The 71,262-nt window shown below is 48.9% G+C and overlaps 3 protein-coding genes and 1 pseudogene across 3 annotated transcripts; 2 read left to right on the top strand and 2 right to left on the bottom strand.

Moving 5' to 3' along the window:
• Positions 1-53,421: 53,421 nt before the first annotated feature.
• Positions 53,422-55,211, bottom strand: LOC125522912 (GDSL esterase/lipase At1g28600). The gene is made up of 4 exons (XM_048687956.2): positions 54,883-55,211; positions 54,530-54,742; positions 54,273-54,421; positions 53,422-54,188 (listed from the first exon to the last, which is right to left on the bottom strand). The coding sequence occupies exons 1-4, from the start codon at positions 55,118-55,120 to the stop codon at positions 53,676-53,678; spliced, it is 1,113 nt and encodes a 370-aa protein (XP_048543913.1). The 5' UTR covers positions 55,121-55,211; the 3' UTR covers positions 53,422-53,675.
• A 2,088-nt stretch (positions 55,212-57,299) lies between these two features.
• On the top strand, positions 57,300-59,797 carry LOC125522162 (14 kDa zinc-binding protein). Its single transcript, XM_048687240.2, has 6 exons — positions 57,300-57,456; positions 57,549-57,608; positions 58,838-58,924; positions 59,011-59,158; positions 59,355-59,472; positions 59,580-59,797. Exons 1-6 carry the CDS (start codon positions 57,401-57,403, stop codon positions 59,645-59,647), a joined length of 537 nt encoding a protein of 178 aa, XP_048543197.1. The 5' UTR covers positions 57,300-57,400; the 3' UTR covers positions 59,648-59,797.
• A 153-nt stretch (positions 59,798-59,950) lies between these two features.
• Positions 59,951-62,035, top strand: LOC125522161 (BTB/POZ and MATH domain-containing protein 2-like; annotated as a pseudogene).
• Positions 62,036-64,924: 2,889 nt separating this feature from the next.
• Positions 64,925-66,489, bottom strand: LOC125522416 (peroxidase 2). The gene is made up of 2 exons (XM_048687480.2): positions 66,057-66,489; positions 64,925-65,894 (listed from the first exon to the last, which is right to left on the bottom strand). The coding sequence occupies exons 1-2, from the start codon at positions 66,408-66,410 to the stop codon at positions 65,154-65,156; spliced, it is 1,095 nt and encodes a 364-aa protein (XP_048543437.1). The 5' UTR covers positions 66,411-66,489; the 3' UTR covers positions 64,925-65,153.
• Between the last annotated feature and the right edge of the window lie 4,773 nt (positions 66,490-71,262).

Here is a 71,262-nt window from a genome sequence, read left to right as displayed (position 1 = left end):
TCGCCAATCTTATGCTTCTACGACTATCACTACCGTTTAGTAATAAAGTAAAGCACTACATCGCGATTGCATTGCATACAATAAAGCGACAACCATATGGCTCCTGCCAGTTGCTGATAACTCGGTTACAAAACATGATCATCTCATACAATAAAATTTAGCGTCATGTCTTGGCCATATCACATCACAACATGCCCTGCAAAAACAAGTTAGACGTCCTCTACTTTGTTGTTGCAAGTTTTATGTGGCTGCTACGGGCTTAAGCAAGAACCAATCTCACCTACGCATCAAAACCACAACGATAGTTTGTCAAATAGACTCCGTTTTAACCTTCGCAAGGACCGGGCGTAGCCACACTCGGTTCAACTAAAGTTGGAGAGATAGTCGCCCGCAAGCCACCTATGTGCAAAGCACGTCGGGGGAACCGGTCTCACGTAAGCGTACGCGTAATGTTGGTCCGGGTCGTCTCGTCCAACAATACCGCCGAACCAAAGTATGACATGCTGGTAGGCAGTATGACTTATATCGCCCACAACTCACTTGTGTTCTACTCGTGCAAATAACATCAAACCATAAAACCTGGCTCGGGCGCCACTGTTGGGGAACGCAGTAATTTCAAAAAAATTCCTACGCACACGCAAGATCATGGTGATGCATAGCAACGAGAGGGGAGAGTGTTGTCTACGTACCCACGCAGACCGACTGCGGAAGCGTTGACGCAACGTAGAGGAAGTAGTCATACGTCTTCCCGATCCGACCGATCCAAGCACCGTTACTCCGGTACCTCCGAGTTCTTAGCACACGTACAGCTCGATGACGATCCCCGGGCTCCGATCTAGCAAAGCGTCAGGGAGGAGTTCCGTCAGCACGACGGCGTGGTGACGATCTTGATGTTCTACCGTCGCAGGGCTTCGCCTAAGCACTGCTACAATATAATCGAGGTGGAATATGGTGGCAGGGGGCACCGCACACGGCTAAGGAACGATCTCAATGATCAACTTGTGTGTCTAGAGGTGCCCCCTGCCTCCGTATATAAAGGAGCCAAGGGGGAGGGGGCCGCCGGCCAGGAGGAGGGCGCAGGAGGAGTCCTACTCCTACCGGGAGTAGGACCCCCCCCAATCCTAGTTGGACTAGGATTCCCCGAGGGGGAAAGAGAGAGAGAGGGGGGCCGGCCACCTCTCCTAGTCCTAATAGGACTAGGGGAGGGGGGAGGCGCACAGCCACCTTGGGCTGCCCCTTTCTCCTTTCCACTAAAGCCCATTAAGGCCCATATGGCTCCTGGGGGGTTCCGGTAACCTCCCGGTACTCCGGTAAAATCCCGATTTCACCCGGAACACTTCCGATGTCCAAATATAGGCTTCCAATATATCAATCTTTATGTCTCGACCATTTCGAGACTCCTCGTCATGTCCGTGATCACATCCGGGACTCCGAACTAACTTCGGTACATCAAAATGCATAAACTCATAATAACTGTCATCGTAACGTTAAGCGTGCGGACCCTACGGTTCGAGAATAATGTAGACATGACTGAGACACATCTCTGGTCAATAACCAATAGCGGGACCTGGATGCCCATATTGGCTCCTACATATTCAACGAAGATCTTTATCGGTCAGACCGCATAACAACATACGTTGTTCCCTTTGTCATCGGTATGTTACTTGCCCGAGATTCGATCGTCGGTATCCAATACCTAGTTCAATCTCGTTACCGGCAAGTCTCTTTACCCATTCTGTAATACATCATCTCGCAACTAACTCATTGGTTGCAATGCTTGCAAGGCTTATGTGATGTGCATTACCGAGAGGGCCCAGAGATACCTCTCCGACAATCGGAGTGACAAATCCTAATCTCGAAATACGCCAACCCAACATGTACCTTTGGAGACACCTGTAATGCTCCTTTATAATCACCCAGTTACGTTGTGACGTTTGGTAGCATCCAAAGTGTTCCTCCGGCAAACGGGAGTTGCATAATCTCATAGTCATAGGAACATGTATAAGTCATGAAGAAAGCAATAGCAACATACTAAACGATCGGGTGCTAAGCTAATGGAATGGGTCATGTCAATCAGATCATTCAACTAATGATGTGATCTCGTTAATCAAATAACAACACCTTGTTCATGGTTAGGAAACATAACCATCTTTGATTAACGAGCTAGTCAAGTAGAGGCATACTAGTGACACTAAGTTTTTCTATGTATTCACACATGTATTATGTTTCCGGTTAATACAATTCTAGCATGAATAATTAACATTTATCATGATATAAGGAAATAAATAATAACTTTATTATTACCTCTAGGGCATATTTCCTTCACTTCGTGGTGCCGGAGCCGTCCGCCGCCTTGTTTTTCTTCGCGGATGTTTTGCCCTTCTTCGTCCGCGCCGCATTGGGGACCTTCTTCGACGGTGCGGCGGCGGCACGGGACGGCGCCGGCACAACGCCACCTGGCGCCGTGGTCATCCGCGGCGGCAAGAAGAGGCTGCGCGCGAGGCCGATGCTCGGCGGAGCTCTGGCGGTGGCGACGCCAGCGCTTCCCGTGCTAGGGTTTCCGGCTGCGGCGGCGGCGGCGGGGGGGAGGTCGCGGCTGTACAGCGAGGTGAGCGGGGCGCCGGTGTGCGCGTCCATGGGTGGGTGGCAGGGCGCCGGCGCCGGCGCGCGTGGGGCGTAGGACGAGGAGAGGAGAGAGTGCGGCGCGAGCGCTCGAGTGTGCCGCGCGCTGTAGCTGGCGCCCGAAATACGCCGCGCGGGTAAGTGTTTTCAACCGCGCGCCCAACCCGTTATAGCGCGCGCGCCTTTTTTGCGCGCCCGCTGGAGCGACCCGCCGCATTGCGCGTGCGCTAAAACGGCCTAATTTACGGTGCGGCGCTAGTTTAGCGCGGCTGTTGGAGATGCTCTAAAGGCCCGCTACAGCCGCGTGAGGATTTGGCCATCCGTCCTGCAGGTCTTCGCTTGCTGCCGGATTCCGCCCGCCAGCCATCGGATCCCTGACTCCCTGTGCGCTCCCCCGCGCCGCCCAACTCGTCGCACTCCAGGACCCGTTGCGCCTGGCCGCCGTGCTGACCTACCGTTGCTGACTCCGGCGCCGGCGGCTGACTGCTTGATCTCCTCGGCGTGTGGCTGTCCCTTGCCGGATCCCGCCGCCCAGTCTCCGGCTGGACCTGCTACCCCCTGCCGGACCGAGCCGCCCTGCCTCTCCATCTGATCCCCGAATCTCTTCCGCTCGCCAAGTGCATGGACTGCATTGGTCTCGGGTGACCAATCTGCGTGCGTACCTCCACGCCCGTGACTGAGATCGATTAGCTTGATTTGGGCTGCTGGTGGGCCGCCGTGAGGCTGTGATTGGCCTATCCTGTTCGGCTTACTTCTTTCGGTTGTCGACTGAGAGTTGTGCTGCTTGTCCCAAAAAAAGAAGAGAAAAAAATGCTCTCGTGTGGACTGGTCTTTTGCCCTCGCTATTTGGTGATTTTCGACAGTGTTCCCTATATTGACCCCGTCTCGCACATACATCGTCGATCGGTACTTGGTGCTCGTCCATCTATGACGTTGTCACCTATGGCGTCTTCTGCTGGTTGTGTTGGTCGCTCTTCATCGACTTCTATTGCGGCTTCCGCGTGCGGCGGTGACCGCTCTACATCGACTCGTCTCGCGGCTTCCGCCCCGGCGGTGACCGCTCTTCGTCGACTCGTCTCGCGGCTTCCGCTCGCGGCAGTGACCGCTCTTCGTTGACTCGTCTCGCGGCTTCCGCGTGTGGCGGTGACTGCTCTTCATCGACTCCTATCGCGGTTTTCGCATGCGGCGGTGACCGCTCTACGTCGACTCGTCTCGCGGCTTCGGCGCACAGCGGTGACCGCTCTACATCGACTCCTATCGCGGCTTCCGCGCGCGGCGGTGATTGCTCTACGTCGACTCTCGCCGCTTCCGCGCACGACGGTGATCGCTCTATGTCGGCTCCCCAGTGGCTTCCACATACAGCTCTACCTCGACCACTTCCGCCATGTCCCTGTCTCCTCGTGAGATTGCGCAGTTGCAGTCTCTGCTTGCTACTTGGGATTCTTCACCGACAAGTTCTGCAGGTTCTGTGACTGACTCTTCTGGCACCGAGAAACCACCTTCTACTCATTCAGGTACATCCCCATGGATTCTTGATACTGGAGCATCTTTTCATATGACCTATGATTCTTCCACTTTGACCTCTGTTCGACCTGTTGAGTATCCTGTTCGTGTTCTTATGGCTGATGGCACTCCCCTCCCTGTAGCTAGTCGAGGCATTCTTAGCACTTCTTCATTTCATGTTTCCTCTGTCGCTCATGTTCCTCGACTTACCATGCAGCTCATATCTGGTGGTCAGATTGTTGACTCTAATTGTAGGGTCATCCTCGACTTTGATTCGTGTTCTGTCCAGGATCGTCACACGGGCGCTCTACTTGGTGCTGGCCGTCAACGCTCTGATGGTCTCTGGGAGCTTGACTGGCTACGTCTTCCTTCCGCTGCCCCCGCTGCCAGTCTCGTAGCCCCAGTTGCTGCATCTACCAGCTCTTTTCAGAAGTGGCATCATCATCTTGGCCATTTATGTGGTTCTCGCCTCTCGTCTTTGGTTCATCGCGGTGTTCTGGGGTCTGTCTCCGGTAACGCTTCGTTGGATTGTCTGGGTTGTAGGCTAGGTAAGCAAATTCAGCTACCCTATCCTCACAGTGAGTCGGTGTCGGAGCGCCCTTTTGACCTCGTTCACTCTGATGTTTGGGGTCCGGCTCCCTTTGCTTCAAAAGGGGGTCACTGCTACTATATTATCTTTATAGATGATTTTTCGCGGTACACTTGGATCTATTTCATGTCTTCTCGTAGTGAGGTCTTATCTATATACAAAAAATTTGCTGCCATGGTTCAAACCCAGTTTTCCACCCCTATTCGTGTTCTTCGCGCAGATTCAGCTGGTGAGTATATCTCCCATGCGCTGCGAGGATTCCTTGCTGAGCAAGGTACTCTTCCTCAGTTCTCTTGCCCTGGTGCTCATGCTCAGAATGGTGTGGCTGAGCGCAAGCATCGTCACCTTCTTGAGATAGCGCGTGCGATGATGATCGCCGCCTCTCTTCCGCCTCACTTCTGGGCTGAGGCTGTTACCACTTCCACGTATCTTATTAACATTCAGCCATCTGCTGCTCTACAGGGTGGCATTCCTCTCGAGTGTCTTCCTGGTCTCTCTCCTAATTATTCGGCGCTTCGCTTGTTTGGTTGTGTTTGCTATGTTTTACTTGCCCCTCGTGAACGCGCCAAACTGACCGCTCAGTCCGTTGAGTGTGTATTTCTCGGATACAGTGATGAGCATAAGGGCTATCGGTGTTGGGATCCCATCGGTCGTCGGATGCGTATTTCTCGAGATGTGACCTTTGATGAGTATCGTCCCTTCTACCCGCGTCCATCCTCCCCGACCTTTTCCACAGAGGATATCTCTTTTCTTACGTTTCCGGATACACCTCCCTCTGTGCCCAGTATTCCTACTCCTCGTCCCGTGGTTCCAGATTCGACACCGTCCTCTCCTACGATTTCTTCTCCTCCCTCGTCACATGACTCTTCACCTTCATCATCGATACCTTCACCTTCTCCACCTTCATCACCGATACCTTCCCCTTGTCCACCTTCAACGATACATTCCTCGTCTCCGTCTTCAGTGATTCCACCTCTTCCCTCCTTTCCTTTTCATTATACTCGACGTCCACGTATTGTGGATGAGTCTACTGATGTGCCCTCTACTTCCGGTGTGTCGTCTTCCTCCTCTCAGCCGACTTATGGTCTTCGTTCTCGTCCTTGTCCGCCCCCTGACCGATATTCTCCTTCTCGCTATGGTCTTTCGACTGTTCTTGAGCCGACTTCTTATCGGGATGCTATTATGCATCCTGAATGGCAGTTTGCGATGGCAGAGGAGATTGCTGCTCTTGAGCGCACCGGCACGTGGGATCTGGTTTCTCTTCCTCCTGGTGTTCGTCCCATCACTTGTAAGTGGGTCTATAAGATAAAGACCCGCTCTGATGGTTCTCTTGAGCGTTATAAAGCTCGCCTTGTGGCTCGTGGCTTTCAGCAAGGGCATGGTCGCGATTATGATGAGACTTTTGCTCCCGTGGCCCATATGACCACTGTCCGTACACTTCTTGCTGTGGCCTCTGTTCGCCATTGGTCTGTGTCTCAGCTTGATGTGAAGAATGCCTTTCTAAATGGTGAGTTGCGTGAGGAGGTTTATATGCAGCCGCCACCTGGGTATTCTGTTCCTGATGGCATGGTTTGTCGTCTTCGCCGCTCTCTTTATGGCCTTAAGCAAGCCCCCCGTGCTTGGTTTGAGCGCTTCGCCTCTGTGGTGACTGCCGCTGGTTTTTTGCCCAGTGCTCATGATCCAGCATTGTTTGTCCACCTTTCTGCTCGTGGTAGGACTCTTCTTCTTCTATATGTTGATGACATGATCATCACTGGCGACGATTCTGAGTACATTGCCTTTGTCAAGGCCCGCCTCGGTGAGCAGTTCCTTATGTCTGATCTTGGTCCTCTTCGTTACTTTCTTGGGATTGAGGTTTCATCCACCTCTGATGGCTTTTATATTTCCCAAGAAAAGTATATCCAAGATCTTCTTACTCGTGCGGCTCTTAGTGATGAGCGCACTGTTGAGACTCCTATGGAGCTCAATCTTCACCTTCGTGCTTCTGATGGGGAGCCCTTGTCCAATCCGACGCGTTATCGTCATCTTGTTGGGAGTCTTGTCTATCTTGCTGTCACACGTCCGGATATCTCGTATCCTATCCATATTCTGAGTTAGTTTGTTTCTGCTCCCACTTCAGTTCACTATAGTCACCTTCTTCGTGTTCTACGCTATCTTCGTGGCACGATCTCTCGTCGTCTCTTTTCCCCCCGTTCCAGCTCGTTACAGCTCCGGGCCTATTCGGATGCTACGTGGGCTAGTGATCCTTCGGACCATTGTTCACTTTCTGCTTACTGTGTTTTTCTTGGTGGTTCTCTTATTGCCTAGAAGACGAAGAAACAAACTGCAGTTGCGAGCTATGGCTCTTCTGACGACAGACGTGACTTGGTTACGATGGTTACTGGAGGATTTTGGTGTTTCTATTACTACACCTACCACTCTCTTGTCAGACAGTACAGGTGCTATCAGTATTGCGCGGGCCCTGGTAAAGCATGATCTTACCAAGCATATCGGTGTTGATGCCTTTTATGTGCGCGCTGCTGTGTAGGATCATGTTATTGGTCTTCAGCATGTGCCTTCCGAGTTACAGCTAGCAGACTTCTTCACGAAGGCCCAGACTAGAGCACAGCATGGATTTCACCTCTCCAAACTCAGTGTTGTAGATCAACCATGAGTTTGAGGGGGGTGTTAGAGTTATATTGATGTTGGCCTTTGGCCTTTTGTATTCTAGCCCCTTGGCATTCTCTTGTACATGTATATATGATGCCTTTGGCCTCCTAGTAATATAAAGTTGCATATTTCCCTAACATCCTTGTCCTTACTCGCCCACGTCGCCATCTCCCGAGTCCTCTTCTCCGACGTCGGCGTCGGCCTCTTCCGTATCACCACGAACTGGGCACCCTTCCTCCTCGTAGAGGCCGTTTGTCTCATCGCCATCATCCTGCAGTCGCTCGGCGCCGCCGCCTTCCGCGTCTTCTCCGTCGCCCTGCGATACGGCGTCATCGACGATCGCCACGCCCGCTCAATCGCGCGCGACCTCCGCGACGTCCCTGGGTTCCTCGCCAGGTACTACGTGTCCGTCTTCCGAGGTGACTCCCGCAGCACCGCGCGCCTCATCCGAACCGCGCCAAAGGTCGCTTGGCGCCTCATGGCCATCACTCTATTAGCTTCGACACCTTCGTCCTCCTCCTCGGCTATACCGCCCTCTTCGACGCTGTCGGTGTCTGTCGGTGTCAAAACCGGCGGATCTCGGGTAGGGGGTCCCGAACTGTGCGTCTAGGCCGGATGGTAACAGGAGGCAAGGGACACGAAGTTTTACCCAGGTTCGGGCCCTCTTGATGGAGGTAAAACCCTACGTCCTGCTTGATTAAAATTGAAGATATGGGTGTTACAAGAGTAGATCTACCACGAGATCAGAGAGACTAAACCCTAGAAGCTAGCCTATGGTATGATTGTATGTTGTGATTGTTGTCCTACAGACTAAAACTGTTTGGTTTATATAGACACCGGAGAGGGTTAGGGTTACACAAGGTCGGTTACAAAGGAGGAGATATCCATATACGTATTGCCTAGCTTGCCTTCCACGCCAAGTAGAATCCCATCCGGACACAAGACGAAGTCTTCAATCTTGTATCTTCATAGTCTAATAGTCCGGCCAATGGAGATAGTCCGGCTGTCCGGAGACCCCCTAATCCAGGACTCCCACAGTAGCCCCCGAACCAGGCTTCAATGACGACGAGTCCGGCGCGCAGTATTATCTTCGGCATTGCAAGGCGGGTTCCCCTTGAAATTCTGTGTACCTGTCGAAATAATGTCCGGTTCCTTGTGATGGTTTGTACTTCTCGGCCTCTACACCCAATAATGGCCAATTTCCACGTGTCGAGCGAATGTGAAGAGCCAGGGTGTTTTCACATTTACCCCCTAGTTATGTAAATGAGCCTCCTATTTAAAAAGATGAGGATTCAGATCCAAATCACATCATCCTCCCTTGCCGAGTCTTCCAGAGCGTACCCGACAGAGATCCATTCCACCATGGCCGGTCAACGCAGCTCCTCCTCTCGCACCCCTAGTTCCAAGCCTGGAGATTGGGAGAGATGTTCCATCCCGCACAGCAAATTGGTGATGCTTCAATCCAAGGGATTTCTCCCCCCGGCGTACCTGGCCCCGGTTCGAGCCGGTCCTGCCACTTATAATGGCGGAGAGCAAGCGAAGAGCCGTCCCAATCCCTCCAAGGGAGAGCGGGTATGCCTTGTCCCTTATCTGGTAAGAGGGCTCGGATTCCCAATCCATCCGTTTCTTCGAGGGCTTCTGGAGTTCTATGGCCTCCAGCTGCACAACCTTACGCCTGCCTCCCTGTTGCATATCGCGGGATTCGTAGCCCTTTGCGAGTTATTTTTGGGCTGCAAGGCTCATTTTGCTCTATGGAAGAAGTTGTTCTGCCTTGTGCCCCATTCTAAGATGGGATCAATATATCAAGTGGGCGGAGCCGAAGGGTGGCGTATCGCTGGGACCGGATACCTATCCGGGACCCCGAAGAAGATGTCCGAAGACTGGCCTTCAGAATGGTTTTATATAGAAGATGTCCCCCTTCCAGATCCTATTCGGATCGGCCTTCCTGAGTTTGACAACGCCCCTTTGAAGAAGCGCCAGAGCTGGCGTCCACGGAGCCCCCTGGAGGAAGACGACTGGGACATTCTTTATCTGATGAGCCGGATAAGCTCTTTAGCTCGATCCGGATTGACCATGATCGAGGTCATGGCTATATGCATTATGCGGGGAGTGCAGCCGCTCCAGTATAGGGGCCACCCTATGTGGGACTTCAACGGGGAGGATGACGCCACCCGCCACGGCCACAAAGGGCCGGGATCGGCTGCTGATCTAATAAAGATCTTGTCCACTTTGTACAAGGGAGAAGAGGAGGAATTCCTCCGTGTCAACCCGCAGGGCAGATTCTCCATGTACAACCCTCCGAGCTGGGTAAGCGGAGATTTTTTCTCGCCCATCCGTTTCGTATTCCCGTAGTTTAAGTATTCATTCTAGCGATTTCATCGCAGGAGCTGCGCTAGGCAGTAAAGGAGATAAACAACCCTCCTCCACAGCCCGAGGACCCTGGACGGTCCCTTGACCCGGCCTCCCAGGAGGATCCGGACATATCCATGGAGCCGATCGACGGGGTATTTTACCAAGAGAGTAATGACAATACCTTGGTGGCCATTACGGTCGATCACCCTGGGCTAGTTCCAGCCTCACAGGTGACTGAGACCGAAGTCCCAACACTTAAAAAGGGATCCGTCCTTGTGCTCTTTTTTTATTACCGTATAACAGCCGTGTTCTGCAGGGGAGGTCCGCGGGGCAAAAGGCTGAGCCTGTGGCAACTAGCCAACAAAGGGCCGATAGGCCAGGCAGGCTGAAAAGATCCGCAGTCCGGATTGAGGCACCGGCACAGCGGTATAGCGCGCCGTCTTTATTGAAGGACGTTATTTACAAAGGCATATTAACGCCCATGCCTTCTTTTCAGGAGAGAGCGCTTGCCGGACTATACCCGGAGAGGCTACCAACCGCACCTCCACAAGCCAGGCTCCAAGGCCGGACTCGGGGGTGGGAATGAGTACAAGGCGTGCACCGGGCGCTCCTCCGACAGAGGATACGGATAGACTGTCCGCCACCCATTCCGAGGAGGAAAGTGCCATGAACCATAGGCGTCGCCGGACTATTCTTCGTGATGCTTGTTTCTCCCAAGAGGCTTTTGATGCCTTCAACTCGGGAGATGCGCACCTCCGTGCCGCTCAAAATGGTCTAGCCAGAGCCACGGAGTAGTATGTAAAAGACATACGGGTGAGAAAATTTGATGATTATATATATCAGTAGCCCCTGAGACTTGAAACAGTTAGGATAACTGATTTAAGGATCATTTGTTATGTAGGTTCTTACAGAAAAGAATACTCAACTGTCCCAGGAGCTGGAAGAGTGCAAAGCCCAACTTCAGGCCGCACTGTCCATCGCAAGGGAGCCCAAAGAGACCCCCGCTGGTAACATATCCGTCAAATGATAAGTATCATATTAGAGTGCGGCTTTATTTGCAAATCTGACGATAAAATTGCAGATGACGCTGGAGTGAATCCGGATAAGCAGCAGCTCTGTGACGCCCGGATAATTAGGCTACAGTAAACCTCTGCTAGTGTTGCCACGTCACCACGATTACTGTTGATAATCTCGCGATGATTCAAAACTCGTTCAAATTCAAATTTTAAATAAAGTCAAACTAGAAAAGTTTTCAAGTCAAAACTAAAATGTTCGGGTTGTGACAAATAAATCGTAAGTAATTATGGTGGAGAAACCAAACTTTGATAAAATGTTTAAAGGCTCTATAACAATTTAAAACAATAGTGAAAATGATTAAACAAATGCCTATTGAATTTATAAAATGCTAAAACTATTTTATTATGGGTTAAGAATTAATCTCATAGAAGTTTGTTGATAAATACAAATTTAGGCACTAGTGGTAAATTTTATAAAACTAAAAATAAAAGAAACTACAAATAAAAGGAGAAAACAAAATATAAAAACAGAAAACAAAACTAACAAAGAACAAAAAAAATTAGAAGAACCCCCCCCCCCCACTGGGCCAGACGGCCCAGCCGGCCAGGCCACCCACCAGCCCAACTGGGCAAAGGCCCAACTGGCCGGCCCACCCCACTCCCTTAACCCCCTCACGCCGGAACCCTAACCCATCCCGTCGCCCCACTTCCCCCCCCACTCCCCACGTCTCCCTCTCGTTCCCCCCCCTCTCTCGTGGATCTGGATCGGGGGCAACCAACGCCCCGATCCCGTCGCCCCACTTCCCCCCCCCCACTCCCCACGTCTCCCTCTCGTTCCCCCCCTCTCTCGTGGATCTGGATCGGGGGCAACCGACGCCCCGATCCCGTCGCCCCCGACCCCGGCACGCCCGAACCCGCCGCCTCGTCCCTGCGCCTCGTCTACGCCGTCGTCTCGCCTCCTCACGTCCTCCTCGTCCCGAGCTGAGGCCGCCATTCCGGCGCCGCGCCCTCGACCCCGTCGCCCCGCTGCACTCGTCGCCGGCGACCCGAACGCCGCCCCCTTCCTCGTCCTCCTCCTCGAGCTCGAGACCGCTGCCCCGTTCCCTACACCTTCCGTGAGCACCCCCCCCTCTCTCCCCGTCCCCGTTGCCCGTTCCGGCCACTGCGCCGCCAAGCCCCGCCCCTGTGCGCTGCCGGCGTCGACTGCGCACGCAAGGCCGCACCCGCCTGCTCGACCCGCTCCTCACGCCCGGCCGTGCCCTATGCATGTGCACACTCGCCGCTGCCCCGTGCTGAAGCTCCGCGTGCGCCGTGCTCGCCCACCGGTCGCCCGCGCCGTCCGCGGCTTGCGCGTGTCCGCCCCCTTGCTCGCGATGCTCCCCTCGCCCCGATCGCTGTTGCGTCCGCCGCTGCTCGCCGTCCCGCCATTTGCCCGCGCCGCGCCTTCGTTCCCTGCCCCGGCGCCACCCCGACGTGGCCTCGCCGCTGCCGCTGTCGTCCCAGGCGGCCTGGCTTGCCGTGCCCGTGGCCGGCGCCCCCTGCCCATCTGGGCATTTGCCAATCGGGCTGGGTGCCTGCGCCCGTAACCCGCGCGCCCGAATCGCTGTGGCCCTTTGGGCCACCGACATGTCGGGCCCGGCCCCAGAACGTTAAAAAAAGGAGAGAGCAAAAAAAAGGAATTAAAAAAATTAATTAATAATTAATTAATTAATTAATTAATTAGTGGATTAATTAACTTAATTAATCTTGTTTAGTTAACCTAATTAAGTATTGTGAGTTAATTAAACTGTGATTAGATTAGTTAGATCCTAATTAGAGTAAACAGTGTATGACATGCGGGACCCACACGTCAGATTGACCCAGTCAACACCCTGTTGACTGCTGACGTCATGCTGACGTCATGATGACATCAGCAGACACTATTCTGGATAATGTTGATTAAATTAATTAAATAAATCCTAAAATTGATTTAAATCTTTTAAAATTAATATAAAATAAACCGTAGCTCGGATCGGAAAACTTTGTACATGAAAGTTGCTCAGAACGGCGAGACGATTCCGGATACGCAACCCGTTCGTCCGCCACACCTCCCTAACCTATCGAACTCACAACTTTCCCCCTCTTTTTCATCTGTCCGAAAACGCGAAACACCGGGGATACTTTCCCGGATGTTTCCCCCCTTCACCAGTATCACCTCATACCGCGATAGGGCACCCCTAGCACCGATACTTGTCATGTCATACATCGCTATGCATCTGTTTGCTTAAATATTTATTGTTTCTTCCCCCTCTTCTCTCGCTAGACACCGAGACCGACGCCGCTGCTACCCAGTACGACTACGGTGTTGACGACCCCTCTCTCTTGCCAGAGCAACCAGGCAAGCCCCCCCTTTGATCACCAGATATCGCCTACTCTTCTCTATACTACTTGCATTAGAGTAGTGTAGCATGTTACTGTTTCCCGTTAATCCTATCCTGATGCATAGCCTGTCCTTGCTACTACTGTTGTTACCTTTACCTGCAATCCTAATGCTTAGTATAGGATGCTAGTTTATCATCAGTGGCCCTACATCCTTGTCCGTCTGCCATGCTATACTATCGGGCCGTGATCACTTGGGAGGTGATCACGGGTATATACTATTTACTTTGTACATGATACATGTGGTGATTAAAGACGGGTCGGCTCGTAGGAGCACCCGCGAGTGGAGTTTTGAGGCGGAGCGGCAGGGCAGGTTTCGACCACCTAGGAGAGAGGTGGGCCTGGCCCTGGTTGGCGTTCGCGGATACTTAACACGCTTAACGAGATCTGGGTATTTGATCTAAGTCTGGCCATTTGGTCTATACGCACTAACCATCTACGCGGGAGTAGTTATGGGTATCTCGGCGTCGTGGTATCAGCCGAAGCCTTCTTGACGTCAGCGACGGAGCGGCGCGCGCTGGATTGGACTGGAACGCCACTAGGCTAGGTCTGCTTCCGGCCGCCCACGCAACGTGCAGGTGTGCTAAGGGCGATGGGCCCAGACCCCTGTGCGCTTAGGTTTAGACCGGCGTGCTGACCTCTCTGTTGTGCCTAGGTGGGGCTGCGACGTGTTGATCTTCCGAGGCCGGGCATGACCCAGGAAAGTGTGTCCGGCCAAATGGGATCGAGCGTGTTGGGGTATGTGGTGCACCCCTGCAGGGAAGTTAATCTATTTGAATAGCCGTGATCTTCGGTAACAGGACGATTTGGAGTTGTACCTTGACCTTATGACAACTAGAACCGGATGCTTAATAAAACACACCCTTCCAAGTGCCAGATACAACCGGTGATCGCTCTCTCACAGGGCGACGAGGGGAGGATCATCGGTTAGGGTTATGCTATGCGATGCTACTTGGAGGTCTTCGGTCTGCTCTCTTCTACATGCTGCAAGACGGAGGCTGCCAGAAGCGTAGTCTTCGAAAGGACTAGCTATCCCCCTCTTATTCCGGCTTTCTGCAGTCCAGTCCACATATAATAGCCTTATTCCAGTTGATACCAATGCATACGCATGTAGTGTAGCTCCCTGCTTGCGAGTACTTTGGATGAGTACTCACGGTTGCTTCCTCCCTCTTTTCCCCCTATCCCTTCTACCTGGTTGTCGCAACCAGATGCTGGAGTCCAGGAGCCAGACGCCACCGTCGACGATGACTCCTACTACACCGGAGGTGCCTACTACTACGTGATGCCCGCTGACGACGACCAGGAGTAGTTAGGAGGATCCCAGGCAGGAGGTCTGCGCCTCTTTCGATCTGTATCCCAGTTTGTGCTAGCCTTCTTAAGGCAAACTTGTTTAACTTATGTCTGTACTCAGATATTGTTGCTTCCGCTGACTCGTCTATGATCGAGCTCTTGTATTCGAGCCCTCGAGGCCCCTGGCTTGTAATATGATGCTTGTATGACTTATTTTTATTTGTAGAGTTGTGTTGTGATATCTTCCCGTGAGTCCCTGATCTTGATCGTACACGTTTGCGTGTATGATTAGTGTACGGTCAAATCGGGGGCGTCACAAGTTGGTATCAGAGCCGACTGCCTGTAGGAACCCCCCTTCCACACTCCTTGGCCGAAGTCGAGTCTAGACATTGCAAAAACTTTTACTAACTTGGCTGTGTGCCTTACGGGCCCACGTCGCCATCTGGGTGGTATTAGGATCTTTTATTCCTCGTCTATACTCTGGAACTCTGATCTCTCTTCTATTCGGGTTAAATGAATTTTGCTAAATCTAACATTAGGATCTCGTTATCACTTTCACCCGGAGAGCCCCTTATTACTGATGATCGTCTGCTGCACGGGAAGACCCTGAAGATACTCTCCGCTGTTAACCCGAGAACTTGTGTTCGTCGCGTTTGCAATTCCCCTTCCACCGTCAACCCTTATGGGTAACTACTTACAATTGGTATTCTTACATTCATCCCCAGTTTATTACAAGATACCCCAAAATACTTGTCGTTGTTTCGATAATCCTTTGAGCTTACTGCCTTGCTGTTCTTTGTCACCTGAATACCCCTACGGATAATTCTCGCACTTATCGAGTATCCGCTCATCCCCCAGTTGTTCATGTGTTTCACAATGGTCATCGAAATACTATTCGATCCTCCAAAAATCCTTAGTAGCTTATTGCTCTACAATACTTGTCTGCTTGCATGATGGATGCTTTCCATATGTCTGGCAATATTCGTGAGTATCCTTAGGCACCATCATTTTGATCACTTTGATTCAACATGAGTGCGAATGCATGCAATCATCAGTTGATCCTTTTAATTATCTTTCCGGCTCAGACGTCATTTTAAACATGAGCTGGTTCTTAACCAATCAGATTGCCATCGATTGTACCCCTAAGTCTATTCAACTTGTCCGTCCTTGATCAGAGCGTTTGCTCCTGATCCCTTGATTTGAAAATCATAATTCCTTTGTTATCTAAACATCGAATTATTCTCTTAAGAACTTTGAAAAAAGAGTTCGGCGAGGAAGCTGGCTGACAGAGTTATGTCTGTAGTTATGCTAACAGGATGTCCTGCTGAGGAGATGCCTAGTTCAACGGGTGATCTTCTTCCCGAGCTCGCGCAGTTGCACGAACGAGTTCGACAGGTGATGCAAGGCATTGCCCAGGCCTTGTGGCCGTCCGTCTCCATGCCCGAAGGCCTTGGAGAGCTGGCAGAAAAGCTGAAGGGAGCGCGGCGGCGTTTCCGATTATGGAAGATATCGGCCTGCCGCCAGGGCGCCCGGGAGGCTTGGGCAATGGTGAAGACACGGTACACGAAGGCTGACCCGAACCACATGGCCGAAGTCGGACCTGTGGGGCCTGACGGCAAGGAGATCCCTGTGAATTTAGTGTACGACCAAGTAGAATTGGCCGCAAAGTATTCCCAACAGGACTGTAGACTAGACATCCTATTGGAGGGCATTGAAGAGGAATTCAACCAGTCAAATTGACTATGTAATTGTAAAGTGACATATATGATGTCTTCTAGCTGGATTGTAGATCGTTTGTCATTGCGGACCTTTTCGCTTCAACCTTGGGACCCGACAGTCCGGAGTGTATCCGAATACCCTCTCGGTTATATAAGAACCAGGGCATGCGTGGAGACCAGGCATAGGGGCCATTAGTGCTTTATCAGACAAGTGCCCAACTAGTTATGTTATATTACATGGGTAGTAAGAAACATCTTCCAGAGAGAATAGTTCCGTTAAGGGTTACTTTCCCTGGGTAGGCATGCCCTAAAGTGCATGTCCGGACTGCGACAAGAAGCGCAGCAAAAACGTCTGGGGGCAGATATGGTTAATAAATAAAAGTCATATTTTGTTCACCGACCGAATATTCTCTTAAGAACGCTAGCTTTCGGCTTCACCCAGTCTGAGGTACACGTCCGGCTGACCCGGCGGTAACAATCGGAGAGGTGCTCCCCTTATGCCCTAGCCGATTTAACGGGAATGTAGGGCATAAATACAAGAGCCAGGCAACCTAGCTTGGCCAAAATTTAAGTCATATCGATGTATAATGGTGAGAAAAGGTACATGTGGAAGTAGAACACATGTGTTGGGCGTGATGCCCAGGTAAATAATTTAAGCTTCTGTGAAAGAAGCCCCCAGGTGTAGATAGTGCGGCTAGCACCTCTGTAATGTGAGGCACAAGGTGACCCTTGAAGGCCTAGAGGAATGAAATAAAGAAAGGGAAACAAGACAGACGACGCATATGCAGAAAATGGACAAAGGGAGGGGACTAACATAAAGTCCGGTGCTAGGCGTAGAACCTTCGGAGCCTGGCTACGTTCCATGGGTTCGGCTCGAGTCGACTAGTCGATGCATCCAGCAGACGGTACGCTCCGCCGATCAGAACTTGGTCGATGATGAAGGGACCTTCCCATTTGGGCTCTAGCTTGTTCTTTTTCTTATCCCGCAGCCGGAGAACTAGTTCGCCAACGTTATAAGTTTTGGCTCATACTTCTCTGCTTTGGTATCTGCGAGCCTGTTGCTGGTAAAATGTGCAACGGGCTTTGGCTACGTCACGCTCTTCCTCCAAGGTGTCCAGACTGTCCTGCTGATCGAGCTCGGCCTCTCTTTCTTCGTACATGCGCACTCGAGGTGAGTCATGAATTATGTCACAGGGCAGGACTGCCTCTGCGCCGTACACCATAAAAAAATGGTGTGTATCCGGTACTACGATTCGGCATGGTCCGCAGCCCCCAGAGTACGGAGTCGAGCTCCTCTACCCAGTGCGTGTCAGACTCTGTTAAGGAGCGCACTAGTCTGGGTTTAATGCCGCTCATTATAAGACCATTTGCTCGTTCGACTTGACCGTTGGTTTGTGGGTGGTAGACTGAAGCATAATCGAGCTTGATGCCCATTTTGCTGCACCAGAGTTTTACCTCGTCGGCCGTGAAGTTCGTGCCGTTATCAGTGATGCTGCTGTGGGGGACGCCGTAGCGATGTACAACCCCGGATATGAAATCTATCACCGATCCGGATTCGGCTGTTTTAACCGGTTTGGCCTCTATCCATTTGGTGAATTTATCCACCATGACCAATAAGTATTTTTCTTGTGGGTTCCACCTTTAAGGGGTCCAACCATGTCAAGCCCCCAGACTGCAAAGGGCCATGTAATGGGGATTTTTCGGAGGGCGGTGGGTGGCATATGGCTTTGATTTGCAAAGAGCTGGCAACCGGCGCAACGCTGGACTAAGTCCTGTGCGTCTGCCCGGGCCATTGACCAATAGAATCCTGTATGGAAGGCCTTACTCACAAGAGCCCGGGCTGCGGCGTGATGACCGCCGAGTCCGGCATGAATTTCTGCCAAAAGGTTCCGTCCTTCCTCTTCAGAGATGCACCATTGAAGGACTCCGGTAGCGCTTTTTTTGTACAATTCTCCCTCGTGGACACTGTAGGCCTTTGATCGCCGCACTATGCACCGTGCCTCATTTTGGTCCTCCGGGAGTTCCTGTCTAGTTAAGTAGGCCAGGAATGGTTCTGTCCACGGGGCAATAATGGCCATTATTTCATGGGCTGATTGTGTTATTTCGGTGGCGGAGCCTCCGATTGTGTCAGGGAGTTCGGTATCGGGTATTTTGTCCGGGTCCGGACAGTTGTTACCGGTGTCCCCTTCCCATGCTATGGATGGCTTGAAAATCCTTTCCAGAAAATTTTTGGGAGGGACCGCGTCGCGTTTGGCGCCAATGCGGGCGAGGATATCCGCCGCCTGATTGTTTTCCCGAGCCACATGGTGAAATTCGAGCCCTTCGAACCGAGCTGACATTTTTAGGACGGCATTGCGATAAGCGGCCATTTTTGGATCCTTGGCATCAAAGTCTCCATATATTTGGGATATCGCGAGGTTTGAATCCCCGCGCACCTCTAGGCATTGAATGCCCATGGATACTGCCATCTGGAGACCATGGAGGAGGGCCTCATATTCAGCTGCGTTGTTGGAGTCTGTATACATTATCTGCAGTACGTATTGAATGGTGTCTCCTGTTGGGGACGTCAAAACAACGCCAGCCCCCAGACCAGCCAACATTTTGGAGCCGTCGAAGTGCATGATCCAGTTTGAATATGTGCCGTACTCTTTAGGGAGTTCGGCTTCCGTCCATTCAGCGACGAAGTCAGCCAAAACTTGCGATTTAATAGCTCGCCGTGGTTTGTAAGTTATGTCGAACGGGAGGAGCTGAATGGCCCATTTGGCAATCCGGCCCGTGGCGTCGCGGTTGTTTATAATATCATTAAGTGGCATTTCCGAGGCTACTGTAATCGAACACTCTTGAAAGTAGTGTCGCAGCTTCCGGGATGCCATGAATACCGCATAGGCTATCTTTTGATAATGTGGGTACCGTGACTTGCATGGAGTGAGGACAGTGGATACATAATATACCGGCTTTTGAAGCAGGAATTTATGTCCGTCGCTTCTCGTTCGACGACGAGCACTGCGCTTACAACCTGATGAGTTGCCGCAATGTATAACCTGATGAGTTACAATCTTCACCTCCGGACCATTCCGGGACTCCTCGTGACGTCCGGGATCTCATCCGGGACTCCGAACAACCACATACAATTTCCCATAACAACTCTAGCATCACTGAACCTTAAGTGTGTAGAACCTATGGGTTCGGGAACCATGCAGACATGACCGAGACGTTCTCCGGCCAATAACCAACAGCGGGATCTGGATACCCATATTGGCTCCCACATGCTCCACGATGATCTCATCGGATGAACCACGATGTCGGGGATTCAATCAATCCCGTATGCAATTCCCTTTGTTCACCGGTATGTTACTTGCCCGAGATTCGATCATCGGTATCCCAATACCTCGTTCAATCTCGTTACCGGCAAGTCTCTTTACTCGTTCTGTAATGCATGATCCCGTGGCTAACTCATTAGTCACATTGAGCTCATTACGATGATGCATTACCGAGTGGGCCCAGAGATACCTCTCCGTCATACGGAGTGACAAATCCCAGTCTCGATTCGTGCCAACCCAACAAACACTTTCAGAGATACCTGTAGTGCACCTTTATAGCCACCCGGTTACGTTGTGACGTTTGGTACACCCAAAGCATTCCTACGGTATCCGGGAGTTGCATAATCAAATGGTCTAAGGAAACGATACTTGACATTAGAAAAGCTCTAGCAAAACGAACTACATGATCTTGTGCTATGCTTAGGATTGGGTCTTGTCCATCACATCATTTTCCTAATGATGTGATCCCGTTATCAATGACATCCAATGTCCATGGTCAGGAAACCATAACCATCTATTGATCAATGAGCTAGTCAACTAGAGGCTTACTAGGGACATGTTGTGGTCTATGTATTCACACATGTATTACGGTTTCCAGTTAATACAATTATAGCATGAACAATAGACAATTATCATGAACAATGAATACAATAATAACCATTTTATTATTGCCTCTAGGGCATATTTCTAACAGTCTCCACTTGCACTAGAGTCAATAATCTAGTTCACATCACTATGTGATTGTAATGAATCCAACACGCATGGGGTTTGTTCATATCTCGCTTGTGAGAGAGGTTATTAGTCAATGGGTCTGAACCTTTCAGATCCGTGTGTGCTTTACAAATCTCTATGTCATCTTGTAGATGCAGCTACCACGCGCTACTTGGAGCTATTCCAAATAACTGATCTACTATATGAATCCAGTTTACTACTCAGAGTCATATGGATTAGTGTCAAAGGTTGGATCGACGTAACCCTTTACGACGAACTCTTTTACCACCTCCATAATCGAGAAAATCCCTTAGTCCACTAGTTACTAAGGATAAGTTCGACCGTTATCATGTGATCCATTCCTGGATCACTTTTGTACCCTTGACTAACTCATGGCAAGGCACACTTCAGGTGCGGTACACAGCATAGCATACTGTAGAGCCTACGTCTAAAGCATAGGGGACGACCTTCGTCCTTTCTCTCTCTTCTGCCGTGGTCAGGTCTTGAGTCTTACACAATACTCACACCTTGTAACACAGCCAAAAACTCCTTCTTTGCTGATCTATTTTGAACTCCTTCAAAATCTTGTCACGTATGTATTCATTTGAAAGTACTACTAAGCAGTTTTTGATCTGTCCTTATAGATCTTGATGCTCAATGTTCAAGTAGCTTAATCCAGGTTTTCCATTGAAAAACACTTTCCAAATTACCCTGTATGATTTCCAGAAATTCTACATCATTTCTGATCAACAATATGTTAACAACATATACTCATCAAAAATTCTATAGTGCTCCCGCTCACTTCTTTGGAAATACAAGTTTCTCGTAAACTTTGTATAAACCCAAAATCTTTGATCATCTCATCAAAGCGTACATTCCAACTTTGAGATGCTTACTCCAGTCCTTAGAAGGATTGCTGGAGCTTTGCATACCTGTTAGCATCTTTCAGGATTGACAAAACCTTCTGGTTGTATCACATACAACCTTTCCTCAAGAAAATCATCGAGAAAACAATGTTTTGACATCCTATCTGCAAGATTTCATAAATAATGCAGTAACTGCTAACATAATTCCAACAGACTCTTAGCATCGCTACGAGTGAGAAAGTCTCGTCGTAGTCAACTCCTTGAACTTGTCGGAAAACATCTTAACGATAAGTCGAGCTTTCTTAATGGTGACACTTAACATCATTGTCCGTCTTCCTTTTAAAATCCATCTGCACCCAACAGCCTTACGACCATCAAGTAGTTCTTCCAAAGTCTATACTTTGTTTTATACATGGATCCTCTCTTGGATTTTATGGCCTCGAGCCATTCGTCGGAATCCGGGCTCACCATCGCTTCTCCAGAGCTCGTAGGTTCATTGTTGTCTAGCAACACGACTTCCGAGATAGGATTACCATACCACTCTGAAGTAGTACGCATCCTTGTTGACCTACGAGGTTTGGCAGTGACTTGATCCGAAGTTTCATGATCACTATCATCAGCTTCCACTTCAATTGGTGTAGGCGCCACAGGAACAACTTCCCGTGCCCTGCTACACACTAGTTGAAGTGACGGTTCAACAACCTCATCAAGTCTCCACCACCCTCCCACTCAATTATTTCGAGAGAAACTTTTCCTTGAGAAAGGATCCGTTTCTAGAAACAATCACTTTTGCTTCCGGATCTGAAATAAGAGGTATACCCAACTGTTTTGGGTATTCTATGAAGATGCATTTATCCGCTTTGGGTTCGAGCTTATCAGCCTAAAACTTTTTCACATAAGCGTCGCAGCCCCAAACTTTTAACAAACGACAGCTTAGGTTTTTCTAAACCATAGTTCACACAGTGTCGTCTCAACGGAATTGCGTGGTGCCCTATTTAAAGTGAATGCGGTTGTCTCTAATGCCTAACCCATAAACGATAGTGGTAATTCGATAAGAGACATCATGGTATGCACCATATCCAATAGGGTGAAGTTATGGTGTTCGGACACACCATCACACTATGGTGTTCTAGGCGGTATTAGTTGTGAAACAATTTCCACAATGTCTTAATTGTGTGCCAAACTCATAACTCAGATATTCATCTCTATGATCATATCATAGACATTTTATCCTCTTGTCATGACGATCTTCAACTTCACTCTGAAATTACTTAAACCTTTCAATAATTCAGACTTGTGTTTCATCAAGTAAATATACCCAGCATCTACTCAAATCATCTATGAAGTAAGAACATAATGATATCCACTGCGTGCCTTAGCACTCATTGGACTGCACACATCAAAATTTATTACTTCCAACAAGTTGCTTTCTTGTTCCATCTTACTGAAAATGAGGCCTTTCAGTCATCTTGCCCATGTGGTATGATTTGCATGTCTCAAGTGATTCAAAAATCAAGTGAGTCCAAACGATCCATCTGTATGGAGTTTCTTCATGCATATCTACCAATAGACATGGTTCACATGTCTCAATCTTTTCAAAAACGAGTGAGTCCAAAGATCCATCAACATGGAGCTTCTTCATGCGTTTTATACCAATATGACTCAAATGGCAGTGCCACAAGTATGTGGTACTATCATTACTATCTTATATCTTTTGGCATGAACATGTGTATCACTACGATTGAGATTCAATAAACCATTCATTTTAGGTGCAAGACCATTGAAGGTATTATTCAAATAAACAGAGTAACCATTATTCTCCTTAAATGAATAACCGTATTGCGATAAACATAATCCAATCATGTCTATGCTCAACGAAAACACCAAATAACAATTATTTAGGTTCAACACCAATCTCGATGGTAGAGGGAGCATGCGAGGCTTGATCACATCAGCCTTGAAAACACTTCCAACACATATCGTCATCTCACCTTCAGCTAGTCTCTGTTAATTTCGTAGCCTTTTATTTCAAGTTACTAACACTTAGAAACCGAACCAGTATTTTAATACCCTGGTGCTGCTAGGAGTACTAGTAAAGTACACATTATAATGTATATCCAATATACTTCTGTCGACCTTGCCAGCCTTCTCATCTACCGAGTATCTAGGGTAGTTCTGATTCAGTGACTGTTCCCCTTATTTCAGAAGCACTTAATCTCAGGTTTGGGTTCAACCTTGGGTTTCTTCACTAGAGCAGCAACTGATTTGCCGTTTCATGAAGTATCCCTTCTTTCCCTTGCCCTTCTTGAAACTAGTGGTTTAACCATCAACAATTGATGCTCCTACTTGATTTCTACTTTCGCGGTGTCAAACATCACGAGTTGCTCAAGGATCATCATGTCTATCCCTGATATGTTATAGTTCATCACGAAGCTCTAATAGATTGGTGGCAGTGACTATGGAGAACCATCACTATCTCATCTGGAAGATTAACTCCCACTCAATTCAAGCGATTGTAGTACTCAGACAATCTGAGCACATGCTCAACGATTGAGCTTTTCTCCCTTAGTTTGCAGGCTTAAGAAACTTGTCAGAGGTCTCATACCTCTTGACGTGGGCACTAGTCTGAAATCCCAATTTCAGTGTTTGGAACATCTCATATGTTCTGCGACGTTTCAAAAAATGTCTTTGGTGCCACAATTCTAAACCATTAGCATTACGCACTGAACTATCACGTAGTCATCAAAATGTGTATGTCAGATGTTTCCCAACATCTACAGACGACACTCGAGGTTCAGCACACCGAGCGGTGCATTAAGGACATAAGCCTTCTGCGCAGCAATGAGGATAATCCTCAGTTGACGGACCCAATCCGCATAATTTCTACTATCAACTTTCAACTAAATTTTCTCTAGGAACATATCTTAAACTATAGAACTAAAGTGTAAGCTACGACATAATTTGAAAAGACCTTTTGACCATGTTCATGATAATTAAGTTCATCTGATTATTTAATGAACTCCCACTTAGATAGACATCCCTCTAGTCATCTAAGTGATACATGATCCGAGTCAACTAGGTCGTGTCCGATCATCACGTGAGATGGACTAGTCATCATCGGTGAACATCATCATGTTTGGGAACGTAGCAATAATTCAAAAATTTCCTACGTGTTACCAAGTTCAATCTAGGAGATACTAGTGATGAGAGAGAGGGAGTGCATCTTCATACCCTTGAAGATTGCTAAGCGGAAGCGTTACAAGAACACGGTTGATGTAGTCGCACTCGCGGCGATTCAAATCGCGGAAGATCCGATCTAGCGCCGAACGGACGGTGCCTCCGCGTTCAACACACGTACAGCCCGGGGACGTCTCCTCCTTCTTGATCCAACAAGAGGAGAGGAGAAGTTGAGGGAGAACTCCAGCAGCACGACGGCGTGGTGGTGGAGTTTGTGGTATTCCTGCAGGGCTTCGCCAAGCTCTACGGAGGAGAAGGAAGAGTTGGAGGAGGGAGGGGCTGCGCCAGGGAAGGGGTGCGGCTGCCCTCTCTCTCCCTCACTATATATAGGGTGAAGGGGGTGGAGGAGGCGCCCTAGGGTTCCCTAGGGGAGGGGCGGCGGCCACAGGAAAAACCCTAGATGGGTTTGGGCGCCCCCACCCCTAGGAAACTTGCCCCCCCAAGCCCGGAGGGGTGGCTGCCCTAGGGGAGGCGCCCCACCTCTCCAAGTTACGTGAGATGGGGTGGGAGGGGCGCACAGCCCCTTAGTGGGCTGGTGTGCCCCTTCCCCTTGGCCCATAAGGCCCCCCAACGCTTGTCGGGGCCTCCGAAACCACTTTCGGACACGCTGGTCGTCACCTGGTACCCCCGGAACAATTCCGGACTCCAATACCATTCATCCAATATATCGATCTTCACCTTCGGACCATTCCGGAACTCCTCGTCATGTTCGGGATCTCATCCGGGACTCCGAACAACCTTCGGTAACCACATACTATTTCCCATAACAACTCTAGCGTCACCGAACCTTAAGTGTGTAAACCCTACGGGTTCGGGAACCATGCAGACATGACCGAGACATCTCTCAGGCCAATAACCAATAGCGGGATCTGGATACCCATATTGGCTCCCACATGTTCGACGATGATCTCATCGGATGAACCACGATGTCGGGGATTCAATCAATCCCGTATACAATTCCCTTTGTCTATCGGTATGTTACTTGCCCGAGATTCGATTGTCGGTATCCCCATACCTCGTTCAATCTCGTTACCGGCAAGTCTCTTTATTCGTTCCGTAACACATGATCCTGTGGCTAACTCATTAGTCACATTGAGCTCATTATGATGATGCATTACCGAGTGGGCCCAGAGATACCTCTCCGTCACACGGAGTGAAAAATCCCAGTCTCGATTCGTGCCAACTCAACAGACACTTCCGGAGATACCCATAGTGTGCCTTTATAGCCACCCAGTTACGTTGTGACGTTTGGCACACCCAAAGCATTCCTACGGTATCCGGGAGTTCCATAATCTTATGGTCTAAGGAAATGATACTTGACATTAGAAAAGCTTTAGCAGACGAACTATACGATCTTGTGTTATGCTTAGGATTAGGTCTTGTCCATCACATCATTCTCCTAATGATGTGATCCCATTATCAACGACATCCAATGTCCATGGTCAGGAAACCATAACCATCTATTGATCAACGAGCTAGTCAACTAGAGGCTTACTAGGGACATGTTGTGGTCTATGTATTCACACATCTATTACAGTTTCCAGTTAATACAATTATAGCATGAACAATAGACAATTATCATGAACAAGGAAATACAACAATAACCATTTTATTATAGCCTCTAGGGCATATTTCCAACACTTCATGTTGATCGTATCTACTATACGACTCATGTTTGGCCTTTCGGTCTCTTATGTTCCGAGGCCATGTCTGTACATGCTAGGCTCATCAAGTCAACCTAAGTGTTTCGCATGTGTACATCTGGCTTACACCCATTGTATGTGAACGTTAGAATCTATCACACCCGATCATCACGTGGTGCTTAAAAACAACGAACCTTCGCAACGGTGCACAGTTAGGGGGAACACTTTCTTGAAATTTTAGCGAGGGATCATCTTATTTATGCTACCGTCGTTCTAAGCAAATAAGATGTAAACATAACAAACATCACATGAAAATCATAAAGTGACATGATATGTCCAATATCATCTTGCGCCTTTTGATCTCCATCTTCGAGGCGCGGCATGATCACCTTCGTCTCCGGCATGACACCATGATCTCCATCATCGTGTCTTCATGAAGTTGTCTTGCCAACTATTACTTCTGCTACTATGGCTAACGGTTAGCAATAAAGTAAAGTAATTACATGGCGTTTTCATTGACACGCAGGTCATAAATAAATTAAGAAAACTCCTATGGCTCCTGCCGGTTGTCATGCTCATCGACATGCAAGTCGTTATTCCTATTACAAGAACATGATCAATCTCATACATCACATATATCATTCATCACATCCTTTTGGCCATATCACATCACATAGCATACCCTGCAAAAACAAGTTAGACGTCCTCTAATTGTTGTTGCACGTTTTACGTGGCTGCTATGGGTTTCTAGCAAGAACGTTTCTTACCTATGCAAAACCACAACGGTGATATGCCAATTTCTATTTACCCTTCATAAGGACCCTTTTCATCGAATCTGATCCGACTAAAGTGGGAGAGACAGACACCCGCCAGCCACCTTATGCATCAAGTGCATGTCAGTCAGTGGAACCAGTCTCACGTAAGCGTACGTGTAAGGTCGGTCTGGGTCGCTTCATCCCACAATGCCTCCAGATCAAGATAAGACTAGTAACGGTAAGCAAATTGAACAAATCATTGCCCACAACTGCTTTGTGTTCTACTCGTGCATAGAATCTACGCATAGACCTAGCTCATTATGCCACTGTTGGGGAACGTAGCAATAATTCAAAATTTTCCTACGTGTCACCAAGATCAATCTAGGAGATACTAGCAACGAGAGAGAGGAAGTGCATCTTCATACCCTTGAAGATCGCTAAGTGGAAGCGTTACAAGAACGCGATTGGTGGAGTCGTACACGCAGCGATTCAGATCGCGGTCGATTCCGATCTAAGCGCCGAACAGGGGCGCCTCCGCGTTCAACACATGTACAGTCCGGGGATGTCTCCTCCTTCTTGATCCAGCAAGAGGACAGGAGAAGTTGAGGGAGAACTCCGGCAGCACGACGGCGTGGTGGTGGAGCTTGTGGTATTCCTGCAGGGCTTCGCCAAGCTCTATGGAGGAGAAGGAAGAGTTGGAGGAGGGAGGGGCTGCGCCAGGGAAGGGGTGCTGCAGCCCTCCCACCCTCCCTCTATTTATAGGGTGAAGGGGAGAGGGGGCCGGTGATGAAGCCATGTACCTAGGGTAGGGGCACGGACCTGTCCAAGGAGCCCTACCCTAGGACATCCCTAGGAGAAGTCACCATTCAATCGACTTGAAGGTATCCCACTCGACGGATTCAAGACACTCGACCAGAAAGCTATCACTCGACCATGAAGCCAACCACTCGACCGCCAGGAGACCTGTAGTCACTCCGCGAGCAAACGGTCAGTTGTTAAGTAGTCTTTATGGTCATTATAGCACTTTATTAGGGGCGTTACCAGTAACGCCCAACCTTAAATGTACCTTAAACCCTGCATTACTGAGGGCAGGAGGGGGCCGGCGAACTCTATATAAGCCACCCCCCTCCTCAGTATGAAGGGTTCACACCTCTGTTATTCACACGCCAGCAATCCAATCGACCGCCTCCGGGCACCGAGACGTAGGGTTGTTACTTCCTCCGCGAAGGGCCTGAACTCGTACATCTTGGTGTGTTTACAACTTCCCAATAGCTGAGATCTAGCCTCTCCATACATACCCCCTTACATCACTATCAGAGCTAGAACCACGACAGTTGGCGCCCACCTTGGGGCAGGAATCTTAGCGCCTGATTGGAGAAGTTGCAATTTTTCCGATCCCTTTGATCATGGTTTCATGCGGGGTTTTGGTGGAGGGCCGCGAGATCCGCCTCGGAGCGCTCACGTTCATCGCCGACGACTCCGCCTGGCTTCAGGAGGCGCCACTCGACATCGACGCGCTCCCCGTCCGCGGTGCGACGCATTTCCGCGCATGCGTTCGTGGCGTCCTCCTGCGGCAGCCGTCGACCCAGTATCGGTCGGCCCCCGTATCGTCTCCCCGCTCTGTCTCCCACCGGCGCAAGCGCTCCGGTCGGTCGAGACTTCAGAGGTGGGTGAGGCACGTCGTGGCTCGCCAGTCGGCCGCCCCGCAAGTCGCGGCAATCGAGCCCGATGAATCCCTCTACGGCCTGTTCGACTGGCTCCGCGGAGACCGCATCCGAGTGCGACAGCAGCAACCCCGTGGCTGAGATCCTGGCGGTCGATGGAACGCACAGTCCTCCCGGTTTCCCTCGCGCTGATGGAGGCGCGGGTGGGGGCGACCCGTCGCATCCCCACGATGAGTATCTCCCCGAACCTCTCACGTCATTACAGCGAGAGGAGCTTCGCCGCCGGAACATGGACGCACTCCGCACTCCTATCGTCGGAGAGACCCCCGAGGCCCGGGCCTTGGAGGACGCGCGCTTGGCTAATTTGGCCGAGCGCACTCGACTGGAGAATCTCCAGCGAGCACTCGACAAGCAAGCGCGTCAGCGGGCTCCCGAGTGTAGTCGACGCCAGCTCTTCCCGCCGACGCAGGTATACCGAACCCCAGTTCAGAATTTGGCCGCCGCGGCCCGTATAGCAGAATCGATTCAGCCCTCCCAGTCGGAGGCTGGCAGGGGCTTGTTACAGATCAGAGCGTTGCTCCGGGCGGCGGGAAACCAGAATTCCATTGTTTCTCAGTCGCGGAATAGGATCCACAGTCGATCCGTTGCAACAGATACAGTCCAGTCGGCTCACAGCCCGAGGTCGCCCCCGAGGCGTGAGGGACGTGGTGACCGGCATGATCAGTACAGGAGGAATGAGCAGTATGATCACCGATCCGATCGTGATGATCGACGTCGAGTGCCAGCCCCTCCCACGAGGAGTGGGTCATATGCGCCTCGACATCGAGATGACAGACGCCCTCATAGCGTTGGGCAGAGGATTCCAGTCGACCCCAGGGACCCAGGCTTTGACGCGAGATCTGTCCTCGTTCAAGGTTTGGTTGACAGAAACAGGGCTCATCGGGAAGGCCAGAACAGGGATGCGCCCTCCAGCAGTAGAGTACGTGTTTCAGGGCCAGAGTGTTTCAGTCGAGCCATCAGAGCCGCAGTGATTCCTCCCAATTTCAGGCTGGCGACTGGAATCAGCAAGTTCACCTGTGAATCTAAGCCTGACACTTGGCTCGAAGATTACCGAGTGGCTGTACAGATTGGCAGTGGCAATGATGAGGTGGCCATGAAGCATTTGCATCTCATGTTAGAGGGCTCAGCCAGAGCGTGGCTAAATCAGTTGGCACCCAGCAGCATTTACACTTGGGAGGACCTCTCCCGAGTGTTTATCACAACCTTTGAAGGAACATGCAAGCGACCTGCAGGCCTTACAGAGTTGCGGTCTTGCGTGCAGAAGCCGAATGAAACTCTGAGGGAATACATCCAGAGGTGGATCACACTGCATCACTCGGTTGAGAATGTGCCAGACCATCAAGCAGTTTGTGCCTTCAAGGAAGGCGTTAAATACAGAGAGTTGAATCTGAAGTTCGGTCGAACTGGAGAGATGTCTCTGAATTGAATGATGGAGATTGCCACCAAGTACACTAATGGTGAAGACGAGGACCGACTCCGGAGTGGCAAGCACAAGGCAGTCGCCCAAGAAACCGGAGGAAACTCTAGTCGGAAACAGAAGCGGAAGGCCGAGCCAGCCGCTCCTGGGGAGGCCCTGGCCGTAGCCCAGGGAAACTTCAAGGGAAAACCCAAGGGCACCTGGAAGCCCAAGAAAGTCAAGGATCAGGATGGAAACGATGTTTTGGATCTGCCTTATCACATCCACACCAAGAAAGATGAAGAGGGTAATTTCATTTACCAAAAGCATACCACTCGACAGTGCCGGCTCCTGATCCAGCAGTTTCAGGGCAAACAGTCCAAGGATAAGGAAAAAGAGTCGGACAGGGTCGAGGACAAGGAAGACAGTGACGATGGATACCCCCAAATCAATTCCACCCTGATGATTTTTGCTGATGTCGAAAGCAAAAGTCGACTGAAATTCATTAACCGTGAGGTGAATATGGTTGCTCCGGCGACACCCAGTTATCTGAAGTGGTCTCAGACTGCCATCACATTCGACCAGTCCGATCACCCTATGCACATTGCCACCCCTGGGAGGCAAGCTTTGGTGGTCGACCCAGTTGTCGAAGGCACTCGACTGACCAAAGTCCTGATGGATGGTGGCAGTGGCCTGAACATATTGTATGCTGAAACATTGAAAGGGATGGGCATTCCGATGTCTAGGCTCAGTGCCAGCAACATGAGCTTCCATGGAGTCATTCCTGGAAAGAAAGCCGAGTCACTCGGCCAGATTGCTCTCGACGTGGTTTTCGGTGATTCAAAGAATTACCGCAGGGAAAAGTTGACATTTGAGGTTGTGGACTTCAAAAGTGCTTATCATGCTATTCTTGGCCAGCCAGCTTATGCACGCTTCATGGCTCGACCATGCTACGTATATCTCAAGTTGAAGATGCCCGGGCCCAGGGGTGTGATCACCATTACCGGCAATCGGAAGAAAGCAGAAGAGTGTTTTCAGAAAGGATCGAAGATTGCTGACGCTCAGATGGCAGTTGTTGAGCTACAAGAGTACTAGAAGACTGCTGATCCGAGTGAACTGCTATGAGCCAAGAAGCCTGCTTCAGAATCTGCTTTTCAGTCGTCCGGTGAAACTAAGACAGCTCACATTCACCCGACCGACCCCGACGCTGCTCCGACTCACATCTCGACGACGCTCGACTCCAAATAGGAAGAAGCGCTCATCTAGTTCCTCCGTGAGAACTGGGAAGTCTTCGCATGGAAGCCTTCTGACATGCCTGGAGTTCCCAGGGGGCTGGCTGAGCACCGTCTACGAGTCGACCCGAAGTTCAAGCCCGTGAAAGAACATCTTCGACGGTCCGCCGTCCAGAAGAGGAAAGCTATTGGCGAGGAGGTGGCTCGGCTCTTAGCAGCAGAGTTCATCCGAGAGATCTACCACTCCGAGTGGCTCGCCAATGTTGTCATGGTCCCCAAGAAGGACAAGTCACTTCGCATGTGCATTGATTTCAAACATATCAATCGGGCCTACCCGAAAGATCATTTTCCTCTCCCTCGCATCGACCAAATAGTCGACTCGACTGCGGGATGCGAGAGATTGTCTTTTCTAGATGCCTGTTCTGGGTACCATCAGATCCGTCTGTATGGACCCGACAAGATCAAAACAGCTTTCATCACTCCATTCGGATGCTTCTGTTACGTCACCATGCCGTTCGGCCTCAAGAACGCCGGAGCCACGTTCATGAGAATGATTCAGAAGTGTCTACTCACTCAAATCAGTCGGAATGTGGAGGCATACATGGATGATATTGTGGTCAAGTCACGGAAAGGTTCCGACCTGCGGGCTGACCTTGCTGAAACCTTTGCCAACCTCAGGAGGTATGATATCAAGCTCAATCCGTCAAAGTGCACGTTTGGAGTTCCAGGTGGAAAGTTACTCGGTTTTCTCGTTTCCGAACGGGGGATCGATGCCAATCCTGAAAAAGTTGGCACCATACTCCGGATGAAGCGTCTTGTACGCGTGCACGATGTCCAAAAGCTTACAGGCTGCTTGGCCGCTCTAAGTTGATTCATTTCTCGTCTTGGTGAAAAGGCGTTGCCTCTTTACCGACTGATGAAGAAGTCTGACAAGTTCGAGTGGACTCCAGAAGCTGACGCAGCATTTGCAGAGCTCAAAGCTCTGCTCTCCACCCAGCCGGTGCTTGCTGCCCCAATCAGCAAAGAGCCTCTGCTGCTTTACATTGCAGCCACAGGACAAGTTGTCAGTACAGTACTTACGGTCGAGCGGGAAGAAGAAGGAAAGGTCTTCAGAGTTCAGTGCCCAGTCTATTATCTGTCTGAAGTTTTGACCCCTTCAAAAAAAAGATACCCTCACTACCAGAAGCTTGCATATGGGATCTACATGACCACAAAGAAGGTTGCACACTACTTCTCTGACCATTCCATTACAGTCATCAGCGACGCTCCACTGTCAGAGATCTTGCACAACAGAGATGCAACTGGTCGAGTGGCTAAGTGGGCGATTGAACTCCTCCCCCTAGATATCAAGTTTGAAGCAAAGAAGGCTATCAAGTCCCAAGCAATCGTAGATTTCATCGCCGAGTGGATTGAACAGCAACTCCCAACTCAAGTTCACTCGGAGCACTGGACCATGTTCTTCGATGGATCTAAGATGCTGAATGGTTCCGGTGCTGGGGTAGTTCTAGTCTCCCCCCGAGGAGATAAGCTCAGATATGTTCTCCAGATTCACTTCGATTCCTCCAATAATGAAGCAGAATATGAAGCACTTTTATACGGGTTGCACATGGCCATTTCACTCGGCGTCCGTCGCCTCATGGTCTATGGTGACTCAGATTTGGTAGTTAATCAGGTGATGAAGGAGTGGGACGTCAGAAGTCCGGCTATGACTGGCTATTGCAACGCAGTGAGAAAGCTAGAAAATAAATTCGAGGGGTTAGAGCTTCATCACATCCCCCGACTGAAAAATCAAGTAGCTGATGATCTGGCAAAGATAGGCTCCAAGAGAGAAGCCGTTCCCAGCAATGTGTTTCTGGAGCACATCCGCTCGCCGTCAGTCCAAGAGGATCCTTTCACAGAAGAAGCCCCGCAGCCGAAAAGTGCCACAGATCCGATTGAAGTCGAAGTTCCTGCTGTGGTCGACCTAATCATGGAAGTCTTGGCAATCACTCCCGACTGGACGATACCGTACATCGCGTATATCCTAAGGAAAGAACTCCCAGAGGACGAGGAAGAGCCTCGACAGATCGTCCGCCGATCCAAGGCCTTCACAGTCATAAAGGGGCAGTTGTATAGAGAAAGCGCGACGGGAATTGGTCAAAAGTGCATAACACCAGAAGAGGGTCGGATAATCCTTGATGATATCCATTCGGGGACCTGTGGTCACCATGCGTCCTCTTGGACCATTGTGGATAAAGCATACCGAGCGGGATTTTACTGGCCTAGAGCAAATGAGATGGCAAAAGAGATAGTCGACAAGTGTGGAGGGTGCCAGTTCTACTCCAACATGTCGCACAAGCCTGCATCAGCCCTGAAGACCATTCCACTCGTCTGGCCCTTTGCTGTCTGGGGACTAGACATGGTTGGTCCACTGAGAACGGGCAGAAGTGGTTTCACTCATGTGCTTGTGGCAGTCGACAAGTTTACCAAATGGATTGAAGCTAAGCCTATCAAGAATCTTGATGCTTGCACTGCTATCAGTTTCGTCAGAGGGCTAACATTCAGATATGGAGTCCCGCATAGCATCATCACTGACAATGGGTCAAACTTCGATTCGGACAAGTTCAGAGCTTTTTGCGCCTCTCAAGGCACTCGAGTCGACTACGCATCGGTCGCCCATCCCCAGTCGAATGGACAAACTGAAAGAGCAAATGGTCTGATTCTCAAAGGACTAAAGCCTCGACTGATGCGTGATCTCAAGCACGCGGCAGGTGCTTGGGTCGACGAGCTTCCGTTAGTTCTGTGGGGATTGAGGACCACCCCTAACCAGTCGACTGGAAGAACTCCATTCTTTTTGGTTTATGGAGCCGAAGCAGTTCTCCCAAGTGATCTTCTTCACAGCGCACCCCGAGTCGAGCTTTACACCGAGGATGAAGTAGAACAGGCCCGGCAAGACGCAGTCGACCTCCTAGAAGAAGAGAGGGAGATGGCCATGATCAGATCGACCATTTATCAGCAAGACTTGCGTCGATTCCACGCCCGGAATGTGAAGAGCCAAGCCTTCCAGGAAGGAGATTTGGTCCTCCGAGTGGATCAACAGAAACCGCACAAACTTGCTCCTACTTGGGAAGGCCCCTTCATCGTCACCAGAGTCCTCCACAATGGAGCATATCACCTCTACAATGTTGATCACCAGATTGACGAGCCACGAGCTTGGAATGCGGAACTACTCCGCCCATTTTACACTTGAGTTCTCCCTTGGACGGGATGTAACAAGAAAAAAATTTCCCGCAGTTCATTTTTATCAAAGACAAGAGTGTTCCAATAATTGCTGTCACTTTTGTTTGCGTGCGAAATCCCTCAGTGGGTGGCTTAGCTGCGAATCCGTTTCGCCTAAGTTTGAAATATCCTATCGAGTGGAGAGCCAGACTCCCACTCGGGGGCTTAGCTGCAGCCCAGTGCTTGCCTAAGTGTTTAAAATCCTACCGAGTGGAGAGCAAACCTCCCACTCGGGGGCTTAGCTGCAGTCCAGCACTCGCCTAAGTTCTCTCACTTAGAGACTTAGCTGCAGTCCAGCACTCGCCTAAGTTTGGAAAAATCCTACCGAGTGGAGAGCGATCCTCCCACTCGGGGGCTTAGCTGCAGTCCAGCACTCGCCTAAGTTCTCTCACTTAGAGACTTAGCTGCAGTCCGGCACTCGCCTAAGTTTGAAAAAATCCTACCGAGTGGAGAGCGATCCTCCCACTCGGGGGCTTAGCTGCAGTCCAATACTCGCCTAAGTTCTCTCACTTAGAGGCTTAGCTGCAGTCAAGCGCTCGCCTAAGTTCGAAAAAATCCTACCGAGTGGAGAGCAATCCTCCCACTTGGGGGCTTAGCTGCAGTCCAGTACTCGCCTAAGTTCTCTCACTTAGAGGCTTAGCTGCAGTCAGACACTCGCCTAAGTTTGAAAAAATCCTACCGAGCGGAGAGCAAACCTCCCACTCGGAGGCTTAGCTGCAGTCCAGTGCTCGCCTAAGTGTTTAAAAATCCTACCGAGTGAAGAGCAAACCTCCCACTCGGGGGCTTAGCTGCAGTCCAGTACTCGTCTAAGTTCTCTCACTTAGAGGCTTAGCTGCAGTCAGACACTCGCCTAAGTTTGAAAAAATCCTATCGAGTGGGGAGCAAACCTCCCACTCGGGGGCTTAGCTGCAGCCCAGCGCTCGCCTAAGCGTTTAAAAATCCTACCGAGTGGAGAGCAAACCTCCCACTCGGAGGCTTAGCTGCAGCCCAGTGCTCACCTAAGTGTTTAAAAATCCTACCGAGTGGAGAGCAAACCTCCCACTCGGAGGCTTAGCTGCAGCCCAGTGCTCGCCTAAGTGTTTAAAAATCCTACGGAGTGGAGAGCAAACCTCTCACTCGGAGGCTTAGCTACAGCCCAGTGCTCGCCTAAGTACAAGACACAACCCAATCCGCGAGTCGACTGCTACCTTCCCCTTCGGAGCTGCGCCGCAAATACAAGGTTATTCCGAGTGAAGATCAAGATCCACTCGACGAATCAAACCATGAAGATATTCAACGACAAATCAAGATCAGATAAAGCCTAAAAGGTCCCAGACCTCAGATCAAAGTACTCAAGCCCTTGGCTCGGCGGAGTTTAACGGTTACAAATCCACTCGGCATTCCGAGGCAAATTTAAAGTGAAGCATAGAAGTTTTTCATTCCTCAGGAGGAGGACTGGAAGGGGCGACGAACTCGTCCAAGTCGATCCCATCTGCAATACGAGTGGCAGCAGCAATAAAAGTCTCCATGAAGTCCTGAAAGTTGTGCTTCCTGGTATTGGCAACTTGGATGGCTGCCAGCTTTTCTTCTCGCGCCTCCTTGCAATGGACGCGGACCAGAGACAGAGCGACATCAGCACCACATCTAGCAGAAGATTTCTTCCATTCTGCCACTCGAATCGGGACTTCATTCAGTCGGACCATCAGGGACTCGAGGTCGTTCTGAAGTGTTGTTCCGGGCCAGAGTGATGTGTCGATCCATGACATCGCAGCCTTCAGCCGAGCAAGATAATCAACGACGCTGGTAACACGAGACTCCAGTCGGAGCACGTTCATAGCAGCCTCGTCCTTCACGAGAGAATTGGCGGGATCCAAGCCTGGCTCCACTCGACTGGTTTCCTCTTCGAAGCTCTGGCAGAATTCTGCAAACACGATTCAAGGATAAGACAGTGGCCGTACGCGGGCTCGGCAACTACAAGACAGCCGGGTTGGAATAATTACCTTCGAGCATGACGAATAGCTTCTTGGCGAGTCCTCCGAGATAAGCCTCCAGATCTTTTGCCTTCCCCGCCAACTCGCCCGCCTTGTCGTGCAGAGCCATCTTCTCCTTCTTCAGTCGACTGGCATTTCGATTAGCTGTCTCGAGGGCAGTTTTCAGTCTGGAGTTCTCCTGTTCAAGAGCTCCGATCGAAGCCAATTTCTCCTCTGCGAGCTTCGTTTTGCTCGAGGCCTCCTTCTGTGCCTCTGCAAGGTCTTGATCCTTCTTCTTCAGAGCTTCCTCCAGTTTATCTGCGGCGCGTCGAGTGGAACCAACATCAAGAATGGACAAGAAAGAAAAGCCACCCGTTAAGAATGGAGAACCTCACCAGCCATACCTTTTGCTTCTTCTTGCGCCTTCTTCAAATTCTCCTGAGCAAGCTTCAAGTTAAGGTTGAGCTGGATCTGCTGATTCTCCAACTCAGTATAGCGAGCTACAAGTTCGCAAGATTTCTGTAAAAAGAAAAATCAGTCGACAGACGTCCAAGATAAGTTGCTTCTGAGTAACTAAGAGACAATGATGACGTTTCTAAGACCACAGCCGAATCAAAAACATTCGACAGTAGTCTTGGGGACTACACCCAGTGGGTGCACTCAGCGTGCCCCCACTGGTTCGACCAAAAAAACAAAGAGAAAGAGAGAAAAAGTCGACTACCCGCAGTCGACCGGATACAGTTCCACTCGACCTGGCCCGACCAAACCGAGTGAAGAAATACAGCTACAGCAACACAATGAAAAGACTACAGTCGACTGCCAGCAGTCCACCGTAGTCTCGGAGACTACACCAAGTGGGTGCACTTAGCGTGCCCCCACTCGTCCAAGGATTTACAGACACACCCAGTGGGTGTACAGATACAGATACAAAAGATCTTTGGAAAAGAGACTCTTCAAACAGCATATCATAACAGACCAAGTGTTGAGTCGACTGACCTGGACGTTGCTCTGAAGAGCCGAACTCGCGTCATAGGCTGCTTGGCTGGCCTCCCGAGCCATCTTCACTTGCTCCATCATGATCCCCGCCTGGCGTATAGCCTCTTGTGCAGCAGCCGCTTGGTCCTCAGGGACGGGGTATGCGGCAAAAAGCGAAGACGGATCCGCAGTCGACGACGAGGGCCGCGCAGTCGCCAGAGGAACGGCGAAGGTCACAGAAGCCTGAGTGGTGTCACCACCATCCCGAGCCACGGCCTCGGACGCCGGAGCGGATTGGGGGGTCTTGTCAGCCGACACCCTCTTGTGCCTCCTCACTCTCAACGGACCGTTGTCGTCGTCATCCGGGAGGTCGATAACGTGAGGAGGGGCTACAAAGGAAAAGTTCAATCGACCAGGGTTGCAATAAATGTTTAGTCGACTCAAAGCGGAAACGTCAGTCATCATACCAGGGTTGGAGGTAACAGCATCCTCCATCTCTTGGTCGTTGTCCTTGGCGGAGATCTCAGAAGTAGCAGCACTGCAAGCCTCGAAAGTCAGTCGGTTGGCTCAATGGATCGACCAAGGATCCGTCCACGGTCGACAAAGGAAAACAAGTTTTATTATTACCCAGAAATGGTGGGGACGGCCATCTTCATCTTGGGCAGAGCCTTGGGCGGCTTGGACGGCGCTGCGCGCGGATGCTTGGGAGCCTTTCCAGTCGGCGTAGGAGAAGAGGTCCGAGGGCGTTTCGACGACTGCCCAACAGGAGCAGTCGCACTACCACGCTCCCGCGCCGGATCGTGTGTGAGCTTGGATCGCCCCTCCGGGCGGGGGGGTTCAACCTCCTCCTCCTCCTCTTCGTTGGAGTCGACGTCGTCGCCTCCCTCTCCTTCACCGTCGGACTCCCACTCGCCTTGAGCGTCCCCGCTCTCACCTCCGCTCGCCTCCCCTTCCTTAGTTGGCCCCTGTGCCCCATTGGGCGTCGAGTACATCTCAGTAGTCGCCTGAAAAACAACAGGCGAGACAAAGGTCAATCGACCAACTCAAAGAAGACCAATGAAGAAAAACAAGATCTCAGTCAGGAGCATAGAGACATACCTGGTCCACGTCGTACGAGTTGTCGAGTGGAATTACCCTCCTGGCTCCTTGGGGGTTGTCCTTGTTTCCTGTGATGCTTGACAGCCACCCCTCCAGCATCTCATCAGTGACCTCCTCCGGGTGGATCCGAGTGGTGTCGTCAAGACCCGAGTACAGCCACATCGGGTGGTCACGAGCCTGGAGCGGTTGGATGCGCCTTCGGAGGAAGACCTCCAGCAAATCCATGCCCGTCACGCCCTCACGGACGAGCTCAACCACTCGACCGGCCAGCACTTTGACTTGGGCCCTTTCCTCCGGCGCCACTTTCAGAGAAGCAGGTTTTTCAGCTCGCTCGAGTGAGAAAGGAGGGAGACCAGTTGACTGTCCTGGGGTCGCCTGGTCCTGACAGTAGAACCAGGTCGCCTGCAAGCCACGGACCGACTCCGGGAAAGTAATGGATGGAAAACAGCTCTTCCCCCTCGTCTGGATCGCCAAGCCCCCGCATAACTGGATCACCTGCGTCCTCTCGTCACTCGACTTGGCCTTCTTGACCGATTGGGAACGGCAGGTAAAGATGTGCTTGAAAAGTCCCCAATGGGGGCGGCAACCCAAGAAAGCCTCACACATGGAAATGAAAGCGGCAAGGTATACAATGGAGTTGGGAGTAAAGTGGTGGAGCTGCACTCCGAAGAAGTTCAAGAATCTCCGGAAAAAAGGATGGGGCGGCAGAGAAAACCCTCGGTCGATGTGGGTGGCTAGGAGCACGCACTCACCATCGCTGGGTTGAGGTTCGATCTCTCTCCCCGGAAGACGCGCAGCCTCGTGGGGAATGACTCCCCCCTCGACCATGTCATCGAGATCCTCTTGCCGGATCACTGACGGCATCCAATCGCCCTGGATCCAGCCCTTGGGCAGAGCGGACCTTGAGGAGGATCTGCCCCGAGTAGATCTTTTCCCCTTCCCCTGCGCCGCCGCCTTCTTCACGTGCTCCAGAGCGGAGGTCTTGCCCTTCGTCATCGTCACCGGCGAAGTCTCGCACGGGCCTGCTGCGCTGGGGCGAGAACGGAGGTGGCGGAAGGACTTGCGAAGGGAGAGAGGAAGAAGAAAGGAGGAGAAGAGAGCGCACTGCTTGGAAACCCCGAGCCGGCGATTTATAAGGGGCCACTCCCGAGTGGCTGACTGGTAGGCCCAGGCTATCCAGTCAAATCCCGCAGCAGACGCGCGCGCAGTACGTGGTGAAAAAGGCGACGCGGGGATCGAGGAACTTCCGCTTTATCGCTTCCGATTACTGCGGCCGCTCCCGTCCCGCGCGCTTCCCAAAATCCAAAATCCCACGACATCCGCGGGCTGCAGAACAACTTGTCAAAACGGAAGACCCCGCCCGCACCGACGCTCGGTATGTCGCAAATAAAGAAATTCACTCGACGAAAGGCCTCGAATGGATCAAGGCGACTGAAAAAGGTTGGCAACGTCATCCGTGACGATTGACCCAAAACGAGGCGCTCACGTAGCCCAAAGAATCAGTCGGAAAGATCTCCAACTCTTTCCCCACTCTAACCTCGATCCATTCGGGGGCTAATGATGAAGCCATGTACCTAGGGTAGGGGCACGGACCTGTCCAAGGAGCCCTACCCTAGGACATCCCTAGGAGAAGTCACCTTTCAATCGACTTGAAGGTATCCCACTCGACGGATTCAAGACACTCGACCAGAAAGCTATCACTCGACCATGAAGCCAACCACTCGACCGCCAGGAGACCTGTAGTCACTCCGCGGGTAAACGGTCAGTTGTTAAGTAGTCTTTATGGTCATTATAGCACTTTATTAGGGGCGTTACCAGTAACGCCCAACCTTAAATGTACCTTAAACCCTGCATTACTGAGGGCACGAGGGGGCCGGCGAACTCTATATAAGCCACCCCCCTCCTCAGTATGAAGGGTTCACACCTCTGTTATTCACACGCCAGCAATCCAATCGACCGCCTCCGGGCACCGAGACGTAGGGTTGTTACTTCCTCCGCGAAGGGCCTGAACTCGTACATCTTGGTGTGTTTACAACTTCCCAATAGCTGAGATCTAGCCTCTCCATACATACCCCCTTACATCACTGTCAGAGCTAGAACCACGACAGCCGGCCCCTCTGGATCCCATCTAGATGGGGGCGGCGGCCAGGAGGGGAGACTTGCCCCCCAAGCAAGGTGGAGGCGCCCCCCTCCCCTAGGGTTTCCAAACCCTAGGCACCTTGGGCCCTTGGGGGAGCACCATCCCACTAGGGGCTGGTTCCCTCCCATATTCAGCCCATTAAGTCCCCCGGGGCAGGTGGCCCCACCCGGTGGACCTCGGGACACCTTTCGGTGGTCCCGGTACGATACCGATAACCCCCGAAACCATTCCGGCAACTGAAACTGGACTTCCCATATATAAATCTTCACCTCCAGACCATTCCGGAACTCCTCGTGACATCTGGAATCTCATCCGGGACTCCTAACAACCACATACAATTTCCCATAACAACTCTAGCGTCACCGAACCTTAAGTGTGTAGACCCTACGGGTTCGGGAACCATGCAGACATGACCGAGACGTTCTCCGGCCAATAACCAACAGCGGGATCTGGATACCATGTTGGCTCCCACATGTTCCATGATGATCTCATGGATGAACCACGATGTTGGGGATTCAATCAATCCCGTATACAATTCCCTTTGTTCACCGGTATGTTACTTGCCCGAGATTCGATCGTCGGTATCCCAATACCTCGTTCAATCTCGTTACCGGCAAGTCTCTTTACTCGTTCCGTAATGCATGATCCCGTGGCTAACTCATTAGTCACATTGAGCTCATTATGATGATGCATTACCGAGTGGGCCCGGAGATACCTCTCCATCATATGGAGTGAAAAATCCCAGTCTTGATTCGTGCCAACCCAACAGAAACTTTCGGAGATACCTGTAGTGCACCTTTATAGCCACCTAGTTACGTTGTCACGTTTGGTACACCCAAAGCATTCCTACGGTATCGGGGAGTTGCACAATCTCATGGTCTAAGGAAACGATACTTGACATTAGAAAAGCTCTAGCAAAACGAACTACACGATCTTGTGCTATGCTTAGGATTGGGTCTTGTCCATCACATCATTCTCCTAATGTTGTGATCCCGTTATCAATGACATCCAATGTCCATGGTCAGGAAACCATAACCATCTATTGATCAACGAGCTAGTCAACTAGAGGCTTACTAGGGACATGTTGTGGTATATGTATTCACACATGTATTACGGTTTCCAGTTAATACAAATATAGCATGAACAATAGACAATTATCATGAACAATGAAATACAATAATAACCATTTTATTATTGCCTCTAGGGCATATTTCCAACAGCCGAGTGGTCCTTCACCCATGGTTTTTTATGCACCGCCTCCCGCCCCTCCCGACGAAAGGCGCCGCGGGGGTCGGCGCGGTGGCAGGCACGGTGGCCAGCAGCCACAGCAGCAGGACGTCAGTGCACCTCGTCAGCAGCAGCAACCTCAGCTTCAGGTGCCTACCCCATGGGCCTCCGGCTACAACCCATGGACCGGTGTCGTTCCTGCTTACACCATGGCGTCTCTGTCCCCCTCGTCGGTCTTGCCGCCAGCGCCCTGGGACCCGGTGCTTGATACGTCTCCAACGTATCTATAATTTTTGATTGCTCCATGCTATATTATCTACTGTTTTGGACATTATTGGGCTTTATTATCCACTTTTATATTATTTTTGGGACTAACCTATTAACGGAGGCCAAGCCCAGAATTGTTGTTTTTGCCTGTTTTAGGGTTTCGAAGAAAAGGAATATCAAACGGAGTCCAAACGGAATGAAACCTTTGGGAATGTGATTTTCTCAACGAACAAGACCCGGGAGACTTGGACCCTACGTCAAGACACGAAAGAGGAGGCCACGAGGTAGGGGCGCGCCTACCCCCCCCCCCCCAGGCGCGCCCTCCACCCTCATGGGCCCCATGTTGCTCCACCGACGTACTCCTTCCTCCTATATATACCTACGTACCCCCAAATGATCAGATACGGAGCCAAAAACCTAATTCCATCGCCGCAACTTTCTGTATCCACAAGATCCCATCTTGGGGCCTGTTCCGGAGCTCCGCCGGAGGGGGCATCGATAATGGAGGGCTTCTACATCAACACCATAGCCTCTCCGATGAAGTGTGAGTAGTTTACCTCGGACCTACGGGTCCATAGTTAGTAGTTAGATGGCTTCTTCTCTCTTTTTGGATCTCAACACAATGTTCTCCCCCTCTCTTGTGGAGATCTATTGAATGTAATCTTCTTTTTGCGGTGTGTTTGTTGAGACCGATGAATTGTGGGTTTATGATCAAGTCTACCTATGAACAATATTTGAATCTTCTCTGAATTCTTTTATGTATGATTGGTTATCTTTGCAAGTCTCTTCGAATTACCACTTTGGTTTGACCTACTAGATTGATCTTTCTTGCAATGGGAGAAGTGCTTAGCTTTGGGTTCAATCTTGCGGTGTCCTTTCCCAGTGACAGTAGGGGAAGCAAGGCACGTATTGTATTGTTGCCATCGAGGATAACAAGATGGGGTTTTCATCATATTGCATGAGTTTATCGCTGTACATCATGTCATCTTGCTTAAGGTGTTACTCTGTTTTTAACTTAATACTCTAGATGCATGCTGGATAGGTCGATGAGTGGAGTAATAGTTGTAGATGCAGACAGGAGTCGGTCTACTTGTCTCAGACATGATGCCTATATACATGATCATGCCTAGATATTCTCATAACTATGCTCAATTCTGTCAATTGCTCAACAGTAATTTGTTCACCCACTGTAGAATACTTATGCTCTCGAGAGAAGCCACTAGTGAAACCTATGGCCCCCGGGTCTATCTTCATCATATTAATCTCCTACTACTTAGTTATTTCCTTTGCCTTTTACTTTTCCTTTATTTTACTCTGCATCTTTATCACAAAAATACCAAAAATATTATCTTATCATATTTATCAGATCTCACTCTCGTAAGTGGCCGTATAGGGATTGACAACCCATATTCGCGTTGGTTGCGAGGATTTATTTGTGTTGTGCAGGTACGAGGGACTCACGCGTAGCCTCCTACTGGATTGATACCTTGGTTCTCAAAAACTAAGGGAAATACTTACGCTACTTTGCTGCATCATCCCTTCCTCTTCGGGGAAAACCAACGCAGTGCTCAAGAGGTAGCAAGAAGGATTTCTGGCGCCGTTGCCAAGGAGGTCTACGCAAAAGTCAACATACCAAGTACCCATCACATACCCTTATCTCCAGCATTACATTATTTGCCATTTGCCTCTCGTTTTCCTCTCCCCCACTTCACCCTTGCCATTTTATTCGCCCTCTCTCTCTCTCTATCCTCCCTCTCTTTCTCAATTTGCCTCTTTTTTCCCGCTAGTTTTTTGTGTGCTTGTGTGTTAGTTTTCTTGCTTGTCACGATTGCTCAAGATAATACTAAATTATGTGACTTCACCAATACCAACAACAATGATTTTATTAGCACTCCGATTGCTCCTCTTACCGATGTTGAATCTTGTGAAATTAATACTGCTTTGCTGAATCTTGTCATGAAAGATCCGTTTTCCGGCCTTCCTAGTGAAGATGCCGCTACCCATCTAAATAGCTTCGTTGATTTGTGTGATATGCAAAAGAAGAAAGATGTGGATAATGATATTCTTAAATTGAATCTATTTCCTTTTTCGCTTAGAGATCATGCTAAAGCTTGGTTTTCGTCTTTGCCTAAAAATAGTATTGATTCATGGAACAAGTGCAAAGATGCTTTTATCTCTAAGTATTTTCCTCCTGCTAAGATCATCTCTCTTAGAAGCGATATTATGAATTTTAAGCAACTTGATCATGAACATGTTGCACAAGCTTGGGAGAGAATGAAACTAATGATACGTAATTGCCCTACTCATGGTTTAAATTTGTGGATGATTATTCAAATTTTTTATGCCGGATTGAATTTTGCTTCTAGAAATCTTTTAGATTCGTCCGCGGGAGGCACTTTTAAGGAAATCACTTTAGGAGAAGCTAATGAACTCCTATATAATATTATGGTTAATTATTCTCAATGGCATACTGAAAGATCTACTAATAAAAAGGTGCATGCGATAAAAGAAATTAATGTTTTGAGTGGAAAGATGGATGAACTTATGAAATTATTTGCTAATAAGAGTGTTTATTCTGATCCTAATGATATGCCCTTGTCTACTTTGATTGAGAATAATAATGAATCTTTGGATGTGAATTTTGTTGGTAGGAACAATCTTGGTAACAATGCGTATAGAGGAAATTTTAACCCTAGGCCTTATCCTAGTAATCCCTCTAATAATTATGGTAATTCCTACAACAATTATTATGGAAACTATAATAAGATACCCTCTGATTTTGAATCTAATATTAAAGAATTTATTACTTCGCAAAAGAATTTTAATGCTTTGATTGAAGAAAAATTGCTTAAGATTGATGAGTTGGCTAGGAACGTTGATAGAATTTCTCTTGATGTTGATTCTTTGAAACTTAGATCTATTCCACCTAAGCATGATATCAATGAGTCTCTCAAAGCCATAAGAATTTCCATTGATGAGTGCAAAGAAAGAACTGCTAGGATGCGTGCTAAGAAAGATGCCTTTATAAGAGCGTGTTCTTCTAGTTCCTATGAAAATAAAGATGAAGATCTAAAATTTATTGATGTGTCCCCTATTAAATCTTTGTTTTGCAATATGAATCTTGATAATTATGGGATTGAATATGATCCACCTTTACCTAGAAGGCATTCCAAGAATTCTGAATTTTTTGATCTTGATGCTAAAATTGATAAAAGTGGGAATGAAGAAATTAAAACCCTAGATGTTGCTAAACCCACTATTGTGGATTTCAAGGAATTTAACTATGGATGTTTCTAAATTCTCCTCATGCTTATAGTCAAAATAAAGCGTTTACTAAAAATATCGTTGATGCCTTGATGCAATCTTATGAAGAAAAACTTGAATTGGAAGTTTCTATCCCTAGAAAACTTTATGATGAGTGGGAACCAACTATTAAAATTAAAATTAAATATCATGGATGCTATGCTTTATGTGATTTGGGCGCTAGTGTTTCCACGATTCCAAAGACCTTGTGTGATTTGTTAGGTTTCCGTGATTTTGATGATTGCTCTTTAAACTTGCACCTTGCGGATTCCACTATTAAGAAACCTATGGGAAGAGTTCATGATGTTCTTATTTTTGCAAATAGGAATTATGTGCCCGTAGATTTTATTGTTCTTGACATAGAATGCAATCCTTCATGTCCTATTATTCTTGGTAGACCTTTCCTTACAACGATTGGTGCAATTATTGATATGAAGGAAGGAAATATTAGATTCCAATTTCCATTAAGGAAAGGCATGGAACACTTTCCTAGAAAGAAAATTAAATTACCTTATGAATCTATTATGAGAGACACTTACGTATTGCCTACCAAAGATGGCAATACCTAGATCTATCTTTGCTTGTTATGCCTAGCTAGGGGTGTTAAACTATAGCGCTTGTTGGGAGGCAACCCAATTTTATTTTTATTCCTTGATTTTTGCTCCTGTTTAGTAATAAATAAATTATCTAGCCTCTGTTTTAGTTGTGTTTTTTTGTGTTTAATTAGTGTTTGTGCCAAGTAGAACCGTTGGGAAGACTTGGGGAAAGTCTTGTTACACTTGCTGTAAAAAACAGAAACTTTAGCGCTCATGAGAACTACTGCCATTTTTATTTAGAAATTTCTATTTAGTTAATTATTTTTGAAGATGATTAATAGATAAATTCCTCACCTCCAGCAATTTATTTTAGAATTTTTGGGGTTCTAGATCTTGTGCTAGCTACAGATTACTACAGACTGTTCTGTTTTTGACAGATTCTGTTTTTCGTGTGTTGTTTGCTTATTTTGATGAATCTATGGCTAGTAAAATAGTTTATAAACCATACAGAAGTTGGAATACAGTAGGTATAACACCAATATAAATAAATAATGAGTTCATTACAGTACCTTGAAGTGGTCTTTTATTTTCTTTCACTAACGGAGCTCACGAGATTTTCTACTTTGAGTTTTGTGTTGTGAAGATTTCAAGTTTTGGGTAAAGATTTGATGGACTATGGAACAAGGAGTGGCAAGAGCCTAAGCTTGGGGATGCCCATGGCACCCCCAATATAATCTAAGGACACCTAAAAGCCAAAGCTTGGGATGCCCCGGAAGGCATCCCCTCTTTCGTCTACTTCTATCGGTAACTTTACATGGAGCTATATTTTTATTCGCCACGTGATATGTGTTTTGCTTGGAGCGTCTTGTATGATTTGAGTCTTTACTTTTTAGTTTACCACAATCATCCTTGCTGTACACACCTTTTGAGAGAGCCATACGTGATTTGGAATTTGTTAGAATACTCTATGTGCTTTGCTTATATCTTTTGAGTTATATAGTTTTACTCTAGTACTTCACTTATATCTTTTAGAGCACGATGGTGGATTTGTTTTATAGAAACTATTGATCTCTCATGCTTCACTTAGATTATTTTGAGAGTCTTAAATAGCATGGTAATTTGCTTAAAATCCTAATATGCTAGGTATTCAAGATTAGTAAAATTTTCTTATGAGTGTTTTGAATACGAAGAAAAGTTTGATTCTTGATGATTGTTTTGAGATATGGAGGTAATAATATCAAAGTCATGCTAGTTGAGTAGTTGTGAAATTGAGAAATGCTTGTGTTGAAGTTTGCAAGTCCCGTAGCATGCACGTATGGTAAACGTTATGTAACAAATTTGAAACATGAGGTGTTATTTGATTGTCCTCCTTATGAGTGGCGGTCGGGGACGAGCGATTGTCTTTTCCTACCAATCTACCCCCCTAGGAGCATGCACGTAGTGCCGAGGTTTTTGATGACTTGTAGATTTTTGCAATAAGTATGTGAGTTCTCTGTGACTAATGTTGAGTCCATGGATTATACGCACTCTCACCCTTCCATCCTTGCTAGCCTCTTCGGTACCGTGCATTTCCCTTTCTCACATTGAGAGTTGGCGCAAACTTCGCCGGTGCATCCAAACCCCGTGATATGATACGCTCTTTCACACATAAACCTCCTTATATCTTTCTCAAAACAGCCATCATACCTACCTATTATGGCATTTTCATAGTCATTCCGAGATATATTGCCATGCAACTTTCCACCATTCCATTTATCATGACACATTCATTATTGTCATATTGCTTAGCATGGTCATGTAGTTGACATAGTATTTATGGCAAAGCCACCGTTCATAATTCTTTCATACATGTCACTCTTGGTCAATTGCATATCCCGGTACACCGCCGGAGGCATTCATATAGAGCCATCTTTTGTTCTAGTATCGAGTTATAATCATTGAGTTGTAAATAAATAGAAGTGTGATGATCATCATTTTCTAGAGCATTGTCCCAAGTGAGGAATTATAAAAAAAGAGAAAGGCCGTAAAAAAGAGAAAGGCCATAAAAAAAGAGAAGGCCCAAAAAATGAGAGAAAAAGAGTGAAGGGACAATGTTACTATCCTTTGCCACACTTGTGCTTCAGAGTAGCACCATAATCTTCATAATAGAGAGTTTCTTGTTTTGACACTTTCATATACTAGTGGGAAATTTCATTATAGAATTTGGCGTGTATATTCCAACAATGGGCCTCCTCAAGTGCCCTAGGTCTTCGTGAGCAAGCAAGTTGGATGCACACGCACTTAGTTTTTTTTGTTGAGCTTTCATACATTTATAGCTCTAGTGCATCCGTTGCATAGCAATCCCTACTCCTTGCATTAACATCAATCGGTGGGCATCTCCATAGCCCATTGATTAGCCTTGTTGATGTGAGACTTTCTCCTTTTTTGTCTTCTCCACATAACCCCCCTTATTATATTCTATTCCACCCATAGTGCTATGTCCATGGCTCGCACTCATATATTGCGTGAAAGTTTATAGGTTTGAGATTACTAAAGTATGAAACAATTGCTTGGCTTGTCATCGGGGTTGTGCATGATGAGAGCATTCTTGTGTGACGAAAATGAAGCATGACTAAACTATATGATTTTGTAGGGATGAACTTTCTTTGGCCATGTTATTTTGAGAAGACATAATTGCTTAGTTAGTATGCTTGAAGTATTATTATTTTTATGTCAATATGAACTTTTGTCTTGAATCTTTCGGATCTGAATATTGATACCACAATTAAGAAGAATTACATTAAAATTATGTCAAGTAGCACTCCGCATCAAAAATTCTATTTTTATCATTTACCTACTCGAGGACGAGTAGGAATTAAGCTTGGAGATGCTTGATATGTCTCCAATGTATCTATAATTTTTTATTGCTCCATGCTATATTATCTACTGTTTTGGACATTATTGGACTTTATTATCCACTTTTATATTATTTTTGGGACTAACCTATTAACCAGAGGCCCAACCCAGAATTGCTGTTTTTTTTGCCTGTTTTATGGTTTCGAAGAAAAGGAATATCAAACGGAGTCCAAACGGAATGAAACCTTCGGGAACGTGATTTTCTCAACGAACAAGAACCGGGAGACTTGGACCCTACGTAAGACACGAAAGAGGAGGCCACGAGGTAGGAGGTGCGCCTACCCCCCCAGGCGCGCCCTCCACCATCGTCGGCCCCCTGTTGCTCCACCGACGTACTCCTTCCTCCTATATATACCTACGTACCCCCAAACAATCAGATACGGAGCCAAAAACCTAATTCCACCGCCGCAATTTTCTGTATCCACGAGATCCCATCTTGGGGCCTGTTCCGGAGCTCCGCCGGAGGGGCATCGATCACGGAGGGCTTCTACATCAACACCAGAGCCCCTCCGATGAGGTGTGAGTAGTTTACCTCAGACCTACGGGTCCATAGTTATTAGCTAGATGGCTTCTTCTCTCTTTTTGTGTCTCAATACAATGTTCTCCCCCTCTCTTGTGGAGAACTATTCGATGTAATCTTCTTTTTGCGGTGTGTTTGTTGAGACCGATGAATTGTGGGTTTATGATCAAGTCTATCTATGAACAATATTTGAATCTTCTCTGAATTCTTTTATGTATAATTGGTTATCTTTGCAAGTCTCTTTGAATTATCAGTTTGGTTTGGCCTAGTAGATTGATCTTTCTTGCAATGGGAAAAGTGCTTAGCTTTGGGTTCAATCTTGCGGTGTCCTTTCCCAGTGACAGTAGGGGCAGCAAGGCACGTATTGTATTGTTGCCATCGAGGATAACAAGATGGGGTTTTCATCATATTGCATGAGTTTATTCCTCTACATCATGTCATCTTGCTTAAGGCGTTACTCTGTTTTTAACTTAATACTCTAGATGCATGCTGGATAGCGGTCGATGAGTGGAGTAATAGTAGTAGATGCAGGCATGAGTCGGTCTACTTCTCTCGGACGTGATGCCTATATACATGATCATGCCTAGATATTCTCATAACTATGCTCAATTCTGTCAATTGCTCAACAGTAATTTGTTCACCCACCGTAGAATACTTATGCTCTCGAGAGAAGCCACTAGTGAAACCTATGGCCCCCGGGTCTATCTTCACCATATTAGTCTCCTACTACTTAGTTATTTCCTTTGCTTTTTTAATTTGCCTTTATTTTACTCTGCATCTTTATCACAAAAATACCAAAAATATTATCTTATCATATCTATCAGATCTCACTCTCGTAAGTGGTCGTATAGGGATTGATAACCCCTATTCGCGTTGGTTACGAGGATTTATTTGTTTTGTGCAGGTACGAGGGGCTCGCGCGTAGCCTCCTACTGGATTGATACCTTGGTTCTCAAAAACTGATAGAAACACTTATGCTACTTTGCTGCATCATCCCTTTCTCTTCGGGGAAAACCAACGCAGTGCTCAAGAGGTAGCAGTGCTCTTCGCCACGCTGCCCGCCACTCCTACGCCCAACAACTCCCCTAGAGGTGATGATTGGTACATGGACACCGAGGCTACGGCTCACATGTTTGCTCATCCTGGTAACCTTGACTTCTTCACTCCCGTCACCACCGACCGCCGCATCATTGTCGGCGACGGTTCCACTCTCCCTATTACACATGTCGGGCACACTTCTTTTCCTTCTAATTCCATGCCTATTACTCTGTCTAACATACTTGTGTCACCTCATCTTATTAAGAACCTTGTTTCCGTTTGTCGTTTAAAACATGAAAATCCTGTTACTGTTGAATTTGACAAGCTTGGGTTTTGTGTCAAGGCCGGTCGAATCAGGATGGTACTTCACCGCTGTGATAGCCTCGACGAGCTTTATCTGGTGCATTCGCCGTCCACCTCCACCACCGCACCGGTTGCTCTCTCCGTCGGCGTTGATCTCTGGCACGCTCGTTTGGGTCATCCCAACCCCATCACACTTCGTCATATTCTTAAGAGTTTCAGCTTCAGTTGTCATAAGATAGAGGATCACACCTGTCATGCCTGTCGTGTCGGCAAACATGTTCGCCTCCCGTTTAATAACTCCACCATCATAGCTTCTTTTCCTTTTCAGTTGATTCATAGCAATGTGTGGACCTCTCCGGTTCCTAATAATTCGGGCTATTTATATTATCTGGTTATACTTGATGATTATTCTCATTACGTGTGGACTTTTCCTTTGCGCAGAAAGTCGGATGCACTCTCCACTTTGACGGCTTTTTACTCCTATGTCAGCACGCAGTTTGGGCGTCCCATCCTTACTCTTCAGACTGACAATGAAAAAGAGTTTGACAACCTTGCTTTCCGCACTTTTCTGTCGCACCACGGCACAGTTTTTTGTCTCACATGCCCGTATACTTTCCAGCAGAATGGTCGAGCCGAACGCGTCCTTCACACTCTGAACGACTGCGCTTGCACGCTCCTGTTCCATGCTAACGTGCCACCTCGTTTCTGGCCGGACGCACTCTCTACTTCTTCTCTTCTCCTTAACCTTCGCCCTTGCCGCCCATGGTGGAACTATGCACCTCACCATCTTCTCTTCGGTACGCCTCCATCTTATGATGGCTTGCGTATTTTCGGGTGTCGTTGCTATCCTAACACTGTCGACTCCGCTCCTCACAAACTCGCACCTCGCTCTATCGCTTGCATCTTCATCGGCTACCCCTCCAACTCCAAGGGCTATCGTTGCTACGATACCATCTCCCACTGTGTGTTCACTTCCCGGCACGTTTACTTTGATGAGCATGTGTTTCCGTTTCACCAGGTACCCCCGGTTGTTCCTCCCGCCACCGGTGACGCGAGCTCCTCGACGCCTCTCCCAGGGTGCTCACGCGCCTCTCTTGGCCCGCCCCTGGCTTTGAGGTGCGCCTCCCACATGTGGCGCCTCCTCCAGCCGTGGCGCTGGCACCCCCGGCGCCCCCGACATTGGCGTCCGCGGCCCCTGTGGCCCCCTCGGCGCCCGCGGCACCCTCGGCGCCCTCATCGCCCGCGGCCCCCTCGGCGCCCCCGGCACCCGTGGCCCCCTAGGCGCCCCCGGCGCCTGTGGCTGGTCCGGTCACCCGTGCCCGTACGGGTGTTTTTCGCCCGAGCTCGCGCAACGCCTCGGATGACTACGCCCATGCGGCGTCCACCTCTGAGCCCTCGCCGTTGCCATCCTCCGTTCGAGCCGCTCTTCATGACCCGCTCTGGATGGCTGCGATGCAAGAGGAGTTTGACGCCCTGTTGCGCAACCGGACGTGGCAGCTTGTTCCCCGTCCCTGGCACGCCAACGTGATTACTGGGAAGTGGGTCTTTAAACACAAGCTCCGTCCTGATGGTACCCTTAATCGCTACAAAGCGCGTTGGGTCGTTCGTGGCTTTCGGCAACATGCTGGCATCGACTTCACCGACACCTTCGCTTCGGTCGTCAAGCCCGGCACGATACGCACGGTTCTCCACCTTGCGGTCTCCCGTGCTTGGTCGGTGCACCAGATGGACGTCTCCAACGCCTTCCTCCGTGGTCACCTCGAGGAGCAGGTCTTCTGTCAGCAGCCCACCGGATTTGTTGACCCGGCGCTTCCCGACCACGTGTGCCTGCTTTCGCGGTCCTTGTACAGGCTCAAGCAGGCTCCGTGCGCTTGGTACCAGCGCATCGCAGCGTTTCTCCACCAGCTTGGGTTCCGCTCTACCCGCTCGGACGCCTCGCTTTTCGTCTATCATCAGGACTCTGACACGGCCTACTTGCTGCTCTATGTCGACGACATCATCCTGACGGCATGTACGGCTGGTCTCCTCAGTCAGCTCACGACTCGTCTTCGCGCTCAGTTCGCCATTAAGGACTTGGGTCCTTTGCACTACTTCCTCGGTGTCGAGGTGGTGCGCCGTCCGGATGGCTTCTTCCTTCATCAGCGGAAATACGCTCACGAGCTCCTGGAGCGCGCCGGCATGCTTAACTACAAGCCCGCCGCTACGCCTGTTGATACGAAGGCCAAGCTTTCTGCCACGGATGGTTCTCCTGCTTCGGATGTTGCTTTCTATCGGTCTATCGTTGGTGCTCTCCAGTACCTCACTCTGACTCGACCGGAGATCCAATATGCCGTGCAGCAGGTGTGTCTTCATATGCATGCTCCTCGAGACGTTCACTGGGCTGCCGTCAAGCAGATTCTCCGCTATATCTATGGCACTATGAATCTTGGCGTCATGCTTCCCGCCTTCGCTGACACCGCCCTCACCGCCTACTCCGATGCAGACTGGGCAGGCTGCCCTGACACTCGTCGCTCCACTTCGGGCTATTGTGTCTACCTTGGACCCTCCCTTATCTCATGATCGTCCAAGCGGCAGCCTACGGTCTCTCGTTCCAGTGCTGAGGCTGAATATTGTGATGTGGCCAATGCAGTCGCCGAGTGTTGGTGGCTTTGCCAGCTGCTTCAGGAGCTCTCTTGTCCTGTTGACCGTGCCACAGTGGTTTACTGCGACAACGTCTCGACGGTCTACCTCTCCGCTAACCCGGTGCATCATCGACGGACCAAGCATATTGAGTTGGATATTCATTTTGTTCGGGAACAGGTGGCCCTTGGCCATATTCGTGTTTTACACGTCCCTACTTTCCAACAATTTGCCGATATCATGACCAAGGGCTTGCCTACGGCGTCATTTGAGGAGTTCCGGTCCAGTCTTTGCGTCAGCCGCGGTGCCGCTTCGACTGCAGGGGGGTGTTGAGTATATGTGTTATGTGCATATTGTGTATTGGGTCCGTCTCCTAGTTCCTTATATAATTGAGGTCTGTGACCCACCTTTGTACATCATATATATACGTGCCTATGCACGAAGAGCAATACATCGTGCAATTCCCATAACATACACCGAGCAAGGGCATTGCCAACATAACATAGCTAGCTGGAGGCGAGGTCTGCCGTAGGTGGCGTTTGGCGCAACATGGTGGACCTGAGCACGGCGCCGGCGACATGCCGGTTAGCGGCGTCGGTCATGTGTATCCCGTCCCACGAGACGTATTTGGAGGGGTTGGTGCACGTCGTCGCCCCGGCCACGCCGCAGAAGGTGGCGTAGTTGGAGTCGAAGTTGTAGGTGCCGCTCCCCCCGCAGCACGCCGCCAGCGGCCTGTCCCCGAGCCCGTACTTGCGGGGCGAGAGGACGATGGCGGCGACGGGGTCGTACTGGTCCGCGTAGAGGATGGCCGTGCCGCGGTGGGCACGCCGGAGGTCAAGGACCATGCGCATCAGCGCGCGGTTGTGCAGCCTGGCGAGGTCGTTGAGCCGCGTCAGGCAGCCGGTCGCACGGCTGTAGGCGGCGCCGGTGCCCTCGAAGAGGGCTAGCATCTGCGGTTGGCAACCCAGCGGTATCATCCCCCGGACCACCACCGTTTTTGCTCCCGCACCGATCACATCCTGCATAGTACGTAGTTGTGAGTCACTACTCTACTCTACATATATAGTATGTTGGAAAAGCAAGAAGAAATATTCACTACTTACGGTCACGACATCACGGATGGCGCGGACGATGTGCGGCACGAAGGTCCGGATCTCACCGTCGCTGAGCTTTCCGGTGATGGCGACGAGGTAGTCGTTGATTCCCATTTCTCCCATCATGACCAGCAACGTCGCCGTCAGCTTCCTCTGCTCTGTGAATTGGTTTGGACGTGAGTCAGACCGGCCAGCAGGTTATTTGACTACTACAAGCCATCATGCGGGAGTAATGCTTTGGAGAGACCACTCATGCATACGTGTACCTTGTTCTGAGCCGGCTAGCTGTACAACATTCTTGAACCAGGCGGTCTGGTTTGCGAGCGAGACGGGCACGAACGACCTAAGCCCTCTGCTCAGGAAGAACTCCGGGCCAAGCGCCGTCGACCCACCGTACGCGAAGTTGACGCCCCGCCGGAAGTCCGCCGCGGTCTTGCCGGCGAAATACGGCTTCGGCGATGGCATCCCCAGCGCCTCAACTGCATGTACGTACAACAAAACCAATGAGAATTAACATTGATTAGTACTCAGAACAAGGTACACGTATGCATGAGTGGTCTCTCCAAAGCATTACTCCCGCATGATGAATTAGAACGTAGATCATCGGGCATCTCATCACCTATGAAGTCGAGGACGACCCGGCCGTCGGACGCACGGCCGGTGGGGTGGCCGAAGAAGGTCTCGCCGTACGGCGGCACGCTGGCAAGCCCGCCGCCGGTGCGCGCGAGCTCGTTCCCGGTGTCGGCAAGCGAGTCGCCGAAGCTTAAAACGCCGGTGTAGTGCGGCTTCGCGGCAGCGGAGAAGGCCCGAACAAGCGCCAGCACCACTAGGAAGAGACGTGAAGCTAGGGGCGCCATCGTCCCTCTCGACCAAGTGTGCTCTGAGTTCTGACTTCGTAATACTAGTATTAGTTGTGAGAGCTGCGTGGTTTGTGAGCAAGGTCCATCTACTATTTGTAGCACTAGTAGTACCTCCAACCATCACCGAGGAAGAAAAAAGAGAGGCTGGAAGACAGCGCTCGATAATGATCTACTCATGTTTGGAGTAATATAGAAATAACACGCCGCACACGAGCCGGGGGACAATTTCCATTATCAAGATCGAGATCCAATCATCTGTGCATAAATAAGAGAGCTGCGGCGATTAATATACTTCTTGGATAATTGAAAGAAACCAACTCTATAGAAAAATCACATATTGTCCAGTATCTTAATGTAAGCCGAGTGTCAAAATATAGGTACTCGGTCTAGATCAAAGTAAGCCGAGTAACATCCGTCAAACGCCAGTACCTCCGTTTCAGTTTACAAGTCCTACGCGTAAATCTAGGTTGCCAATTTTATCATCTTAATATAAACTATATAACATGAAAATTATACGGTTTGTAAATAGAATATCTGAAGTTTATATTGATATATTTTTTGTAATATATGACTTGTATTATGTTGATTAAATTGACGATCTAGAGGCACGCGCACACCCTGTAAACTGAGAGAGAGGTAGTAGTAAAAATTGCATCCTCGGCGTAATAAAATGTAAGTTAAGAGGCTGTTGAAAAGGTTCTCGGCATACATAAAAGATCCGGCATACTATAGAAAACACTCGGCTTACAGGGGCCTCAGCTAAATCTGCTCGCCACGTGGCTGCCGTCGGCCGGCTTAACGGCATTTGGGAATAACCCGAGTATGCTCCCAAGGTACTGGGCTTACATTTACGATTTACGAATTCCTTTTCTTAATCACGGAAACCCATCGTCTCCCATATAAGTACCCGTGATTTGGCACTCGACTTAGATTCGGCTTTATAAGTGACGGACGCCCCAACCCTTTGGTCTTCAAATCCCGGCCGCCGCAAATCGAGCTCGCCGCCGCCGTCGTAGCCCTCTTCGCCTCTCCCGTTGCCATCCTGTCGCCGCCATCCCGCCGTCGGTCGTCGTTGTCATATCGATCGAGGTGAGCAAGACATAACTCTCGTTCGATCTCAATATTTCACATCTCACTAGTGCAGAAAACCCTACTAGCGTTGTACGAGACGTGGAAAATCACAAAGATGCTCTTTATGAATTATGAGAAGATACATGTTTGTTCAAAAAGTTGCCTTTTGTTTAAAAACGAGTATGTGGATGACAAGTACTATAGGGAGTGCAGTTTCTCTAGGTATCTTGAGGTGGACATTACCGATGGTCAGAAGAAGCAGATAGCCATCCCCGTAAAGGTTCTTGGGTATATCCATTTCATAGGAAGACTATAACGTCTTTTCATCATCGAGGAGTCTGACAAAATGATGAAGTCACTAGTGCAGGCAGATCTTATATAAACGGTTTTTACTCCCTTTCCATGACGTAGTTTAAAAACATCGCTTTATCTGTGTGTGCGATAGAGGGAGGAAGAAGGTCTCGCCGTACGGCGGCACACTCGCAACCCCGCTGCCGGTGCGCGCGAGCTCGTTCCCGGTGTCGGCCAGCGAATCGCCGAAGCTTAAAACTTGACGAGATAACCACCCCCATGTATGACATTCCTATTACAACTGAATTTTGTGCGGCTGTAGAAGATGCTAGCCTTCAGAGGATATCATCTTATTTCTTTTTGGCTCCACCCGTTTGTTTTGCATCTTTTCATGAATGTAGTGTATAGAAAATGTAAAAAGGAACTATTCATATGAGTGCATTTGTTCTGATTTAAATATGTACCACAACCTGCATCGATCCATTGTAATTCAAATTGTCTAAATCTTACGGGAGATTTTAACTGTGCAAGTTTTATACTCAAGATGGGCGGGCGCGGCAACACATGCCTTTGTGATCTATAGCTACCAAAGGTGGTTGGACAAGATCTTAACCATGATGATGTTTGTTCTTTTGAGCATCAGTACAAACACAATGTTTGATTGTGTGTCTAAGTATCCTCTGATCTTTTGCTACACGCACGGCTCATTTATCTTGGACCAAATGAATGAACTATTTAAGTTCAGAAGAGGAAAAACAGAAATCCCATTTTTAGTGCACGACGGACATCACGCTCCATCTGGACCGTCAACGTTCCATCGGGCGGCCGATAGCACCGATACACCCCCAGCCCCCAGCGCAACAGCATCCCCGCACGCGCACGGCCGCAGCCTTTTCACTCCCAACCCTGTCTCCAATGGCGGCCACGGCCGCGGCGGCGACGCTGGCGGCGGCCACTTCCTCCCTCCTCCGGTAAGCTCTAGCTGCGCCCCCTTCAGTCCAGTCGAGCAGATATCGCATCCTGTCCAGTCCAATCGAACGCCCTCTCCTCCCTGTTGTCGCAGGCGCTCCCCCCTGCTGCGGCCGCACGCGCTCCGGGTCTCCCGCGACTTCGCTCCCCGAAGGTGAGGTGTCTTCTTGTATCTCAGATCTTACTGGCCCCGCGAATCCCGTGTAATTCAATCGGGGATTTGGGTCAGGGTTAGGTCTCATAGGTGGTAGTGCTAGGGGTAGTTTTGTGCGACGTTGCTGTTTCTTCTGATTTTTAGTGATTACTGGCGTCTGAAGCATGTACCTGCTTGAAATAATTCAGACATAGTTGAAAATGTTGGAGAATCTCAATGCCACATTCAACGGATTTAGAACTTGATCGTGTCTAGAGCAACTCCCAGATGCATAGAAATAGAACATTTCTGCAGTTATCGACTTAGTGAGCCGCGAAGACCCGCCCAAGATGAATTTCATCCCCTGAAAATTTCCGGTATAGGCTTTTTTGTTAGGAACTTAGAATTGGTTAACACCTTGGTCAGAATAGAAAGTCAACAGAGTATCCCTGAAGATGCATTTGAAGTTGTTCACTCTTGTGTAAGCAACAAGGAACAACGGGCCATCGCTGATCCTTTCTCACAGAAGGCCATTACTGAATCCCAATTAATCATGATATACTAGTAATTAACATTTCAGTTCAGAATTCACCACTGCCCATACACATATGGGAATTAATCCAATATCGTTCATAACAGTCCCTTTGCACCTTATCCTGTGAAATTTTATTCCACACACAAGCAATCTGTAATTACCTGAAATTTGTCTGAACTTGCTTTAACTTGCCCATATTGAAATCTCTAAAAAGACTTATATTTAGGAACGGAGGGAGTATATTTTAAGTCTATATCTTTTTTTTTTTTGAACGGTCACCGGGGGGGAGAGCTTCCCCACCTGAATATATTACCACTCAAAAGAGGAGTCAAGAATTACAGCAGCAGTTCGGTTACAACAAGAGCATTAGGGTACAGCTGAAGAGAGAAAGTGAAGCCATTGCCTAGCGGAGGTATTGTCTGCTTCCTTTTTGAACCGAAAAACCCATAGAGAGAAATCAGCAACAATGTTTCGTATCGTGGTTCTGTGGGAGTGATCCTCGTTTCTGAAGACGAGAGCGTTTCTCGAGTCCCATAGTTTCCAAGAGATGGTCAGCGCCACCGAAGGCCAGATATTGGGGTTGAGGCCCTGAATCGTTGGGTGTTGTAGCAGAGCATCAAGGGAGGTCGGAGCCGGCAGTCCCAAGGAGGACCAGACCTGTGTAGTGTATGGTCCTTAACTAATATTGTCTTTTATAAATTCCCGGCTACACTAGATTTGCGCGCCATATTGCTTCATCAACAAATGAAGAGGCTGCTGCCAAAACAGCGGCAGCGACTGCTGATACTGGAGGACCGACCATGTAAATCTCCGATAAGCTTGCCCATTTTACTCCTTTCTAATATATTTCGGTGGCTCTGAATATTCTCCTTTGTTCATTTCTGTTAGTTTTGACAAGATCATTGCAAAGGAAATCCCTTCAAGCATTGTCTATGAGGATGAGAAAGTCTTGGCATTTAGAGATATCAATCCACAAGCTCCTGTCCATGTTTTAGTCATCCCAAAACTAAGAGATGGGCTAACTGGACTTGACAAGGTAGGTTCTGCTGCTTACTTATGAGCTATGTGCAGACAAGAAGATTAACATGTAAAATGCTATGTTATGGCAAGATTTATCTTAGTACATGTTAATGCCCTTCCAGCTGACTCTTTGACCAAGCTTAGTAATTTTAACCTGAGTAGTCCTCCATCTCCAGTATGCCACCTTATTTATACAAAGTACATGCATGTAGGCTGAACCAAGGCATGCTGAAATTTTGGGGCAGCTGCTTTACGCTGCGAAGGTAGTGGCTGAGAAGGAAGGCGTAGCAGATGGATTCCGCGTCGTCATAAACAACGGAGCAGAAGGATGTAAGCAAGCTCATGCTGCAGATCTTACCCCCAATAATTCTTTCTGCTCCTCTCATCACGGTATTTTTCAGCATCTATGCTAATGCTGCCCACTGTTTTGCTCACAGGTCAATCAGTGTATCATCTGCACGTGCATGTACTCGGTGGAAGGCAGATGAAATGGCCTCCTGGTTAAGTTTAGGAACAGTGTACGCCTTTTCTTCTTCTGTATGATCCATTGCAGACTACTCTTGAATTACTTTGTCTGACTGTTTCTCAAAAGTGGATGTACTTTTCACCTGCTTCTTTCTAAACGGTTTTATGATATTACCATCTTTGGACTTGAGTCTGCCAGATGATTACTAACAGAGATGCATATCCCCGGGCGCTTTGCTTTTTAGAGGGTAAAGTAAAACCATGCGATTATGCGCCTGCTAAGAATTCGGAAAAGCGGCAGCAATTTTTCAGTTATAGAAAGACAGTGCACGGAGTCTTCCTTTTTCTGTTGAATCCGAGCTTGTGCATTACATGTTCGTTCGTCCTGATGCGCTCTCACAAGCCATTATAGTCTACAGGATCATTTTTCCTGCCTCTGTTTGTTGGACTGTACTCCTGGTTTTGCCCCGTCAGTGAAAGTACACAGAGGGAGTCAGCTATACTAGTGAAACCCATCAATATTAACGTCAACGTCTAGGTAGAACCAGGAACATCCTAGTACTTGTGCAGTTGTGCTTTTCCCCAGCAAACCCTTCTGGTTCATATCCTGCATTGATTGATCACTTGCGTGTTCAACTTCCAACGCCCATGCATGCCGGCGCCTCCACCCGAGGAGTCACCACCTTGCTGCTTTTAATTGCAACCCCTGCTGTATAAATTGCCCTGCCCTTCTGTATCAAATCCATCATCTTCTCACCCCCAACCTCCACTTCTGTCTCTCCAACCTCCACTTCCCCAACAGCCTTGGCCATGCCAAAGGACCTCACGTCGGGTAGCAGCGTGCGCTTGCTGCAGGAGTTCAGGATCAATGATTTCAGCTTGGTGTCCTCGACCATAGGCGACACGGAGTGCATCAAATCCAGGTGGGACTTCGATGGATACGAGTGGGAGATCCACTGCTATCCACGTTGGTATGGCAATAGTTTTGTTGAGTCCAGGCTTATGTTCCTCAGTGAAGCCCCCACACGCGCTGTGAAGGCCGACCTAAGCTGTCTCCTGGTGCACCCGGAGATACCGTACCAAAGACCAGGCGAAATGAGTGTGTCGCATGTTTTAAGTGCCACAAAGACTGCTCCGGTGGAGTCCTGCTCGTCAAAAGATCACTTCTACGGCCGCCGACCTGTCCCAAGGACGATTACTTGGCTGTGCAGTGCAGCATCACAGTTATGAAGGAACAGATGGATATTGAAACCACGGTGCCCGTGCCGGCCTCCAACCTGCACAAGCACCTTGGTGATCTCCGCAGGAGCGAGAAGGGAGCGGACGTCACATTCCTTGTCTCCGTGAGTCCTTCCTTGCTCACAAGAACATACTTGCTGCAAGGTCCCCTGTTCTCATGGCCGAGTTCTTTGGGCACATGAGGGAGATGAGCGCTCAACGCATTGTGATTGAGGACATGGAGGCTTCAGCCTTCAAAGCCATGCTGCACTTCATATACACCGACATGATGCCTGAACTTGATCAGGAACTGGAGGCCGCGGCAACGATGGCTCGGCATCTTCTTGTGGCTGCTGACAGGTATGAGCTGGATAGGCTCAAAGTGATCTGCGAGGGCAAGCTCTCCGGTGGCATCACGGTCGACACAGCGGCGACGACTTTGGCTTTGGCTGAGCAGCACAACTGCACGCACCTCAAGGCCAAGTGTGTCGAGTTCATCATCAGCACTCCTGCGATCCTCAATGCCGTGGTGGCGACGGAGGGGTATAAGCATCTGGAGGCAAGCTGCCCTTCAGTGCTTACTAGCATTGTCCTCTCTGTGCGTGGGAGAAGCCACTGAAAACGAAGCTGTAGGTGCTTAAGTTCCAATATTCAGTCGATGCATTTTGTCACTTCCTTTGGATGCACGATTTACTAGAACTTTAATTATGTGTACCTTTTGCCTCTATCCTACTTCTATTTATTTTCCGAGCAACTACCATGCGCCTGCATTTGCTCCTTATATTTGGTGGATTTGAGTTCATGCTAAATGCTTGATGTGTGCAAAATCATCTAATGCCAGGCTTGTTTTGTTATCCCCGTGAATGTGTCCCTTCGTTTTTGCATATAAGACTGCAGCTGCTTGTTTGGTTCCTTTGGAATTGGATAAGACTTGGTGAGAACGGTTTCATAGTCTGATAGTAACAGTTTTTTGATTGTTCAAACTCGGGTAATGTATAATTTGACTCGAAGACTATTGACCGAGCAAAGTTAGAAAAATGATTGATGACCAATCTATTCCAAATGCAGTTAGCAGTTCTACATGGTTCCATTCATATTCGAATCCCGCCATGTATTAGGTCGAAGACAAACATATTCTGTGAAAATCTTGCTAGATTCATGTTGGCAGTCCCCCCCTCAAACATCAGTGATTTCTGCTGGTATATTCAGACTGTAAACTATTTTTCAAGAATAAGGAAGAATAACTCTGAAGGATTTTGCACACTGAACAATTGTTTTGAGGCCAAACAGCAAGAATTAAAAATGTTCAGTTATTCACAAAAACAAATTCATTTGTAACAATAAAAAATGTTCATGCATTTCAAAATAAAAAATTTCACAAATTAGAAAAAAAATATACAGTGTGAAAATATTTTCACGTAATTTAATAACATATTTCTTACATTTAAAAAATGGAAACATTTTAATAATATTCATGTGTTTAAAGAGTATGTTCATGATATTTTATAAAAATAAATCATGTAATACAGCAATGTTCTCGCAGTTCAAAGATAATGATTTGTCCCATTCAGAAAAATGTTCAATGTGTTTATGAAAAAACTATTTTACAAATATTCAAAAAAACGTCCCAAACATGTATTATTAAACTTGTTAATCATGTATTGATAAAATATCCAACGTGTGCCAAAAATCTATATCTATACCTAATATTAGAGGGAGGAAGGTTTCTTAAGTTCTCCATATGTCATTCCTTTATATCCATTATTAATTTGCATTAACCATAAAAATTGCCAGCTGAGATTTAAAAGAGGAAGTTTTTGTCTTCTAGCCCGTGCGGCTCTTCTTTGTTCGTGGCAACTATTTCTCGCTTTACGCGAGATGGAAGGAATCTCTCGCGTAAAGCAGGTACAGAATGGGCCGGCCCAGCGGTAGTAATAAAATGAGAGAAAAAGGAAGGAAACGAGGGCTCGCAGTGATAAAATGCCACACTTGCGTTAATGGTAGTACAGGAGGCGCGTCTTACTTGAAGGGAAAAGCGCTAGCTTTTTTAATTCTTATTTTTTTCATCTTTTTTTTGTTTCTTTTGTTCTCCTTTTTTATGTAAGTTTCTTATTCTTTTCTTCATTATTTTTTGCATTTTTTCTTTTTTATTTTAATTTTTTTGGGTTTTATTTTTTTCTTTTTGTTTTTCATTCTATTTCTTATATACATGATCAACATTTTTTCAAGTACTTGTTCAACATTTTTTATATACATGATCTTTTTTCAAATACTTGTTCAACATTTATATACTGTTATGGACATGTGGATAAATCTAAATGTCATCCTTTGAATGTATGTATAAGTTTGATCAGAATTATTGCCAAACATGTTGCTATGTCTTTGAAAGATGCAATGAAACCAAAATGTTTCTGGTGGATGATCTGAAGCGAGGATTTGTTGATCACATACATAATATATTTGTCTTTGTTTGAGGATCCATGCCAATGGATGGATATGTTACCAGATCCATTTGCTTGTAAATGCTAACTAGAATATACTTGCCTGTTATTCTTGTGAAATAAGATGAGAAAGGCTGCCCATGCCCATCAGCGTCAAAGAAGGCTTGATCGTTAGAAACATAAACAACAAACTCTGGAACAAGTGAGCTTGGCTTTTTTTTTTTGCACTCCACAAAAAAGCCGGAGTAACTGGACTGACTTGGAAAGTGTCCAAGTGTTTCTAAAAAACAGAGAAACTTGAATTTGACAAAAGCCATGCTGCATTTCATCTACACGGACACAGTTCCTGAACTTTGACGGCGAGCAGGAGGCCGTGAGGCTGCAGCATTTGCTGGCGGCTGCTGACAGGTACGGGCTAGACAGGCTCAAAGTCATGTGCGAGGGCAGGCTCTCCCATGGCATCACCGTCAGCACTGCGGCGACGACTCTGGCATTGGCTGAGCGGCACAACTGCTTGCGCCTCAAGGCCAAGTGTGTCGAGTTCATCATCAGCACTCCTGTGATCCTTGACGCTTTGTGGTGGCAACGGAGGGGTATAAGCATCTGGAGGCAAGCTGTCCTTCCGCGCTTACCAGCATTGTCCTTTGTATGCGTGGTAGAGGGAACTGATGCATCGCTAAAGTGCCTGTTCACTCTTCCAGTTTTAGTACTTCATATTCAGTAGAACTCCTTCCGTCCGGAAATACTTGTCATCAAAATGAACAAAAGTGGATGTATCTAGACGTATTTTAGTTTTAGATACATCCCTTTTTATCCATTTTGATGACAAGTATTTTCGGACGGAGGGAGTACAAACTTAATTATGCCTGTTTTCCGCCTAATGGTGGCATTTGTCCGACGTACTACTTCTAATCTGTTCTGATCAACTAGTGTGTGCAAGTAGTTTCCCTTAAAAGTTAATGGAATTAATTCCACGCTGAATGGTTTCAGATGTGGCAAATCATGTACTCCATCCGTCCTCGTATAATATTAGACCATTTTGCAAGCTATGTTAGCTTGTAAAAATGGTCTTGTATTATGGAATGGAGGGAGTATTTTATTGTAAACACATGGCTTGCTTGTGAACGCTGTGATATATAGTACTCTCTTATCTGGTGTTGTATTTCCTGTTATTTCGTTCTAGGACTACCTCAGTTATTGTAAACGTATAACTCACTATTGGAAGAACTGTCGTTGCTGATGTAAATTCAGGGGTACTCGGCATACAAAGTGTAAACGAGTTCTGATAGAAAACAATCTATCAACCATTCAGTACTCAGTAAACTAATCAAAATGTTTGTGCACATGATTCGAACTCTTGACCTACTGATCAAGAAAAGTTTCGTACATCTGTTCTACTGTAACTCGTATTTATTCTATCTGATCCATGTTTGTCTTTACATAGAAATTAAAACCAACCGAAATTTCTTGAACTAAAGGCAAAAATTTTGCCCACCATCAAAATTTTGACGAAACTTTAGACCTTGGTGTGCACAAATCGCGAGCAAATGCGAGGTCACGATTACATCTTTGCTGGCCACCATGACCAATTTGGTATCTTAATTAGTGAAGATACACCGTTACTTGTATACCTAGTGTACCTTTATTACACACAAATGTAGAGTAGTAGTAGCAGTAGTAGTATTAGTTTGACAAAACCAATAATGACACTTATTGAACCATGTGATACATGTGGTATGCAATCTAAATCTAAATAATTTAAATAAAGAAAACAATGACACTTGTTAAAAAGTGATTGACAGAAAAGTGTTACATCTTCTCCATCGGGCAATCCCGCCATGGAGCCAGCTAACCACCATGCATTCTACTAGGTACTCCTACCCAACGTTAGTTGTTGACTCTCCAGCATACCTTCCTGATCTCTGCGCCTTGGTCGGCTTTGGTCTTGACCCCGATTTTCCCCAAATTCTCCATGGCTCTCTCGAACTTCCTCTCCCACGCCCCTGCCTTTTTCGCGTTTTCTGTCACCTGCTTTATTGTTTCGGCCGAGTTGAGCACGGCGTCCGAGGTGAACAACGCTTTTCCGTCAATCACATCCTGGTAGTAGCGCATATCCAGGACTTCGGGGGTCACATGTTCTTGGTCCACGTTGGTGTTGTCGTCGTTGCACTGGGCCCTGAGTTTGGCGGCAAATGTCGGGTCCATTTCAGAGAAGCGGCTAGAGAAGAACGCGCAGCGTGCGCGGCCGATGGTGTGCGCGCCGGAGAGCGTGACCATTTCGTCGGAGGTGAGCCCCTTGGCCTTGAAATTGTTGAGGAGCACTGTAGCGCCGGAGAAGGGCCCGGGCAGCTGGTCGGTCTCATCGGCGAAGGACTCGCGGCCGTCGTAGCGGCCGCCAGGCATCCGGATGTTGATCCTGCGGTTGCTGAGGATGGAGGAGGCGTCGCGGGCGGCGAAGGCGACGATGTCGGCGCACGAGACTCTCCCGGGGCAGGCGGCCTCGATCTTCGCCTTGGCCGCATCGATCACCTCTAACCCTCGCAGGCTGTTCTTGTTCGGGTTGCCTTCCATTTCCGTGTCGCTGTTGTTGGAGTTGGTCGTCTTGAGGAGGACGGAAGCGTCGCAACCCTGAATATAATAAACATGAAAGACATCACCTCCGTAATGAACATATTGATCTTCGTAAACAACAATGCAGTTAGTATATACTTCCTCTCCGTCTCAATTAGAAAGTTGAGACACCTATTTTGGGCCGAAGGAAGTAAGCTAGAATCGAGGAGGTGTGTGTACCCGAACGAAGCAGTCGTGGAAGAAGAGACGGATGAGGCCCGCGCCAATGCCAGGTTGCGCGGCCACGGCCTTGCTCACGGCATCCCTCACGATCCCTTCCGCTCTCGGGCAGTAGGACTTGGAGCTCCTGTTGTTGTAGTAGCCGAGGCCGAGCCCTAACCCCGAGGGACGAGGCACCGGCACCAGCGCTCGCGTACGGCCGTTCATCCTGGACCTGGAGCCCTGAGGACAGAGCCGCGGGTCCTGGATGGGTAGCTTCAGCCAGCCGTTGAAGCAGATGATGTCGCCCTCGCACGCCGGGGGCCCGCCGAGGAACGCCGCCAAGACGATGAGCGCTGCGAGCTTAGTCACCATTTCTTTTCGCGACCAAGACGGTGAACACGACCAAGATAGATGGCCGTGTGTACGTCGAGTGTTGTTTGCTCCGGCTGGGTACGGCCGGGTGGCATATTTATAGGTCGTCGGGACGACGACGACGACGACGAAGGCAATAGGCAACGACTTGTATGGGCGGCCGCGTTTTGTCGGCGGCGCACGTTGCGAATTTGCGATGGACGCAATTTCCACCGGAGCGGGCGCGCGTACAGGTACAGCTCAAGCGGCTGACCGGCGACGTTCGAGGCCATGTCTCGATCTTGTCGTCGTGCCGTGGGATCAAGCGTTTTGTCTCACTGATTGCGGGTCCGCCTCGAGAGGTGCTGACTTCGGCGTGCATTAACTCCGGCATTGGATCACGGGCGAACCTGCGCATTAACTCCGGCATGCAGGTGAACCTGCGTTTGCAGCTTCAGTTGCAACGCAAAAACAGCATAAAAAAACTCGGATACCGCGTCATTAGGCTGGTCATAGTGGGGAGTAACTTATACTAGTGTCATGCATATGACACTAGTCTAACTTACTATCTTCATAGTTGAAAGTAACATAGTAGTAGTGTCATAGGGGACTTCATTAATTAGCTTGTAGACCCATCTTGTCTTGAAAACGCTATGTTACAGTAACATATTATATTACCACTTCTCATTAACTACATGTCACATAAGCAAAAGAATTTTGGAGTGCGCTATATTACTTGCTAAGTTACTCTCACTATGACTAGCCTTAGCAATAACCTAGTGACATAAAGAGACAAGTTGCCTCGGCGCGCTGCTGTTCATGCAGGTCCATGTTCCGATTGTGCATTATTCGGATGCGTTTGGCTTTGAGCCAAAGTCAACCTTACCAAAAAAATCGAAACTACTATACCAACGACGCACTATATGCACGACAGCTGCACGATGTCAATCTTGCCGTCCGCTCCACTTTGATAATATGAATGGACGCACTGATATGTGCTATCGTCCATAAATTGTCTGCCGTGCATCGCGTGTATAGCACTGCTGCAAAAAAATTGGTGCGCTGACAGATTTCAGCCGTTGTTTGGATGGTGACCTAATATTTGGCTAGCCAAGCCCAGCCCGTGCATGCCTGTGCATTTTAGGTCAACGCGTGGGCAAAGCCGAGGGCGGAGAAATCCTTCGCCAAAAAATTGGCTTCCAATGCATGCATGATCCTCTGAGAGACTGAAAAAGATTCCCTTCCATGATCTAAGTACCGCACCATAAAATAAAATAAAGGAAAAAATGTGTACTGTGCTTCTTCTACCTCCGTTGCCTTCTCTCTTTTACCTCCAAAACTAACTTATTACTCCTCCAAATCCATGACAAACAATAGTGAATCTTGTCTTCTACCAATGAAAAAGGACCCCCTTATGCTAACCGGTGGCCATAGCTAGCCTCCGTTTTTTCAATCCATGAAGCTCCCTAATGATCTAATTTCTGTGCCCTATTTTGTTCTCTGTTTTTTTTGACAGCTCCTTTATTGTCTGGTATCCAAACTACTTAGGGCATCTCCAGCCGCGCCCCCAGGAAGGCATCCTTAGGCAATTTTTTCGCGCCGGCGCCAAAAAAATGGCCCAGTCGCGCCCCAGGAGCCCGATTTTCGTCGGCCTGGGCCGAAAACAGCGCCGGCGGACCCAGGCCGAACCCGGCGCGCTGGGGCACACGGGGGCGCCGGGGCGAACTGTATTGGCGCGAAACAGCCACGGGCCCGCCGCGTCAGCGACACGGCGCCTCGTCTTCTCCCAACGGCCTCGGTTCCCGCAGGGAATCATTGGCAAGGTTGCCGCCGGTCAACCTCGCCATTGATTCCTCACGGGCGGCGCGTCACGGGACGACGTGCCGACGCCTCCCCTCCCTCGCACGCGTACACACGGGTGCGGCGCGGCTATATAGCCGGTGGCCTGCACTCGCCTGTGCCCACACCAGCCCCGCCCCTCGCCGCCGCCCAGCTCCTCCCTCTCCCTACCTCTCCCGAGCGCCGCCCAGCCCCTCCCTCTATCTCTCTACCTCTCCCGAGCCCGTCGCCTTGGCGGAACGCTACCCCGGAGACGAGGCGGCGGCCAACGGCTTCGGCCGCCGTTCGCTTCGCGAACAGGAGTCCTGGCTCCTGTTCCAGGCGAACATCCCGGTGCCGCCGGACATGCGCGCTGGGCCGATGGGGTGGAGGCTCAGCGCCGGGGGAGTGCCCATTCCCCCGTTGCCCGACGCCGTGGCGAAGCCGAAGTACTTCGCCGTGGAAGTCGAGGTCGTGCGCGCCTCCCTCACTGACGCCCAACTCTCCCTCCCCCAGTACGCCGCCGACAACCACGCGGCTTGGGCGGCGTATTTCGAGCGCCGCCAGCAGCAGCGCTTGGCGTCCACCAACGGCGCGCCGGTGGTCGGCGGCCGGCAGAACAGCGAGGGGCGCCACCTGTGGTGGGGCATCCCCGGCCGCACACTCGAGGGCGTGCTGACGTACCTCGAGGGCGGCAACGACCCGCTGTTGGCGTACCCGGCGAGGGCGGCCGCCCCGGGGCAGCACCGACGCGTCGGGCCATGGGCGCCAAGGAGGTTCGGGTCCTCCTCCTCTTCTTCCTCCTCCCGATCTTCATCGCACTCCTCCGGCACTCCGGCCCTGCTCGGCGTCAAGGCCGAGCCCGCGGCGGAGACGCCGCTCGGCCGGCGCACTCGCAGCGCCGGCATCGTCATCAACGAGGGCGGCCGGCGCGCCTACTCATCGGCTCCTCCTTCGCGCTTCGTCAAGCCAAAGGCGGAGCCGGGGCTCGCGCCGGTGAAGGAGCCGGCCGCGCCGGTGACGACGGAGCTCGACGACGACGACGCGGCCCTGGAATGGGCGTGCAGGGACTCCATAGCGATGGAGAAGGAGCGCTTGGAGAAGGTGAAGGAGCGCCAGCGCGCCGCCCTGCTTCGCTTCGCGGAGCGTCGACGCGGCTGCGATGAAGGCGGAGTCGTCGTCATCTGCGACAGCGACGACGATGCGCCGCCACCAGTCCGCCATGGCGACGCCGGGCAGGGGTCCAGCAGGGGCGCCCGCGTCAAGGAGGAGAAGGCCGACGACGATGATGGCGGCGACGGCGGCGACTTCAGCCAGTTTTTCCTTTAGATTAGTTTGTGTATATGTTCTATGTAATAAAAATCCGCGAACTTCGCCGAAATGTTCCGAAATTTATCGTGTTTGGCCGAATTTTATCGTGTTTAAGCCGAACTTCGCCGAACTTTTTTTATTTTAAAACGTGCCTGGGGCGGCCCTGGGGCCGGCGGCTGGGGACCAACTCGCCCCCAAGCCTAATTTTTGCGCCGGCTCACCCTTAGGCGGCGATTTTAGGCGTCCCCTGAAGGGCCAACGGCTGGAGATGCCCTTATAGCCAAACCAAAGATCCACATGGATTAGGGGTACACCAAACGGAGGCCCGATTGTATCCCGTGGGTGCAATCTAAACAATTAGAGTTCACCAAAATTTTGGTCATGCAGTAGCATTAGTCATGCCAAAATTTTGGCGTGGCTAGTTGCGGCTTTAACCAAACTGTCCTGGCAAAGTCAAGTTTGCCACGTGACAATGAGTGTCACTAGGATTAGATCTGGTTCTATTTTTTCTTTCTAAAATATGCACAAGCCTGCATGTATTGAAGAGAGAAGAGGCTAGAGAAGCCAAAGGTACAATGACACCGCCACCACAGATTACATCCGTGCTTTTAGCAAAGCTACCCTACCCCGGGAATACAGAGAAAAAGGAGACCATTACAAGCTAGGATGCCCACTCAACACATCGAGAAAAGATGCACATCGATCTCCCCGAAGAATACGAGCCAACATTCAAGCGTTCTCTTCCAGTTTGATATTACAGATGAACATAGTGACAGTGAAATCGGTCAAATCTTGGGTATAGGATCCCGGTTGATGAACTTTTTCCATTTTTTGCAAACTTTTTACAAAGTCATTTTTTTGTCAAATTCATGATTTGTTTTGTCAAATCGATGAACTTTTCTCATTTTCATGAAATTAACTTTTTTTCAACATCTTATGAACTTTTTCAAATTTGTGATCTTTTTTCAGACTTGTAGTTATTTTCAAGTTCGTTAATTTTTTTTATAATTATTGAGCATTTCCAATTTCATGAACATTTTTTAATTCTTGAACTTTCATTCGAATAGACCAACTTTTTTTCAAGTTTAGGAACTATTTGTGAAATCTGTGAACTTTCAAATTTTGTTCTCATTTTTTCAAGGTTTTTCCAAAATGTTTTCAAATAATTCAAAAATCAAGTGATACAGTAATAGTATCACGCAAATAATAGCGCATCTACAATTGTTCTTAAATTTTTGCGCTGCAATTAGTCACTAGAATCCAGTGGTTCTAGTGGTTAGTGATACGTCTCTAACGTATCTATAATTTTTGATTGTTTCATGTTGTTATATGATCATTCTTGAATGTTTTATATTCATTTTATAACAACTTTATATCATTTTTGGGAGTTAATCTATTGACATAGTGCCCAGTGCCAATTGTTGTTCTTTACTTTTTTTACTTCGTAGAATATCAGTACCAAACGAAGTTCAAATGCCGCAAAACTTTTTGGAGATTTTTTTCTGCCCAGAAGACAACTTGGGAGCCAAGGAAATGCCAGAGGGGAGGCCCGTGGGCGCACTACACACCTAGGCACTCCAAAGGCCCCTAGCGTGCCCTGATGGGTAGTGGGGCCCACATAGGTCCTTTTCACCGCCTCTCAGCTCTATAAATACCCAAATATTTCAGAAACCCTAGGTGAGTCAACGAAACACAATTCCAAATGCCACAAGTTCCAGAACCACGAGATCCAATCTAGAGCCCT

Source organism: Triticum urartu, chromosome 7A, assembly GCF_056163025.1.
Source record: "Triticum urartu cultivar PI428250 chromosome 7A, HENAU_Tu73, whole genome shotgun sequence".
NCBI lineage: Eukaryota > Viridiplantae > Streptophyta > Magnoliopsida > Poales > Poaceae > Triticum > Triticum urartu.
The sequence above is the reverse complement of the archived record's forward strand: the minus strand, read 5'-3'. Positions and strand labels throughout refer to the sequence as shown.

Excerpts from the sequence above, each read along its gene's own strand:
- LOC125522912 (XM_048687956.2), bottom strand. The coding sequence starts at position 55,120 with ATGGCGCCCCTAGCTTCACGTCTCTTCCTAGTGGTGCTGGCGCTTGTT. Across the intron at positions 54,743-54,882 it reads GGTCGTCCTCGACTTCATAG|TTGAGGCGCTGGGGATGCCA; the intron begins GTGATGAGATGC and ends ACGTACATGCAG. Across the intron at positions 54,189-54,272 it reads CCATCCGTGATGTCGTGACC|GATGTGATCGGTGCGGGAGC; the intron begins GTAAGTAGTGAA and ends CGTACTATGCAG.
- LOC125522162 (XM_048687240.2), top strand. The coding sequence starts at position 57,401 with ATGGCGGCCACGGCCGCGGCGGCGACGCTGGCGGCGGCCACTTCCTCC. Across the intron at positions 57,609-58,837 it reads CGCGACTTCGCTCCCCGAAG|ATTTGCGCGCCATATTGCTT; the intron begins GTGAGGTGTCTT and ends CGGCTACACTAG. Across the intron at positions 59,159-59,354 it reads GGCTAACTGGACTTGACAAG|GCTGAACCAAGGCATGCTGA; the intron begins GTAGGTTCTGCT and ends ACATGCATGTAG.
- LOC125522416 (XM_048687480.2), bottom strand. The coding sequence starts at position 66,410 with ATGGTGACTAAGCTCGCAGCGCTCATCGTCTTGGCGGCGTTCCTCGGC. Across the intron at positions 65,895-66,056 it reads TCCACGACTGCTTCGTTCGG|GGTTGCGACGCTTCCGTCCT; the intron begins GTACACACACCT and ends TATTATATTCAG.